This window comes from Phaeoacremonium minimum, assembly GCF_000392275.1.
Source record: "Phaeoacremonium minimum UCRPA7 unplaced genomic scaffold PA7_03_scaffold_182, whole genome shotgun sequence".
In the NCBI taxonomy this organism is placed as follows: Eukaryota; Fungi; Ascomycota; class Sordariomycetes; order Togniniales; family Togniniaceae; genus Phaeoacremonium; species Phaeoacremonium minimum.
Window position 1 is genome coordinate 87,554 of NW_006921089.1, and position 70,650 is coordinate 158,203.

At 50.1% G+C, this 70,650-nt stretch overlaps 9 protein-coding genes across 9 annotated transcripts; 3 read left to right on the forward strand and 6 right to left on the reverse strand.

Annotated features, from left to right (window-relative positions):
- Positions 1 to 4,389: 4,389 nt before the first annotated feature.
- Positions 4,390 to 6,610, reverse strand: UCRPA7_2621 (putative fungal zn binuclear cluster domain containing protein; the record flags this gene model as incomplete). Its single annotated transcript, XM_007915201.1, has 5 exons — positions 4,390 to 5,259; positions 5,330 to 5,440; positions 5,505 to 6,356; positions 6,474 to 6,483; positions 6,603 to 6,610. The coding sequence occupies 5 exons, from the start codon at positions 6,608 to 6,610 to the stop codon at positions 4,390 to 4,392; spliced, it is 1,851 nt and encodes a 616-aa protein (XP_007913392.1).
- Positions 6,611 to 12,969: 6,359 nt separating this feature from the next.
- Positions 12,970 to 14,967, reverse strand: UCRPA7_2622 (putative glycosyl protein; the record flags this gene model as incomplete). Its single annotated transcript, XM_007915191.1, has 1 exon — positions 12,970 to 14,967. The coding sequence occupies one exon, from the start codon at positions 14,965 to 14,967 to the stop codon at positions 12,970 to 12,972; it is 1,998 nt and encodes a 665-aa protein (XP_007913382.1).
- A 3,640-nt stretch (positions 14,968 to 18,607) lies between these two features.
- Positions 18,608 to 20,098, reverse strand: UCRPA7_2623 (putative amino acid transporter protein; the record flags this gene model as incomplete). Its single annotated transcript, XM_007915199.1, has 5 exons — positions 18,608 to 18,647; positions 18,856 to 19,274; positions 19,332 to 19,432; positions 19,501 to 19,562; positions 19,611 to 20,098. 5 exons carry the CDS (start codon positions 20,096 to 20,098, stop codon positions 18,608 to 18,610), a joined length of 1,110 nt encoding a protein of 369 aa, XP_007913390.1.
- Positions 20,099 to 34,993: 14,895 nt separating this feature from the next.
- UCRPA7_2624 (putative aldo-keto reductase putative protein) lies at positions 34,994 to 36,089 on the reverse strand (the record flags this gene model as incomplete). The annotated part of the gene is made up of 2 exons (XM_007915194.1): positions 34,994 to 35,193; positions 35,249 to 36,089. The coding sequence occupies 2 exons, from the start codon at positions 36,087 to 36,089 to the stop codon at positions 34,994 to 34,996; spliced, it is 1,041 nt and encodes a 346-aa protein (XP_007913385.1).
- Positions 36,090 to 37,176: 1,087 nt separating this feature from the next.
- UCRPA7_2625 (putative diphthamide biosynthesis protein 3 protein) lies at positions 37,177 to 37,518 on the forward strand (the record flags this gene model as incomplete). The annotated part of the gene is made up of 2 exons (XM_007915190.1): positions 37,177 to 37,380; positions 37,441 to 37,518. The coding sequence occupies 2 exons, from the start codon at positions 37,177 to 37,179 to the stop codon at positions 37,516 to 37,518; spliced, it is 282 nt and encodes a 93-aa protein (XP_007913381.1).
- Positions 37,519 to 42,046: 4,528 nt separating this feature from the next.
- UCRPA7_2626 (putative maltase protein) lies at positions 42,047 to 43,213 on the reverse strand (the record flags this gene model as incomplete). Its single annotated transcript, XM_007915185.1, has 1 exon — positions 42,047 to 43,213. The coding sequence occupies one exon, from the start codon at positions 43,211 to 43,213 to the stop codon at positions 42,047 to 42,049; it is 1,167 nt and encodes a 388-aa protein (XP_007913376.1).
- Positions 43,214 to 57,156: 13,943 nt separating this feature from the next.
- Positions 57,157 to 60,180, forward strand: UCRPA7_2627 (putative heat shock protein 70-like protein; the record flags this gene model as incomplete). Its single annotated transcript, XM_007915180.1, has 1 exon — positions 57,157 to 60,180. One exon carries the CDS (start codon positions 57,157 to 57,159, stop codon positions 60,178 to 60,180), a length of 3,024 nt encoding a protein of 1,007 aa, XP_007913371.1.
- Positions 60,181 to 61,721: 1,541 nt separating this feature from the next.
- UCRPA7_2628 (putative secreted aspartic proteinase precursor protein) lies at positions 61,722 to 63,183 on the forward strand (the record flags this gene model as incomplete). The annotated part of the gene is made up of 4 exons (XM_007915182.1): positions 61,722 to 61,965; positions 62,037 to 62,151; positions 62,235 to 62,350; positions 62,420 to 63,183. 4 exons carry the CDS (start codon positions 61,722 to 61,724, stop codon positions 63,181 to 63,183), a joined length of 1,239 nt encoding a protein of 412 aa, XP_007913373.1.
- Positions 63,184 to 64,506: 1,323 nt separating this feature from the next.
- UCRPA7_2629 (hypothetical protein) lies at positions 64,507 to 65,586 on the reverse strand (the record flags this gene model as incomplete). The annotated part of the gene is made up of 3 exons (XM_007915193.1): positions 64,507 to 65,149; positions 65,337 to 65,426; positions 65,528 to 65,586. 3 exons carry the CDS (start codon positions 65,584 to 65,586, stop codon positions 64,507 to 64,509), a joined length of 792 nt encoding a protein of 263 aa, XP_007913384.1.
- Positions 65,587 to 70,650: the final 5,064 nt, after the last annotated feature.

Sequence of the window (70,650 nt, forward strand, 5' to 3'; positions counted from 1 at the left end):
CGAATTGCAAGCCCCAAGTACATCCAGAGAGTGCTATCCTGATTCGCGCCGAAGCCTTCATAGGCTAGCAGAAGACAAGCCTGGACTGCTCCCACAGTGGGGCACGGGAAAGTGTCGACGGTCGCAGCCCTTGCACGCTGAGCAAAGACATGGCCGTAGTCTGCTCTGTCCCCTTCTGTAGCGAAGATTGGAAGCTCGGAGAACCGAGCAGACAGAGAGCACATGGCATCGACAAGGATTGCTTCCACCCTCTTCTCTTTGACCAAGCGAATGAACTTAGCCTCAGAGCGGAGGAATGGATAATTGCAACTGAGATGTAGGAAGAAGATCTTGAGCAGACTGATTATGATGGGATGGACAGGCGCCGGGTCATTTGGGTCATAGGCGGGCATATCCTCGGCGCCTTCCAACACGGCTTCTGAATGATTTGAATGGTTTGAGTTGGAAAACAATCCATGGCTTACAATTGAGCCGGGCGAGGTCCCTGAGAAAGAGCCTCCTCTGCTCCGCCGTCGGTCTCGAACCGACACATTAACGACCATCTGTTTGAAGCCAGGGACGATAGCGGTTGGTCCGAAGTACCGGAAGTACGGGACCTTATGGCTCGGGGTATGATGCTGCATAGGCGAGCGATTATGCGAGCTACGGCTGTCTTCGGAGAACGAGACATTGCGCTGAAAGGATGGTCGCTTGACAGGTCTTCCTGGCGGGGTTGGTTGTGTTTGCGATTGACGGTTTTCCTGCTCCCAGTCGTTGCTCTGAGTCGTCGGTCTTGCGCTGGCCGTGGGTGTCGTGCTGGAGATGGAGTCGCGCTGCGACACGACAGATCCGCTGTTACTCTCGTAGCTGTTGCTTCCATTCCGGGACTTCCAGTGTCGTCGCTCGTCGTCCTCTTCTTCAATGTCCCCTTCTTCTCCGTAGTCATCTTCAATGTCGGTATTCTGCTCTTGCGGACCTCCTCCTCTTTCTGCCTTGATCACGACCCCAGCATCCGTCTTCTTCTCGACGATCTCGGTATAACCCAAGCAGGCGTGGTTGTTCTTAGCACATGTCGAGCATGTTGGTCGTTCTCCGGCGCATCGCGTCTTGCGCTTTCGGCAGGTCAAGCATCTATAAGTATTGTGTCAGTTGGAGCTGTCCGTATGTCTGCATCCCCCTCCTGTGCCAGCTGCACACTTCAACGCGGGACTGTGACCGAAGCCACGATCACAACACGACCGCATTGTTGTCGGATCCTGGGGCGAGCACTCACGCAGCATTAATCCGCCGCCTCTTGGATGGCGGCTGGCCCTGATTATTGACGAATCGGATTTGCTTTGGTGGTGGAAGATTTCCGTTGATCACGGTGGCCATGGCGTCGACGCATTCATAGCAGGATCATGATGCAACGGACTTATCGTAGCGGGCCGGTGGATCGAGGCCCTGGAGCCTGTGGGCAGGATGTGGGCGATATATGTACTTGTGCGGGGCTCTGGTTGGAACAGCAGGCTCGAAGTGAAGAGCTCAATAGGTGCATCCCATCATGGTTGGGCTGTCATAGACAGAGACTCCAGCTAAGCCGTGCGCTCGAGAGAAGCATCCTCAATTGCAACCCAGATATGTGTGAGATGCAGCGAAGACACGTCGTAACAAAGCAGGGGGCCGTTGGATTAAATCCGATTGAGGCGAGGTGAAGTAAGATGTGAGGAGTGGGAAGAACTAATCTTTGCAAATACGGTGATGAAACGGCACGGATTGAACGCGGGGAGGCGTGGGGATGGTGAGGAGAACGGGCAACAAGTGGCCTGAGAGTGGGAAATCCTCAACAGTGTGTATGTGCGTGCTTATAAAGTTAAGCCACAGAGTGGAAGGCATCCATGACGAGATTCCTGGGGAAGTACCGCAATTGTAGGAATCGGATCGGATTAGTTAGCTTCAAATGGATCTGGACTGCACTGGCGGGCGCTCAGGCTAAGAATCTAGGTAACAAACAGTTGAGTCGCCTTTGTCAGCTGTCTATAGAGCAACAAGTAAACGCGGAGGGAAATTGTTAGTGGGCATGGCAGGATACCACCGACCATCGCAAAACAGGAACAGAAATGCACATGCGTTTGAGGGATGGGTTGATCGCCGTGGGGTCGATGGGATGTAGTGTGTGAAGAGATACATTGAGATACCAGGCAATACAGGCTGTACGATGTGATATATCATAGGAAGTCGATAATGTGTGGGCGTTGAAAACAGCTTTGAGCTCCGGCTAGACCTAGGGGCAGGGGATGCTATGGATGCTATGGCGACATAGCGTACCTACTGTACCTTCACACCTACGTACTGTACTGTACATTGAAGAGCTTATTATTAGGCTCTGAAGGGACATATATCTAATCCTTACCGTGGGTGTGAAGGGGAGACGGAAGAGCGGGTTTTCTTGCGCCAGCAACCAGAGACCAAAATCGACCAACCCTGATATATGATGGTAGTCAGGTAGCTAATCTCCTCTTTCCAGGCGATGTTGCAGGTAATGAACAACGCCGAAGAGCACCTGAGGGAAAGCCGCATTGCCGTTCCTCCTCTCTAAGTGCTGAGCCTTGGACGGCACCTTGGCCTGTCGCCCAGATAAGGCGAACATATTCTCCCACCACCCATCTATCCGTAGCTTGCCATCTAAGTGGACGGCCACGTCTCTTATCAGTTCGGGCTACAAGACAAAGACAGCACCAGGCACCTCAATAGGTGAAGCTATACTGTTGCCCGTGCTAATCCCTCCTTGAGGGAGCAAGAGAGAATGAAGGGCACGGCTGAGCAAACAGATCTATATCAGAGAACTCATTTTGAATTACGAGTAATTGCCAAGATCGTCTTGACACAATTGCGCTCCTATCGTTACCGTCCTTGTTGGTTTCCGCAAGTCGGTTTACTGGTGCCGAAGGCCTTCGAAATGAGAGGACAAAGACGCAATTTCGCTCATTAGAGAACGCGGGCCATTCCTAGCGCCCGTAGTCCTGCGGAGACAATGAAGGCACCGCGCAGTTGGCATGCTCTACGATACTAGCCTGTGATAGAGGAGCCGACCATCCCCGGATGAGACTCCTGCAGCTCCCCGCCTGCGGTGTGCATCTGCATGAGGTTAAGTACTGTACCTCTCGAGCTCATCTTTGTTCACTCTGCTCATGTTCCTGGTTGCTGCGTTTTGCTAGGCCTAGCAGCAGGGCAGACCGTTGCATGCATTGCACTTGAGCACATCCTCTTCCGCCATGATCCGGGTCTAGGTCTACAGATCCCGCGAATCAAGTATGCAGGTCTCTTCGCGCAATATCAAAGCAGTGAGTTCCAATACGGCCAAGCTCGCGATAAGAGACAATATAAGGAGCGAGAAGATGGAAAGCGGCCAGGCGCCATCATAACATCGTGCAGTAGCCCGAAAATATTTGCGCTCTGTCCCAGGGGCTTTCTATCACAATGCTCGCCGCTAGTGCTTGCAGCGAGGACCAGACAAGGTATCTTGCTTTCACTTGAACTCTAAGTACCGCGCAAGACACGGTCTCAGATGGGTCTTTTGCCTCCGTGAGATACGATCAGCGTCACCTTTCGCTTTCCTGTCGGCTTCAGTCGACCTTTGCGGGGGCATGGAACTTCTCGCCAGGGCGGCGATCGTCTAACAGCCTAAAAGCTGGATGCAAAACAACGCCCACGACTGTTGTACTGCAACTATACCACCACTGTGGCAGACATCATCCACAAACCTCTCACCCCAGTTCTTGATGTTATAAGGCTATACATGTAAGCTGTGTTGCCTCGGCTGCACATCAGGTTGGTTTCGTAGTGCCAACGACTGCCACATGCCTATCCGCACCATCTGGGTGAAACGTGACCGCATTTTGCCATCGAAAATTACCGCTGGCGAGGTAAAATGAAGGGTATCATCTATTTCTGGAGCATCTATCTCACCCTCATTCACTCGTGCCCTTTACTGGCATGCGTCCCAAGTCTCCTAGACTACAATGACTGTCAGGCCTTTGCCCACCCTACAGCCAACTTCAATTACGCCTCCCCTTGATACCATGCTTCTTCCAAGCTTAGATAATAGATGCCCATCAACTCCCTCTCCACCCCTTTCCAACCAGGTCATACCGAGACGCCAGGATTTCCCAGCGAGCTCCTGAGGAGTACTAAGACTCGTAAGCAAATATTGTGAACTTCTTGATAACTCGCATAGCCAATACGACCATCCTTGGCCATAACTCTCCTTCCAGGGAACGCCGCCCCTTATTATAGGTCCTGTTCCAATAACTCCTTTTAGCTCTCCAACACTCCTTCGTTCCCGTATGTACTCTCCCGTACTTATGTTTCCGCCTGTGATTAGACGCAACTTGATGGAAGCATCCACATTGCCGCCTGTTTTGACGTTGGTCAACCGAAGACAATGTTTACGCCCATGTCTTCACTGACTCTTCTCCACAGATCAGCGCTCTTGCCGTCCCTCTCGCGGCAAGTCACATCAGCCAAGAGGGAGTCTTTCTCCGACATGTCTGTTCGCCGCCACACCTCGCGGACAATATCCCAGGCACGTTCAATATTCATCATGCCCTGGCGCTTCTCGATGCGTACGAAAGCATCTCGTGCCAATTCGCGATCTTCCGCGGTTGCCGCTTCACAAGCGGCAACAAACAATGGCCAGAGTAGAGCACTCATGGGACCTTCGTAAGAGCATGTTGCGGCACAATGCACCAGTGCCGCATGAGCATGTGACTGGACCAGGGGCGATGACCTGGAGTAGCCGTATATTGTCCTATACAAGTACACGAAGGCACTGTGGCGGTAAGCCATGGCATTGTTGAAGATTGAGTGAAGCCGGGCCTTCTCAGGGGACTCCGAATCCTTCGCAGCCTCAGCTTGTTTGGCATGGGCCTTGGCAATACACTCGACGGCATCGTCGGGCGAGAATTCGGAGGGCAAGCAAGGCTGCCACTGTCGCAGAGCGACTTCGATCGCGTCGGACGTCGTTTCGAGTTCTGTGCGGAGAACAGCAATCTTGGATGACATCTGGCCCGTGCCGACCGCATTCTCCAATTCGCTCTTCAGTGACGAGAGACCGGACAGGCGATGGATGATAGGCCATAATGTGGTGGCCATCCCAAGCAGTGTGTCAACGTTGCTAAGAGCTGACACGGCTGGCGCTCCTAATGGCGGGAAGGGCAAGAGGCAGCCCGCAGCAGGGGCGGTTGAGAGTGGTGCTGTTCCAAAAGATAATGCTGCAATAACATCATAGAATCGAAACGCCTATTATAGCTCAGTCAGATTCATCCCTTGCTCCAGCCGAGCATATCACAACTATAGGGGAGCAACTTACGCGTTCTAAGAAGATGGCTGTGGGATCTGTTGGTTCCGGGCTTGAGCTCATAATGGCGAGCGCCCCTTTCAGGTGCCCCTCGACGATGTTCGATCGTCCTTTCTGCACAAGCTGAAAGGAGAGTTAGTCAATGTCCACGTCATAATTCGGGAGAAAGAGCGGTCAACAAACTTACCACTTCGTAATATACAATAAGCATAATCGCTGCCAATAGCTCGTTCCTATTCACCTTGCCCTCGCGCTCTATGAGACGCGCGAGCCCCTGAATAGCCTGGTTATGAAAGTAGAGTGACTTCTCTCCGTTCTCAACGCCTCGATATTCCAAATGAGCACTAGCTAGAGCATATATGGCATTCATTACTGGCGAGCTCTTCTGTGACAGAGGCAGAACGAGCTGTTGGAATGGGTTCCCCGACTCCTCCCTGAACACAATGAGGTGGCTCAACACATTGCAGAAATGATCCACCAGCGCACGTCGATTAGGGCGATCAGAGAACTCGGAAAACGCGGGGACACAAAATTCGAGAAGAGGCGAGCCTGTAGGGCACGGTGCAATCATGGCTAGATCGGGAAGCTTTGAGCCGTGGTGGACGACCGCGTGGCTCGTGACCTCCTCGGCTGTTTCATCCTCGTCGAAGTCAGCCGGCAAGTCGCAGGCAACAGAGCCGATTGGACTCAGAGTCGACAATTCCGCAAGTGGGTAGCTGAGCAGGGACACAGTGTCGAAGGGGCTCTGAAGCGGAGACAACAAATCCGACTCGTAGACTTCGTCCCCGAAAACCTGGCTGTGTCCGTGGGGGTTGTGATGGTGGAAATCGTAGCCACTGTCGTCACTGTCTGGACTATCGCCGGAGCCTGGGGCCACAAGATCGTGAGAACTGTTGAGAGCAAGCTTGCTAGCGGTCGTGGTTGAGGCGGCCGAGTCTCGCTTTCTTCGCTGTCGCGGTTTCACGGGCTCGTAATTGCAGTCCAGGCCGCGCTCGGCGCAACGGGAACATTGCGGCCGTTCCTCGTCACATTTCTTCTTCTATACGGAGTGTTAGAGCGCACATTTCTAAACCAGATCGTTCGGGTCTTAGGGCGACCCAAATATCGCAAGTTCGCGGCTAAGTAGGGATCGAGACGATCGGGTGGTTGTACGAACCTTTTCCTTGCTACAGGCGTGTCAGAAAACAGGTTCTTCAGAATAAGGATGAACGATGCAATGGAGATCACGTACCAGTATGTGCAACCTGCATGAACCCAGCGATCATCCGGTTAGAAACAGTCGTACAAAGTCATGGGAAGCAGACGGGAGGGTTGGGTTTGGGTGGCAGAATGGGGAGATGTTGTTTCAGGAATTGGAGACAAGAGAAGAGGGGAAGAATGATCGCGTACAGCTCGCACCTCACCCTCAATTATGCTTTCACGGCAGGGGAAGGCAATGGCAGGGACGTTGCGCCACCAGGCTGGTTGCATTTGACTTACCTGCTCTTGATCGTGTCTTTGGAACCTTAGGCGCTGCACGCTTGGTGTAGAGCAACATGGTGGCGTCTCTTGGCTTCCTCCGATATTCCCTGTCTTTCTTCTAATTTGCCAGTGCCAGTTGGTTGATCTTCCCGTCGATGTCAACGGGAGTGCATAATTCATTCGTTACTCCAAAGAGTTCGCGAAGCCAGCAACTACGTCGGTTGGTCGCCGCAGCCCATAGTAGGTGTGCCGGTATTGCAGCAGGTGGATCAGAACAGAGAGCGGTCGCAATCGCAGTCGGAATGTCAATTGGGATTTTACTGCGGGTATGTGAATGTTGGTGGAAAAGCCGGTGTTCGTTCCTCTGTACGCGGGGTCGTCGCAAGCAGGCGCAGTTTGTATTTTCTTGTCAAGTTTTGGGCGACTATGTCGAGAAGAAATCGTATAGTGAGCAAGATATGTGAAGAGTGAAGAGTGGAGAGTCGAGGTCGGCCGAGGGTCACAAGTACTGGGCGGCGGGGGGATCGTGAGTTCTTGAAAAGTGAAGTGCGGAGGCGACTTGAGTGAATGAATGACGAGAGACCTTGGGGTCTTTTCAGGACTCTCTCCATCATGTGCCAGGCGAGCCTCTCCTCTCTCCTGCTTTAGAAGGACAGGGAGGGAAGTCCTAATCGTTCGCTCAAGCCAAGACGGCCGCTTGTTCGGTCTGGACTTTCTCCTCAGAGCAAGTGTATACGAGTAATTTCTGCCCACACACACACGCACTCACTCGCGCGAACCCAGGGACACACACCGGTCCTCAGTGATGATGCCCCATCCCGGCAAAGCCCAGCGCCACGCTTCTCCTCAAGTGGAGAAGTTGCGGGGTCAGGGAACGCAACTTGGCGGACGGCCAGGGGCCCAGCTTGCTCTGTGATGCTGAGCCCGCACTGGCCGGGCGCCAAAGACAGTATGTGCTTTTACTCACGGACAATCACTACAGGCATCTCTATGTACATGACCGTCATTGTCATGAACTAGAGAGATCTGCTGCCGCCTGCCCGTTGGATGCGCAGCAATCATCTGCATTTGCCAACCTTCCCTTGCCAATGAGATGGACTTCCGGGCCTCCCCAGGCAAGTCAGGGTGGGCAGCCATGACCCCAAGATGACACACAGGACTAGGTACTGGGGACCCCAGAATCCGTCAAGAAGGCGATGGCCCAAGATTGACACACCAGCCAGACTCTCGGAGTAAGTCCCGGGCCACCGTCATGATCAATATTGAGGGACTTCGTCCGTTCAGCCATGCATTATGGCTGAAGCGAGACGGCCTCCCGTACCGCAATCGTCACAGGCTTCCGTCCCCGGACCGCTATATCACTCTCGTTTACGGTAGCTTCTCTCACTCGCCTGTCCGTACCTGCAGGGCAAGGCTTGGCATCTACACATCTCAGGGCACATCGCCAAAATTTTGATCATGAGCATCGTGAATAAGATCATGGTCCAAATGCCGGGAATCCATCATGTCGAAGCGCCAACTGGTAGGTAGCGGCGCACCATGGCCCAAGCAACTAGCATTAGCCGTGGCTTTGGTATGTAGTACCAGTAGGACGCCTCCTCTATTCTAAGTCTTCACTTAGCGGCAGCTGATTGTGCATGTAGTCTAAGTTGGATTGATGGCACCGTTGTGCTATGCTAAAGAAGATCGTGAGAGTGAGCAGCAATGATGACCGCTTCACAAGCCAAATGGGGGTAATACTCCGATCGAAGGCACACGGAAGAATTCACCTCCGTTGTATACGCATGTGCAAGTACCCATCTAGCTTGGATATCAAGCACATGAGATCACAGATTCCTTGAATAATCTACATTTTTACATGAAGATAGAAATCCTGGAGCCAAGGCAAGTTGAAGAATTGTAAATCTAGTCTCTGCGTGTTGGTGCAGGTCTTCCCTGGGTCGCACATATATTTGCGCACTAGACATGTAAGGACTCCATAAAGGAATTGCTGTAATTGGTGTGCAAGTTGCTATGGAATCCTTTCTGCTAATGCTTCATAAATAGGTTTGGACCCTGAAGCTGTCGAAATTATATCAATAGACAAAAGGAAGCATCTTCTTCAACGCTGCTCAGGGGCAACTCGACGACGTGGATTAGAGCAGACCACGGGGCTGTATTTCCCACGCGAGGATCGCCGTTCGTGCTTTCGAAGGCTTCTGGAAATGTCTCTTTTAGGATCCTTTCTCGTCATGTGGTTGGCTGATTTCCAACGCAAAGACAGGGCTTCCCTGCAGCGAGTCGAGGTTGGCGGATTGATAATTTAGCCTAAATGTACGATCGCACCAACCAGGCGTAGCTTGCGACTATGAGGACAGTCCTCCTGCCCAAGCATAGTGGCGTCAGGCCCCGAGAGCCCCGAAAGCTGATCAAGTGCCAGTATCCTGTAACCCAGGTCTTTGAGATAGTGCGGGTTCAAGTGAGGAATGGTAATAAACTAATGGTGATTTCGATCCAGAATATGTCGCCCATCTGTAGCAGTTGTCATCGAGATACGCATACGAGTCTCGATGGCAGCGTAGAGCCTCTAACCAACGCAATGAAAAACCACTTACTGTTTATTCCGAAGTGTTAGTTACGTGAGGTCCTTCGATAGCGCTCTGACCTCTATTTCCCCAGCTAGGCACAATTCTCCTCACAAATAGACCGAGTGCCAATTTCAAAGGGACAGCTCTCCGGTCATATCCGTCCCGCGGCCAGTACTCTAACGGGAAAAACGGGGGTGTTCACAAGGACGACCTCCTACAACCACACTGATGATAAAGTGTGTTGCACGGCCATAAGCGTTCTTTTACGGCAACCGCCATCATCACTGCTTCCTATCATCAGCTTGCTCCTTCTGCTTCCCCTCCTCTTCGTGAGAGCCTGCCTAGTCTGCAGCTCCGTCAGCCACGAGTGGGCTCTGGCGCCGCAGACACACCTTCACCACTGCGACATGGCTGCTTCCTTATGCTACCCCGGCCAATGGCAGCACCGCCGCGGCTGACTTGTCTTGGGCGTATGCTCATTGGGAGCCGGCTGCGTAATCCCACTGCACGGCGCTGCCGCACCACCTGCCCACGATGGCCTCCGAGTGGAGGGTTGGTCCAGTCGACCAGCACATTTCGCCGAGGGCGCCTCTATTGGTCATGCATCCCGCATCAGGCTGCTGCTACTTGTTGCTTGCTGCTGCTATCGGACAGTCCCCACGATCAGAAGAGGCTTTCAGGTCTGTCCCAGTGCAGCATTGACTCTGCGCAAAGGGCAATGCCGCCGGCGATCTCTTCCCAGAAGTCTGGAAGCCCTCGTCGCTCTCCCGCAAGGCTCACTGCATCATCTCCCTGGTCAATACTCTCTTGCAGTGATCCGCGACAACGTCACCTCAATATCGCGCTGCATCTGTTCCTTAAGACAACACGCGCTTAATCGGCAAGCAAGCTTTTCTGGAACGCGGTCCCATCTATTCTATCTTTAAGCCTGTGTGTCGTCTCTGAGTGGCCCATTTGGGGGCTGTCGTGAGATCCCGTCGCCGGCCGACCTGCTGTGTGCGGCGTGGCAGCGCACTCAGCCACCCTCTGCTGCTGCGCACTGCTCACCCAAAATAAGCGTCTATCTTTCTTTGCGTGAGGTTGTCATCATCGCGTCGTATTGAATCTGCTCGGTAACCTTCTTCTCTCTTTTTATTTTGCATCGTTGTTGAGCTTTGGCGACCAGACTCGCTCGTGCTGTTCTTCCCCGCCGAAGCGCAACTACGTCCAGACCCTTAGCTCCAAGCGACATCGAACTGCCAAAGCAAATGTCTATCCGAATGTGGTGATCCATCCGGATCTCGCTCAAATCGAACCTCTTGCAGCGAAAAATAAATGACCGAGAGATCAAGACAGTCAGGATGCGCAGTATTTGGTCATGTTGGTCGTGTGCTGTTATGCTGCTCTCGGCTATCCTCCCAAGAGAAGCAGCTGCAACATACTATGGGAAACGGGACACAATTCACAGGGTAGATAAAGTCCATGTGGTCACACAATATTTGGCCAAAGAGAAGCGAGGCGATGCAAGTCTCTGTCCAGCGAGTTACTCGCTCTGCCCATCTTCACTGAGCGGCGGTTGCTGTCCAGATCGTTACGGCTGCGCAACGGACTCATGCTACGCGACAACTGCGGGAACGTCTACAGCGTGCGGGAGAAAGGGATATTTCAATTGTGGGATTGATGTTGGTGGAGGTTGCTGTCCTGAAGGTCCGTTTTGACTCGGCTGCTCTTCTTTTTGGCTGATTTACTAACAAACATTAGGATATGTCTGTGGCCTCAATGATTGTTCTGCTCCAGCAGGCGTGACGTACTCTCAGACTTGCCCTGTAGGCTACTATCTCTGCCCAGCATCCTATAATTACGGTTGTTGCCAGACAGGTTATGGATGTGCTCTCAATGCATGTTGGGCGACTAGCCCATTGACTTGGGTCTTGACCTACACAACCACGAGAAGCGGTTCTGAGGCAACAGTAACGACCACCACGGTCTCAACTCCTACTCAACCAGCCGGACTCCCAACATCTGACACCTCTGCCGCCTTCCCGAAACTCATTCCCACTACAGAGCCGAAAGCACAAGCATCTGCCGCTCCCTCCTCAGGCGGCGGCCTTACAAAAGCACAGCTAGGCGGCATTATTGGTGGCGCTCTTGTATTGCTTGTCATCGTCATCCTAGCTACCTTTATCATTATAAAACGCCTCAATCACACAGCAAGAGTCGTTCAATCGGCAAAGGCCTCGTCCAGTGGCGATGTGACCGGAACCGATAAGAAGCCCTCGACTCAAGTTAGCGTGACACAGGTGCGAGTTCGCCCTACAACCTCCGAAGTCGATGCCATGGACTACGATCCCTTGATGATGACCGGAACTTCCGGTACACCAGCATCTGTCAGTTACGGGCGGTCAAGGAGTGGGTCGGAGCTCTCGAGCCAGGCTACGCCGTTCCCTCCTAGCGGTGGCCGACAGAGTGTAGACTCGCATCAAGGCAGCTATTTTGATATTCCTCGGCCGAGCAACTTCCCTGGACGCCACGCTAACAGCGTTGGGGTCCGCTCGAGTATGGACTCACAAAGTCAATACCAATACCAGAATCACGGGCGACATTGGAGCAACGCCAGCGACCTGTCTGCGGGCAGTGGCGGTGAGGCTGGTGGTTCACATGTCGGCAGCCCGCTCATGCCTGCGGAGCTCAGCAATGACGGCGGCTTTGTACCAGAACTCGCTGGATCAGACACCGAAAATGAAGAGCGTAGACGATCCAGTAGTGTTGCCAGCCCACGAGGTACCAGCTCCTATATGAGCCCGAATCTCCCCAGACCACCATTGGCGCACCAAAGGCGGCGCAGCGATGGGCACTCGAGAGGCAGAAGCGATAGTACCGTGCCACCACAGTCACTTGGTGTCGTCAATGAAGGATCGGAGATGATACATGGGTACTACGGTCCTAACAATGTTGCAACTGGCCAGACGAATGCTGGCCTTGAGATATCCTACGACATAAGCTCACCGATTGCTCCACGACCTCGACCAGAGAGTTGAGCACTGTGGGAAAAAAACCTGAATACATTATAAAACACATCTTTAGCAGCTATGTCTCGCGCCACGTCTTGCCTTGAAGTCGCCCATTAGCGGCATCATGTCATGTTCAAGCAGCTGTAGACGCACCAAGTTATGGTATCTAGCATTGACCGTACCGGTGAAGGCTCTAAAGAAAAGGTTGCTCGTGGAATCACTCCTAAAATCCAGAAACAACCGAGCATATCACACAGGGTGTCATTCCAAGTTTTTGATGGCCTTTCGGATTGGGGGAAGGATCCGGCTTCCAGATGAGCAATCTTCTACAGTAACGCTTGAGGTCTACTTCCTCCTGGCTTGGATGATGGGAAGGAAATGACTTGAGAGGACAATGCGGTTCGGACTGATAGCCTCAAGATGTTGAGAGTCACGGCAGATAACCAAATTGATCCAGACACACGGTGGACGAGAATCAAATTCAGAACTTCGAGCACAGCTAGGTGCGATATATACATGCATAGCCTCTTTAGGTGAGACTGTATCATGCCAATTAGCCTCTATGATCAAATTTTACTCTCTTAACAAGACGCCTCAATGCTTGATCCCCTTTGATGTTCTAGGCCAAATTGGGTCACTGGCGCACAAAGACTGGTATCGTCTCCAGTGGAGCATCAACGTCCGCTGAGATGCCGCCCTCGTAGATATTGTCTGTTTCCATAGCTTTCCATCTCGCACCTACCGGAAAGTACACCGTCCTCTTGGTCAGCCCAGGGTACAATATCGGGGCTACCAGATACTTGGCCCCGAACATGTACTCGTCCTCAATCTCCCAGGCTTCCTTATCCTCTGGAAATTCTAGGAACAACGTACGAATTACAGGTGTTCCCTTCGCCGATGCCTCCTTCATCAATACTCGGACGTAATCACGTAGAGTCTCACGCAAGTGGAGATACTTGGTCAGGATCTTTTCCACCTTTTCGCCGTAAGACCATACCTCATTATCTGCTCCTGATGGACATCTCCCAGCGCCAGTCTTTCCGAGGGCAGGCTTATTGGGATAGCGATCTCCGTGAAGGCGGAATACTGGCAAGAAAGCCCCCCACTGGAACCATCGGACGAGCAATTCCCTGAAAGCTTCGTCATTGGGGTCGCCGCCGTGAAATCCACCAATATCAGTTGTCCAGTGCGAGATGCCTGCTACGCCCACATTCAGACCAGCAGCTAGCTGATTACGAAGACTGCCCCATGAGGAGGCAATGTCACCACTCCAGAGTAGAGCACCAAACTTCTGAGAACCAGCCCAGGCACACCGTACTAGATTGACCTCGTTTGGAGCTCTGCCTTGGATTGGGCCGGCAGCTTTGGCACCCTCGTAGAACGCTTGCGAATAATTTCGAGGATAGATGTTTCCGATCGCCAAACTTGGACCGAGGTGGTATCTCCAGTTGTCAAAATCATAAGTCTTGTACTCAGGTTCCGCCTCGTCTAGCCAAAACAGTCGAATACCATATTGACCATAATTCTTCTTCGCCTTCTCCCAGACGTATTGCCTTGCCTCCGGATTTGTCGCATCGAAGTGCACTGTATTGCCTTGGAAGTCCATGACAGCTCTAAATCCCCTTTCATTTCGAATCAGCAGGCCCTTCTCCACCATCTCGCTCCAGTTCTCCGAATCTTCTTCTACCGTTGGCCAGATCGATACCATAGGTTCAATGCCTAGTTCCCTCAACTCCCTACACATTGCTGCAGGATCTGGCCAGTAGTCCTTGTCGAAGCTCCACTCGCCCTGTGCCCTCCAGTGAAAAAAGTCGATAACAAGCACGTCCAAGGGCAAGTTCCTCTTCTTGTAGCCTCGCGCTACCTCCAAGGTCTCTTCTTGAGTCTGGTACCGGAGCTTACTTTGCCAGAATCCCAGACCATACTCAGGCATCATAGGAGGTTTGCCCGTCGCGTCAGCATACCGCTCACATATGGCTTTTGGGGTATCCTCCACGACTATCCAGTAGTCTAATTTTCGGGTACTACTCGCAGTGAAGCTCATAATATTGTTGCCCAGCACAGCTCGGCCAACACTGGGATTGTTCCACAGAAAACCGTACCCAAGACTGCTCAGCATGAATGGTACACTCGCTTGACTGTTCCGCTGAGCGAGTTCTAGGTCTGTACCCTTTAGGTCCAGGTATGCCTGCTGGTACTGGCCCATGCCAAATAGCTTCTCCTTCTTCGAAACGCTTTCCAGACGCAATGTCAACGCGTAGTCACCACCGACAATTGGGCGAAATTCGCGAGCCTCCACTTCAAGTGCTGATGCCTTCGGGTCCCGCACATCGACTCGAGTCCGTGCATACTCCTCGAGCAGCAAAGCTCCAGTCACTGTGTGGTGCATCGTCACCTTGCCCCGCCGAGAGACTATAGCTTTCACGTTCCCGTTGGTGATGGTGGCAGTCTCGTCGCCTATCTCGATCATGGCTGGGGCAGCAGCAACGGGCTCGTCTAGGGCCCAATCCTCAGAAGGCATCTCGTGCGATTTCGTAGCGCGGACACGGAGCGCATTGGGCCCCCATGGCTCGAGCCATAAGCGCTCCCCGTCATAAGTGTAGATGAGACGGTCGTCCTTCTGTCCAAACATTGTCTCGATTCTCACGACAAAATGGCACAGAGAGTTGTAGTTGAAGGGGAAGTCGCCCTATGGAGAGAAGGAGCTCCTCCATCTTTATACGATGCGAAGAGCATTTGTCAATCTCGGTGGATCATCGCTACGAAATTCGATGGGCCATCAAGGTAACCGCTCCAATCGTCGTGGTAAAGATTTCTGATTCGGGCACGTCTACAGAGTTTAGGGGCTTCTTAGGGTGCCCCGTGGCGTGTCTTACAGTGGACGGTGAGGGGAAGTGCGGCGTGATCGGTCGCAGGTAAGCTCCGCTCCGCGCATTTGATGTCCAATGACAGGCGAATATTACCGTGAAGAGCCACCCGTAGATGTCCCCCAAGGTCTCTCCTCCAGACCTAAAAACAATCAGCTATCCTATACCTATAATGTCATACACGAATTTGCGGTGGGGAATCGACATTCGAGCACACGTTAAAACTTTTGAGTGGATATTTGATGAGACACATCCCGAAGCATTAGTGTCACTTCCTTTTCGCTCCTGGTTACGCACACAGAAGGAACATTTTGGATTCAAGGGAAAGCAGGATCCGGCAAATCAACCCTCATGAAGTTTCTATGAGACAACACCAAGACGTACGATCATCTACGTGCCTGGGCAGGAAACCGGTCATTGGTTACAGCAAAGTATTTCTTCTGGAATAGTGGAACTCGGCTCCAGAAGTCTCTTGGGGGACTTTTGCGGACAATACTCTTCGAGATTTTTCGAACATGCCCAAAGAGAACTGACAATATAAGTATCACTGGACATGGCATGCCCTTGACCGAATCATCTTGGCATGAAGATCGTCTTATCGATACGATGGGTATTGTGATGGATCTGGACATCCCAACCTCTTTCTGCTTCTTCATCGATGGCCTTGATGACTTTGACGGATGTAGTAGAGGCTTGATACAGAACCTTGAGAGATTTAGCAAAAACCCACATCTTAAAATATGTGTGTCCAGCTGTCCGCATACCGAATTTCTAGATAGGTATGGTAAAGGCCCTGACCATCTCTTGAAGCTAGAAGACCTTACGACAGGTGACATCCGATGTTACGTCTTGGACACGCTCAGCAGTAATGACAACTTCAGCAACATGAGAGAGCACGATCATAACTATTCACAAATTGTGGAAGAAGTTGTCGGGAAGTCCCAGGGAGTGTTTCTGTGGGTATTTTTTGCTGTACGTTCGCTTCTAGAGGGCCTTAGATATGAAGATCGGATCATCGACATGCGTCGGCGTCTTGCCGAATTTCCGAAGGATATCGAGACATTTTTCTGCAAAATCCTCCATTCTATACCTCCATTCTATAGACGTCATACTGCAAGAGCGTTTCAGACTGCTCTCTCCTCTGATAGCACTCTTCCGCTTATGTTATATTCGTTTCTTGACGACATCGACGAGGATCCGGAATTTGCTTTCAAAAGCAATTTTCGAAATTTGAAATCCAGTCAAATATCTCAAAGAGTTGTTCAAATGCGAAAGCAACTAGATGCAAGGAGCAAAGGCTTGCTAGAAGTGGTTTGTCAGCAAGAAGGATCAGATGTGGAATCGACGCCGTTTTCCAGTTACTACGTAACTTATCTTCACAGAACTGTGAAAGATTATTTGGAGGCATCTTGTGACGTCAGAAACTTATTTCGAAAACATCTCGAACCTGCCTTCGATATCCAACTTTCTTCGTCTATGGCCCATTTGACGATGCTCAAATGCCATCCCTATACTAGAGCTTCTGTTCATCATAATTCTGATGGCTACATTCGTGAGATAGTTTATCGAGCAAGAGGGATGCAAAACAACCTTTACAGGAGACGCGAGGCACATAGAATACTCAAAGATGCTGAGAATACAATGGAATTCCTCCGTCAGACCTGGAGTTCGACAACGCTCCGATCACGTGCTGTATTGAGTTATCTGGTTCAAGAAGGACTAGAGCAAAACGTGAGTTATGCAGTGCGAGATGAACCAAGCCTGGCAAGATGGACAGCTCCTTGTTTCCTGGATATGGCACTGAGACCCACTAAGGCTCTGCTGAGAGAGAGGTGGCCATCCCCCCCGATAATCTTCACATTCCTCAAACATAGAGCGACACCGAATCAGGTACAGAATAACTCGACTGTTTGGGCGTTGTTCCTGCAAAGACTAGCCAGGCGAGACTTCTTTGGGCGGCATGAGACAGTATTTCCGGCAGGCAACCCTACAGATAGCGATGGTAATGCCCGGTTTGAATCGAAAGCGCAGACTCCACAGCTTCGTCAAGAAATTAGCACAGCTAGTAACAAAGATGCGATGATAACATCCTATGGTCTCAAGACTGGCGACGAGTTAAATGTTCAACACGGTCGAAAGCAAAAACGCAAAGAGATGTCCGATCAGAATAAAATTTGCCATGACGCTTTGGAAAAGTTTGACAAGGAATTTCGCAACTACCACGGCGAATCTAGCTCCTCAGGCCAAGTCGATTTAAAGTTCCAGGAAGCTGGAAACTATAAAATTGATCAAGTGCATTCGGAAGTCATGAAAGATTTCTGGATTCAGTTTCATCATGGCGAGTATGTTATGGGCGAAATGGGGAGTCCAACAACACGCCCCTATCCAATCAGTGTGCTGAGATAGTCCAAATGTTTCTACGTCAAGGGGCAGACCTAGACACTAATTTGCAAGTGTTGTTCAAGAAAATCCAGGGTCATCTGAAGGAATAGATGAATGGCAAACTCGTGTGGTATACAGTGTATAGTTGAAGGCGCGTAGTCTTTTTGACAAGCCCTTCGAAGTTCGGATGTCCAGAGCTTGAAGGGGTCATGAATATGTCGACTCAGAGTGGTATGACGAGCAAGGAAAGCACATATGCATCCGAAAGCGAAGAAGATAAGGCCACAAGTTAGACCACAAAGTATGACCTAGACAAAGGGGTTCTTGAAATTACTGGAGCCCACACATAGACCTTATTCTAGATGGGTATTTCACCTCGAATGACTTCACGTATAACGGTCTTCAAAGATCTCGAAGCACTCGTATCCTTGATGAGCCAAGATCTATAGCTTTCAGCTCGAACCGGGGCTGTAAACTGCTTGCCCAGATTATGAATTGATTTTATATAGTCAAAATCAAGTCACCGTACATGAAGCCGTTCATTAGTTCCGTCCGTCGCCTTAAGCAGCATGATTGGTTTTCATTGATCGAAGCTTACTTCTAGCAATCTGCCAAATATTTCGTCCATCATCGTCCTCCAGTGTAGCCTCGTATTCATCAATTTTGAGAGCTTCCCAGATGAGGTCAACCTCAGAAGCCGGAATGATCTTGGTGCGCTTTAGGATCTTCCAACCGGAATAGGTCAAGATCAAGACAAAAATCATCAGATAATAGATGAAAAATGTTCCGACGTCGAAATTTCCAGGAAGGAAAACTGCGTAACCATAACAGCAAACGATCAAAGTCATGCTGACCAGCCCAAGCCATGCCCCGTATGGCTGAAACCAGCCTTTGTATGGTAGCCTGTCGCGATCGAAACCTTGAGCTTTCATCGCTCGATAAAAGAAGAGATAAACGATAGACATGCCGATAAAGCTGTGAATGAATAATTAGCTGCGTACTAGCATTTGAAATTGGGGATTATTACTTGATAAGCTGTCCGGCTGTGGTCAAGTTGGCGAGCCTAAAGACGAAAGTCAGCACATGCTGAGCTGAGAATTACATCTTCCAATGAAACTTACCACAGAACAACCTGCGAGGAGTTGCTTCCCAAAATCAACAATGATAAGAAAGGGAAGACCATGGTTATTGCGAAGCAGTAGATCGGAACTCCAGATTTGAGGCACTTTCGCAAAAACTTAGGAGCATGGCCATCAAGAGCCAAAGCATACAATGTTCTGGAAGCACAGTAAACATAGGAATTGCCGGCTGAAAATATGCTAGTCAGAAGCAATGCATTGGTGATGTGCGGTAGCACCTCGATGCCCATATTCTGCATGGCAATCACATAGGGGCTAGCGGCTCCAGTGCCAGAGCCGCCGGTCTCGCCAGAGTTGATCGCTACAAGGGTTGGGTCATTGTAGGGGACGACGATACCGACCGCGAGAGCACCTCCGATGAAGAAGAGACCGAATCTCCAGTAAATGGTCGTGTATGCCTTCTTCAGTGTTTTACGTGGAGACTTGGCCTCTGCAGCGAGCATTGCCACGTATTCAGGTCCGACAATGACGAAGCAGGCTCTCCAGAGGCCTGAGAGAAAACCTTCAAATCTTCCGAGAGTGCCTGTGGCTAGGTATTCCGCAAAAGCGCCCTTATTACGTCAGCATATTGGTTTGTGATAGTTGTGAGTGGATTTATATTTGCATACCGGAGTCTTCCAATATCGGAAACCATAGGCATCGTGCTGTGGGTTTCCTCCGGCCATGGTGACGATGGTAAAGCCAAATACCAGGAAAATTAAGATTAGCTCTATGTAAGAGTGATTAAACATTAGCATGAGTTCGCAAAGATACAGGGTTTTCCTTCGTAAAACGTACTTCCAATGGCAAGCCAAAACTCGCTCTCGCCATATCTGTGAACAGCAAAGATGTTGATGAAACTAAGAGCAGTCAGGAAGATGTCATTTGAGACAATACTTGCTGCTTACCCATATACGACAATACAGCCAATGCATATTGCTGCGGCAGGCACATTATCACTCCAGAAGCTGATAACAAGATTGAATGCACTGATTTCGTAGGGGATAAGTGTGGCCTCATAAAGGAAGAAGTTCCACCCGAGAGCAAAGCCGAGAGCATCATCAACCCAGTGGCTGGCCATTCGAATCCAACCACCGCTAACGGGCATATAGGTCGACATCTCAGCCATCGAGTTGTTGCACGCACCGAGGAAAAGAGCGTAGAGAATGAAACCTATCAACAAGCTACCTGGACCAGCAGACATCAAGCCGGCGCCAATTGTGACGAATAGAGCCGTTCCAATTGAGCCACCTATGATCATCAGCTGCATTTGGCGCCATGATAACTTTCGTTCGAGATGGTAGAACTTCTCAATAGTGCCAACATCATAGTCGCTGCCCACGTTGGTGGTCGGCGTCTGATCGAGCTTGTAAGCCGGCTTGTCGTTATCATGCATTACTGTGGGTTCCATAGTGACTAAAATTCCAGAAATGAGGACACCGTGGGTAAAGCACAAGACCGCAAGGTCGACAGAGCAGGGTCATCTGAAACCTATATCAATAAGTTGACAATCGTCTCCTAATCGATTGGTTTGCTTGTGTATATCCCACTTTTGAGGTAGGCATGCCTAACTTGCACAGCGGAGCATTGCCGTTCGACTAGCCGGCCGGCCTTATCAGCATTTCAGGGTCAAGATAAGACGACGTAATTATCAAGGACATGAATGAGATCCAACAGTCTGTCAAATCCCAGATACTCATCCTGAAACAGCGTCGATCAAGGTATCAAAAAAGTACAGCAGTTCCCTTTCCAGTGTGTCAGCCAAAAATGGCAAAAAAGCCCTGAAAAGGGAAGATAGCTATCACTTGCTTGTTGAAATCGAATCTGGCAAGCTACGCCGAGACTCTCCACCCTTATCGCCCGGCCTCAAGTCAGTACATCCCGGACCGGACCCGCCCTTAATGTGAAGCGGGGTTGGGTCCGGCTGAGTAGGTAGTCTTGATAAACATATCGATCCGTTGGCCGATGGTAACCTTCATCAGAGTCATCGAAGATCAATTAGTTCAGGCATAAAACGGCCCTAGGTTGGCTGGTATCGAGCCTAGAGCTCGCCATTGTTGTCTTCAAAGCCTTCTTTTGTCTTCACATTCCCTGGGGTTTCACAGTAGAGTCTACACAGTCGGCTACATAAATATTTTTTCTTCTATTTTAAAGAGGCATTAAGTTTTGTGACGATGCCGTCTTCAACTGCCCCTATCTTGCAGAGGATTGATGCCTCTGACATTGAAGGCCTAAAGAAGGCGATCATTGAAGACGGGGCTGCAATCATACAGAACTTCACCACACCCGACCTTGTTGACCAAGTCAATGCAGAGACACGGCCTTATCTAGACTCAGATAAACCTTGGAAGGGTTCACTATTCCCTCCTGAGACCAGGCGATGTGCGCGTCTCGTTTCTCGCAGCAAAACTGTTCGAGAGCATTGGCTTGTTCACCCTGCTATTACCGCTTTGACTGAATTCTTTTTGGCCAAGACCACCAGTAACTACTACGGAGCGGAAAAGCACACATATACTACCCACCCAATCATTAACATATCCCTGACAATCGAGACCAGGCCTGGTAGTAAGGCTCAGCGACTACACAGAGATGACAAGAACTTCCACGTCGATCATGTAGACCAGACTAAGACTGGCTATAGAGTAGGTAGTGATGTGGGAATGGCGTTCCTCATTCCAGGTGTGAGTACCACTGTTGAAAATGGCGCCACACAGGTAAGTTAACACCAGTATTAGACAAGTATACGAACTAAATCTCGTAGGTCCTTCCTGGCTCTCACCTCTGGGGTATGGAGCGTTGGCCTAAGGCTGAGGACCTAGCGTATGCAACAATGAAGAAGGGCGAGGCGTACGTAATGCTAGGGGGAACCTATCATGCCGGCGGCGAGAACACAACGGAAGACCAAATGCGCCCTATGCACGGCCTTTTCTTCACACAAGGAATCATGCGCGGAGAAGAAAATCAGTACCTGATTCATAGCAAGGAAGAGGTCTTATCTTGGTCCCCTGAAGTTCAGCGCAAGATGGGCTTCCATCTGTCCAGTCCCAACATTGGGTTTGTGGACTTTATGTCGCCAGTCGAGTTCATGGAAGGAGTTGAGCGACCGTATTGGATTGATCCAGATCCTGCCTTCACTGGGGTTTTAGAAAATTAGTATTTTATAGTTAATGCGAACAAACAGAGGGTGCGGATTGCTACTGTTTTCAATTTGAAATTTCTAATATACGTAAATTTGTGTACGCGAACAATTTCATCATGTCAAGACTAGGATGGTCCCTTTGCCCCGAAGGACATCCACCCACGTAGCATCTGGATTCTCCTCACGTTGCACTCTCCAAAGTTCCTCTGTTACACGACTTGCGGTATCAAAGCTGCGCCAACCACTTGCTTTTGCAGTTTTCTTCAGCCAATCAAGCGCTGCGTGGCGCCTAAGACTTCCACGAGCTTCAACCGCGGCCATAAAACCGGGCCATATGATGCTTGTGTTAAGGATGCTTGACTCCAGCTTGTGTCTCTCCATCTTTTCAAGATTTTCAATAACCCTATCAACATATGGCTGTAAGATCATTGGATTGACGTTGTGAATGCGTCGGTAGAAGTAAAGTATTAATGAATTATGAATAGCAAGGACAACAAGCTTTAACATCTCACCATTCAAAGAGGGCGACAAGACGTTATCGTCATGCTGAAGACTGGTTTCTGCAGTGATTGCTTCTTGCATATTCCAGCTGCAAACATCGTTTTCCAACCGTTTGATTCGCGCTGTCAAATTACTTGCTGGGGCAGGCATTCCTCCAGCCTCGAGCTCATTAGCTAAGCTGGTGGTTCTGGATATGAGGGAGAAAAGGGAGAGCGGGATGCCATATATGGCCATCATGAGCGATGGCTCACTTCTGGATTGAGAAATCAATTCGGTCTCGAAGTTCGCTCCGCATATTTGATCGAGGTCTTGGTTAGACATCCAGCTACTGGTGTGCAGGGATGGAAAGAGGTAGCGATCAGGACTTTGGCTTTGAATCCATGGCAAATCCAATTCGTGTCGAGAATATATATATGTGCTCTCTTCAATAATTCGAAGGAACAGAAAAATGTGATGAAGTATCTTGACTTTGCGACTCTTGTTTGGCTTCGGGAGCCCACGTAGAGCAATCAAACGTTCTGCATCAAGCAGATAGCTTCTAGCTTCAGCATGCTGGCCGCTGGAGACCTGTTCAAGTCGTGAGAATTATTGATCGTTTCATCCCAGGATGACATCTTACGGAGATCGAGACTAAAGAAAGCAGAGCCACGAGGATTTCTTTGTATTTTGCCCTGTTGGGTCCTCGCAGCTCCTTCGAAAAGCATTGCTTCATCTCACCCTTGGCCAGATCTTTGTTTCTCGTGGCCAATTCGTACCAGAAAGTAGAATCCTTTGCAGTGCCTATCCCGCTTCTGTCAAGAGTGAAGGCACTGACTGATAACATGGCCCTGAATACTGTTACTTTGGCACTACTAGACTTGCCCCACACTGATAGCTCAGACATTGTGTTCAAGGCGATCGGAAGATGAAGAACCTTCCATGGGTGCTTATGGATTCGCAAAGGCGAAAACCAATTATCCATATTGCTGCGCCAATGTCTCAGTAAGAAGCCGGCGCTTGAAGGCAAAGAACCTGGGGTAAAGTCCTCAGGAGCGATTGGTTCGTTGACAATATTCTGACTTGCAAGCGAAAATATGGGAGTTGGCGGTGACTCATAAATGTTATTGACATTTCGATGCTTCGAAACGAAGTTAGCTTGGGACAATATGCTGCTGAAGATTTGACTATACAATTTGTGTCCCAACATCATTTTCTACAGTTGAGGGAAGTAGTAAGCCAGTCCAGGGATATTCAACAACGCAACTCTGTGATGAGTCCACGTCGCTGTCCAAAGCATCCGAATTCAAATGCCTGCTCTGGACTGATCTTTCTGTGGGTGTTGGAGGTAGAATATCAGACAATCGGAATGCGCCAAATGGACCCTTTTCGAAATGAGGCGCATGTGCATTTTGTGTGGATTCGGTATCTAGATCGTTCAAGAGCCCCGAGAGTGTTTGATCGGACTCATTCGCAACAAGGGTCATGATCTCCGACATTTCTTGTCGTTCGTTATCTCCAGGAAGAGTTAGTTCGTTCAAGATGTCGGCTAGGGAAGAGTCCGTATACTGGTATATAATGGTCTTCTTCCGTGACCACTGTGATCAATTCCCAGGTCAACTGCCTCTTCGTCGAAGCTACCCGACCTGGGAACATAGGATAGTCATCGAAGGCTAGCTCCGAATCCCTCGCAACGGAGGTTCGCTCTCTGACACGTGTGACAGCCTGGGCGAGTTTCGTCACACTTAACTTTCCTAGCACGGCATGTCACACAACCCTGTAGAGATCGAGCACGTGAAGTGCGTATTGGTGGCATATCAGCTGCAAGAGATCTGAGTGGTAATGGCTATTGTGGGGGTCAGAAGATGTTTGTGGTTGATTTGCGGAAAGACTGCAGATTGGAAGCTGGGATAACTTGCCTTTTTGAGTGTGCAGCAGCAGGGCCGAATCAAGATAAGAAGATATGTAGCAGCACCATTGCTCCTTGCGATATGCCGAACCCACTTTCCTTATCTCGCCGTATTAATATCGTACTCAGGTTTCCACTTTTATCGACCCTTATCACGCTACCAATTGCCTACAATCCAAACCAAGTATCCCGGTTCACAGGAAGATATGAAACATATCAGTAGCAGCATTTATTACTAGTGCGCTTAGAAGGCCGGTCGTGGATGGGGCATTTAAAGCTTAGAGGAAAACAATGGAGGTGATGAATATGGATCCCCCTTAGAAATATTCGATATTCGTAGCCCGCAGGAGATATTACATTATTCAAAGCCCGACCGAATTCTTGAGTGCGCTGCACATACAAGTAATATATTTATGCTAAACGCCAAAGAGTACTGATGCAAGGGCCATTGCTACTCCGGCCTGATCTCTAATCCCACTTTGCGTCGAGGAACGAAACGTCCATTCCTTCTCTTTCTTCAAATCCGGTCTTTACAGTCAAAATAGTCTCACCTGAGTCTCCAAAGCTGAGCCAGTCTATTCCTACCGGTGCACTATCTGATCTGAGGCCATGATGCTGGCAGCAATCGTATTTGTGGTCTTACTACTTGCGGCGTCATGCTATCTGATAACCTACTGGGCTACGCATGGGCAGGCATCGTGGCAAAATATAACCGTTTCTAAAGTGAGGTGATTTGTAATATCTAAGAATTTCAAACTAAAGTTACTCTCACAGACACCGATTTTCCTTGAGAAAGAGCTTATTCAGGGAGTGTCAGACCATAAGTCTCTAGAGGAGTCATTTAAACCAATCGAATCCCTTATAGACTTTAACTGGCAGACAGCTGAGCCTATCAAGTTTCGACCATTCAAACCAAAATACCATTTGACAATGGGTGAGAAATGATACTTGGACGAGTTTCTGCAGCCCACAAATAGCTGATATTGTCTGACTCACAGGTGTCGAAAATGTGTCAATATCTGATATGATTGAGATTGATAAATATTATGTAGACAGAATGACTATGCGAAAAGAATTGATGCAAGAACACATGGACCAGATTATCGGACATACTAATCTCGCCGCCCAATCAATCGATGAGCTTTATTCATGGATGGTCACATCTTTTCTACCAACACGCTTTCCTACAGTGTTCACCAAGATGGTGAACCCAGATACCGGCAACATCGAGCTATTCAACATGATCACCTCGGATTATATCCCTCTACAGCCCGCATCATCGTCAGAGCAAACACTTCGAAACCTTGCAATTATGGTAGAAGAAGATTTTATGTTTCTTCTACCGGCAGAGGATGGAGATGGCTATGAGCTGAAAGCTTTCCTCGCGTGTTTTCCAAATAGCTTCAATGCTCCCGGCATTCTTAATTTGAAGTTACGAGACATCCACGCACCCGTTCCGGGATATAAGGAGAAACTTGAGAAGAGTATGGACCGCTGGTTCGACAGACTGGAAGTCGGTAAGGTGGTTAGAAGAGTCAATGTGAGTCTCATTGCGCCTTGAATCATTGCTTTCTAAAAGTTTTGCGCTGATGAAACGTCCGTACTGCAGTGGGCGGTGACACCATATAACACACTGTTCACTCCTGGCGGCCATCATCAAACAAACCGTAACTCTCAGCAGGCAATTGACTTAGATATAGAAAAGGGATGTCTCCGTAAAACTGTAATTCAAAATTTGGTGTTTTTCTAACTTCTATAGACTTATCTCAGGAGTGAACGACAGATTCTGTTTCGCCTACCACAGTCACGAGCCATCATATTAGCCGTGAAACAATATATGTATCTGATCAGCGACATTAAAGACGAAGGGTTGGGCCCGGAACTTGCAACGGCTGTCGATGGTCTCAAAGGGGGGAGCGTGCCACACATTCACTACTACAAACGAGCTGAAGAGTGGGGAGAGTCTCTCAAGGCATACCTTTTGAGCTAAAACATACGAGTATAGTCACAAAGCAACGAATAATGAGACAGAGGTTAGAAAGAAGCACCTAACTACGTTCCAAATCCAGGCTGCAGTTCATGCTAGAGCAGGAGCCACCTCAATCTGATCAACCAAATGTGGCTGAGGCTACCCAAATTTCTTCAAAGGAGATATATCTGAACGTATTCTTTTCAGGACGCTTGGCAAGACATGTCCACTGCTATTTTATTCGTTCCACTCATTTGAAGTGGATCCGGGTTTCGAGTGTGATAAAAATTAATTTTCAGTGTATACCTCATACTTGTACTGGGAGCCGACGTGATCGTCTCGTAGCCTCGATTGCCCTTGGCCATAGACACGCTCGCGCATAGTCCCAGAGTCTCCTGGAGGTGCATATATGCCCCTTTCCCGCAACTCGGGAACGAGCAGATCCACCACATCTTCCCATGTTCCTGGTGCAGTTATGTGACCTACGTTGAAACCATCAAGATCAGCAATGTTTATCCATCTTTCTATCTCGTCGGCAACATCGCTTGGCGTTCCAACGGGAACGGGTCCAGATGCCCCCAGCGCGACAGCTTTCCCGAGAGAATTTGGGGTCCAGACTGGTACGTCATCTCCTTTGTACGCTAGATTTTGGACCTTTGACTGGACCTGGACGTTTGGGTCTCCAGTGTCTTTAAGCTGTTCTATAATGCCTTTGTCCGGATCGAACTTGCTGAGATCAATGCCAGTATTCGCGCACCAATAGACCAAGCCACCCTCTTCACTCGCATATTTCTTTGCTTCTTCAAACTTTCGTTCTGCTTCTTCCCGGGACACTCCGATAACAGGGGCTATGGAGGCGAAGACTTTAATGGATCTCGGATCCCGGCCGAACTCAGCAGCTTTATCTCGTATAGCCTTGACGCGCGGTGCAATCATGTGTGGTGAGGAACCTACAACAAAAATGCCTTCTGCGTGTTTTGCACCAAACTCAATTCCGGCTCTGTTAGATAGCAATTAGTCGAATTTCGATGTTGTCGCAATTTATTGCTCACGGTGATGTCCCCAGCCTGGAATAAAAAGGGTGTGCGTTGGGGACTGGGGTCTAGAATATGAGGTGCAACGACATTGAAATGCTTGCCCTTATGATTTATGGTCCGAATTTTGTTGTAATCGGCGTAGAGTCCTTTCTCCTTATCTTCTACAAGTGCATCGTCTGCCCACGAGCCTTCCCAGAGCCTGAAACGCAATTAATTCTTATGCATATTATCTGTGATTATGGTGTACGTACTTGTAAAGCACGCGAAGATACTCATCGCTAATCTCATAACGCTTGTCATGTTCAACTGGTTCAATACCAATCTGCAAACGAAACGTTAACATTACCTTGTCCGATAACCTTTTAAGCTTTGTTACTGACCGCCTTGAAGCCCGAGGCTTTCCAAGAAGTAACAATATTCCATCCAAAGCGACCGCCGGTGAGGTGGTCGAGTGTAGAGAACCGTTTAGCCAATGGATATGGCGCATCAAAGGAAGTCGACGACGTGATGGCAAAGCCAAGGTTCTTGGTAACCGATGCCATGGCACTCACGGGGATGACTGGATCGCCCATAGGAAATTGTGTCCCCGTCCTGACGCATGCTTCCGCGCTGCCTTTATACACGTCACACCAACCGAATGTATCAGCAAGGAACAATGCATTAAAGCCACCTCTTTCAAGAAGCTGTGCAAGATATGTCCAGTATGTAAGATCCCGCCTCTTGGTCGCCGACTTATCCTTTGGGTTCCGCCATTGACCAAATGACATATGACCGACGGTAAACATATCGAACGCATTCAACAGAATCCGCTTCTTGGGCGGCGCTGGGCTATCCGTAGTAGGAGCCATTGCTTTACAGTCTGTATTCAAAGTTGGGTCTACCTGATCAGGTCTCACAAAGACTCAGAGCTTGTCTACTCTTTGATAATTACTGCGATGGTAAGTTGCCCGGATATTCCATTTCCATCAACTCAAGAATGCAATACTCGAAAGCGATTTCGGCGGTCTTTGAGCACCTCATCTTTACGATAGTGGCGTAATGGTGGATCTAGGGTGGCCCTTTTGACCTTACGAGACTTAGCATCTTCTATTCAGTGGGTAAAGGTCTCACAACAATAACATTAAAACTCCATTGGGGTTATAATTGCCAGACTAGTTGTCAAAGGATCGCAACTCCTTAGGCACTGGTTGCTATTTTGTTCGAAACTGGTGGGGCTAAAAAGGAATCCCCTCATCTCCCGGTCTCTCGACTTGTACCAAATTAATAGTCTCTCTCGGTAGTAGTCGTAGCTTGTGGTCAAGTACAATCCCTGCCAGGAAACTTGTGGCGACTGGCTTGACCAATGTGGAACTGTGGAGATATATGTCCTAAATCGCGTGGCTAAGAGACTATCTCGCATTGCGCCATATCATAGAGGATTGCGTCTCTAGATGAAAATGTGAGAAAGTTTGGCTGAAACCAACGAGTCTGCTCTCTTTGGCCTTTGCTGTCAATGGGCTTAGCTGAAGGTTTTGTGTCGACCATTTGAAGTTGACTCGATTGAATGTAATTTAATCCCTACAATGCTCAGTAGTCTTCATCTACAGCATACCTCAGCAACACCGCGAGAATGTCAGATATCGAATCTTCTCTGCAAACTGGCCCAGAAGACAAAAATAAACCCACTACTCAAGTCTCAAGCAATGACATAAAGGAAGAGGATCCGTCTGAGAGATACAGACGTGAGTTTCTGTCTCAGTTCAGCGCTGAAGATGATCGAAAGATTATGCGAAAGGTGAACCGGAGATTTTTGCTCATTATGGGGTTTATGTACCTCATTAAGCAAATCGACTATACAAACGCTGCTGCCATCAAGGTCTTACAAGTTGGAGAACCGTCAAACGTTTTGACAGAACTAGGCATGTCGACCGACCAGTATAACTGGGTTCAAACGGTTTATTTTGTATGACCTATTTTCTAACCATTCTTGTCGCCCTTGTGCTTATCGCCTTGATTCTAGATCAGTTATGTCATCTTTGAAGTACCAAGCACTTTAGTGCTCAAAAGGTTTACACCTCGGAAGTGGCAAACGCGTATCTTCGCGACATGGGGAGTGGTAGTAGCCTGCCATGCTGCAATCCAGAATAAAGAAGGGTACTATGCACTTCGATTTCTTCTGGGAATGATGGAAGCTGGCTTTTTCCCATGTCTGGCAGCTCAGATGTGCAACTGGTATCGCAGTGATGAGTACGGAAGACCTATCATGTGGATGTTCGGCTTCCAAAATTGCTCAGGTATCATCGGCTCGTTACTGACGTATGGAATTTCGTACATGAACGGCATACGTGGTCTTTCTGCTTGGAGATGGTGAGTGCTTCGAGGTATTTCAGTTTGTTGTAATTCTTCTAATAATATCTTTCTACAGGATTTTCCTCATAGAAGGCATAATAACTATCTTCTTCTCGGCCAGTATATATGTCGTTTTTCCCGACTATCCCAAATCACCACGTTCGTCAAAATGGCTCACTCCCAGAGAACAGGAGTATTTGGAACTACGACTTTCAGAAAACGCACCGCGAACTGACGATACAAGTTTCGACATAAAAGAAATTGTTGCGTCGGTTAAAGATCCCAAGATATACGGTTTCACTATCTCCCAATTCTTTCTCAATATTGCAGGGTATGCGTTGAGCTGGCAACTGCCTACTGTTACTACATCACTTGGTTTTGCTGGATTGCCGAAAAATCAACTTCTCAACATCCCGCCTGCCGCGGTCACAGTCATAGGTATCATACTAGCCGCGTGGTTCTTGCGGAAAGCTTATATTGTGCGGCCACTTTTCATTCAGATTCTCACGGTTGGTATCCTTATATTCTACATTGTGCTCTGTCTACCCGTCAGTAAAGGGGCAACATATGCTGCTTGTGTGCTGGGAATGGCATTTTACTTTGTGTACTTCGTTCCGTTCTGGGCATGGCGGTCCGCGACATTGATTGGCACTACCGGCACAGCATTCACCCTTGCTTTGCAGACTTCAGTAGCCCAAGTCGGCGGCGTAATTGCGCCACAGCTCTTCCCATCGCGATGGGCACACAATGGATATAAGAACTCGTTCATCATCTGCACTGTGTGCGTTGGTATTGGGGCTCTATCAAACACTTGGTTGTGGTATTTAACGAGAAATACGGAGGCGGACGTTGCTCGTGTGCGAAGGCTCAGGATTAAGGCAGAGAAGGAAGGAAGAGTGTGGGCGGAGGACGATGTGAAGATATTTGAGGAACGGAGTTTTCATGGCTTGGGTCAGCAGCTGAGAGGGGAGCTGTGATAGAAGAAACAGACATGTTGAACTATTGTGATCCAGCGAGTCTTGACACCAAAGCTATGTAGGCTGATCAAACAGCAAAGATGGCCCGCTTATCATTAAACATTCAAGCCTTTTGACGCAGCGACAATGGCAGCAGTAAAGAAGTTCCGTGCTCACAACACTCCCGACTAAATGTTTGTATCTTTCAGTAATCTCCAGGAACCTGAAGTGCAATCCATCAGTCGGTTTTCTTGACAACTTGTAATCATCCTCAGAACCCAACAAATTATCTGACATTCCGTGACACTCAAAATGAAGGTGGCCTCGACTGTGTCGTTACAGCTGTCCGACTCAAAGCTTTGCTTCTATCGTGAAGAATTCACACGCAATTGTGTCATCGAGATGAGCGCCTATTCCCAGTAGAATATGTTCTCGATGATCGGGACCAGTCGGCAGTTCGGTGGATAGCTGAGATTGAGAGCATTGAACAAGCTTGGGTGACTCCGCATGCGTGGTTTGGCTAGCAGCGTCTGAAAACTGTTTGACTGGCTCTGTTGAAGACATGATATTGCTAGAAAACTGTTAGCCAGGCTTCGTGTTGGCGTGTCAATATCTTACTCAGTGAAGGGGGACTTCGCGCTCTAGTTAAAAGTGTTTTTGAACAGTGAGATGCGTTTCTCAATGTTGAAATCACCCTGAACAATAAAATATAGTTAGGTTAAATTATTTGAAAAAATTAGGGATTTTGGGGTGGGCGTGTAAGGGTGGTTTTCTTCCATGAGCCATCACGTACGCGGTTTACAGCGCGCTCCACGACAGCTCTCTTATGTGTTGTTATCTGTGTTCTCGTCTGCAATTGGTCCTTGAACTGCAGATTATAAGGCCATTCCATCTAATAGCTGTCCAAGGCGCGTGTTTCGGAAGAGAGGATGCAGGATGGTGTGCGGGAGACTAAGGAAAAAAAAAGTACCCGCGCGCCCCCTTTCGATCGGATCCCTCTTCACATGTGCAAGACGACCACCTGCCCCCTAATGATGATGCTGTGCGTATAATCGATAGGCTCCAAGAAGAGCTTGCATAGATGGCGAATGCATTTTTAGGCCGGTGGCTTTGATGGGAAGTCTCTGGTTGTGCTTCGCTCCAACGGCATCAGAGGGATGTATTTCCCCAGCCCCCTTATATTCGTGCGTCAAGTGCCTGACCAATGATTAGATGAAACCACCACATTTCGACTTTGTCGATGAGCTGAAATTCTCGGTGAGTGTGTGCCGTTGTCTGTGTCTCTCATAAGCCGCAGACACGCATGAAGTTATTCTTGTTAAGAAGTCGCTTGCGAAAACAAGCGAGACGCGAAATATTAGCAAGGTACGCCCACTGGTGACGTGACGTGTTTATAACCATCAACAAATAACACTAACACTTTTTCCGCCGTCAAATTAGTGTCTATCTCTATTAATGGATATCTTTACCACCCCAAGAGGACGCCAACTTACATTTTCTAAAGTAGTTTCATGTTTGCCGACATCTTCGTCTTGACCTGTTACAAGACGCCTCCACATAACGTTGACAACACTCATCTCATATCCAATAAGATTCTGACATATATTCACTTTCTTGTGTGGGTGGAAAGTATTTCACAATATAACTACAGGAACCGCACTTCCCGTTGACAAGAGCACTCCCTCGCCATGCATGAAGCGACCGATGTATGCCTCTCCTACAAGGTGATGTGTACCCTTCCCTCCTGATATGTTTCGAAGAATTAGAGGAGTAGATGCGCCACTGGGCAGCCACACTTGGTCCCCTTCCTTGGGCGTCTCTGGGGCCACTCCCGAGCATCTCTCAGAGGTGGTGAAAAGGGCCCTGCGACCCATTACCTCATTCATACGTTGCCGTACTTCCGTCTCTAGAACACCTGTCAGGGTTTTAATCTCCTTCACGACCTCTAGGATAGCATTTATTGCGAATTCCGGCCCTTCATCGGCTGCCAAAGCCCTCTCGTAATTCTTTTCAAAAGTCAAGAAGTCTTCAGGGAACAAAGTCTCCTTCTTCCAGCTGGGAGCCTCTCTCGTATGACATTCCAAGCAGCATACATACGCCCAATCTCTTCTTTATAGCCCTCCTAGTTCAGTCCAGGAACGAAGAGGTCCTCCCCTGGCTCCAATGATGTGTTGCCGTAGTTTGTACCGCCCCAGTCCGTGCCGTGTTGAACCAAGACAGCGATCGCCGACGACCACGGCGCCATGAAGGCAGCTCTCAATAAATTATCGATCGCCATCCAACATTCTGCAGGCACTAGGCACTACCCTTAGAAGGTGTCTGCAATAATTGTTCACCAAAACATTTCAAACCGTGTTTGAACTTCGTCGCCGGCGTCGTCTGTCGTCGACGATTGACAGTTACGAAGAAAGTCTGCAGTCTCGACTAAAGTCATCAATTCGAAGTCCTGAGTCTTTTCAATCTCGCACAGCTTTATCCTATGAGCTTCGAGACGGATTTCATCACTGATCGTGACACCTTTTGGCAGCACGAGACCTTTCGAAGCAGAGAATGGCACAGCGCCAGAGGTCTCACTTAACCATCTCGGCTGTCCGTAGACCTCAAAGTCCGGAACCTACGATGGCAATGTTCGATTCGGCTGGATTTCCTTGAGGGAGAGAATATCCAAACTTCCAGTTGCGCGAATGATCGAGCTACACGTATCGATATAGACGCCTTCGACAGATCGAGAGTAGTCAGGGACAAGATCCAATTCGTTCTTGTCGCCCAAGAACTCTTCCGCAATACCCATAAACGCATACACCTTATCTCTCAGGTCGGTGGCCTCAAGTCCTCGGTATTTATAGAGGGCGGTCCGGAGGGAGTCAGGCTTGGCGTTTTTACTTCGAGAGTGAAAGTCGCCGTCAATATTGAGACCAGCTCGCGCGTTGACGACTAAAACATAAAAGTCACGCTCGAAAGAGTTTCGGGGCATGCCCTGGTAGAGCTTCAAGTGAGTCGGAAAATTGACGTTTTGGGATTTTTGCTCCTGAATATGAGGGCCATGGATGATGAGTTCTGCAAGCGCTCTGATTTGGTAAATCCACCGAGACTTGAATAAGAGCACGAGTGCATTGAAACCATTTTCTCGATGAAAACGAAGAGATCGCAGAGGAATAGACTGTTTCTTAACTAGTACAACCTCCTGAAGCACCCAAGCCCTTCGAAACCAGGCGCGATTGAGAAAGGTATACTGAGCCTCCTCGCGGTCACTGGCTGTGAACTAGCCATGTCTCGCAATATCTCCATTGCAGTTTGCGCATAGCCCATCCTCACCGCCCAGCCACACGTAGACATTCTTTGCTGTTCGGTATATTTGGTTCATCAAGAGGACCTGCTGGTTCCTCCCTGAAAGATCCTGTTGATTGATACACAAGGCATCAATTTAGAAGTATCTCGCAGGTGCTACTTTGAGACCCCTTGTATCGCGAGAGACCTGAGTTGTGAACCGCCGAATGCCCAAGAGAGCCGTCCACAAATTGGTATTGACTGAGATCGGCTTTCCATCACAAAATATATCGAACGCAGGCGCCGCCCATGATTCTGACGAGGAGACCTCTGAAACATCGGTGTACAGCGTGCGAGGGTCGCCCCAGGTGTATGAGAGCGCATCGTGTTCGGGCGGGTTATCCGTTAAATCCACAACAAGGATTGAGCAGTGCACAGGCGCATAGATGTCCAATATTGATTCAGAAGCGACTCGAGTCTGAGCAGTCGAATTAACGTACTTGTCGGTAATGGCTTGCAGTCGAAGTTTAATGGGACTTTTGCTTTTCGCTGATTCTGGTGGTCTGATGATTGGCAAGCCGCCTATTCGTGGCGGCGGGTTGTAAGAGACCGATCCTTTCTTAGCTGCCAGAAGGACAGTATGCTTCGCAAGGCAGAAGAATACCCCTCCATGATCTTTGTTAGGTTGTATGGAGGCTTTGACCTTGAGAAAGCCATTTTCGACAACCCAACTTTTCAGAACCAATTGTCTCTTTCACGATACTTGACGTTCTTCTTTGCTAAGTTTGTAGATGCACCGGACATCGTGCGTTCGGAGCTTTATTAGCAACTAGGCAACTAGCCAGGCTCTGTCCTCATCAAGGTTGGGGGCTGGAAGCCTTTCAGCGTACTTTCTGGACAATCGAAGATAACCCGTTCAAAAAATAGCTAGAATATGGCAGACGACGCTTGATCTCAATTGCCGTACACGGCAGATATACTGGAAATGGCCAACTTCTGTCAGTGGCAAGCTCCGCAACCATGCCGACAGGCGAGATGGTAGCCTTGCCATAGACTTTCAATGTGATAGGAATTTCTTGTCACCTGTGTGACCCAGCTCAATTTTAAAACAGCCACGTTGTCCGATCAGGCCTTATTATGTTGAAAATTGACTGTATCAATCTTATTTCAATGTGTAATGCCTAATATATGTTCTGTGCGCCGCAGGCTTCACTGAGCATCAAACTCTGGAGTATCGCCAAAGAGGTGCGCCATATGACCCTCTGGATAACGGGCTCCTTTGGCCCCGCCAACGCTCTCGATGGCATCCCGAACTCGCTTCTCATCCTTCTTGGTGAATTCAACACTGACTGCACCGGCGTTATCTTTCAAGTATTTGATGTGTTTGGTACCTGGGATTGGGATGAAGTCTTCGAAAGATTAACACATAAACTCGCAAATGTAAGGCATTCCAGGGCTACTTACCGTCTCCTTGAGCCAGTACCCAGGCCAGAGCTAATTGACTGGGTGTGCACCCCTTCTCCTTGGCAACCGCCGCGATTGCCTCAACCAGCTTCAGATTACCTGGGAAGTTCTCTTTAGAGAATCGTGGATGAACTTTTAGTCTGATATCGTTCTTATCGAAATCATCTCTGCTCTTGACTGCTCCGGTGAGAAAGCCACGCCCAAGCGGCGAGTACGCAATGATCTTGACACCCAGCTCCCTGGCCGTCTTCAAGAAATCTGTGTCTGGCGATTCAATATCCATCGCGAAAGGCGAAAACTCCATCTCAGCTGCCGCAATCGGGTGCACCTTGTGCGCTCTGGTCAACGTCCGAGCAGAGCACTCGGACAAACCGAGATAGCGAACCTTGCCCTCCTTCTTCAGCTGTGCCATAGCCTCAACAGTCTTCTCAATTGGCGTCTCGGGGTCCACCCGATGCTGCATGTACAAGTCGATGCGGTCGACTCCCAATCGCTGAAGGCTACCTTCACATGCTTCCCTTACGTATTCCGGCGTACCGCAGACTAACATCTTGCCATCGATGAGTCTAGAGCCGAACTTGGTGACGAGAAAAATCTCGTCACGACGACCAGTCTCCTTGAACCATCTTCCAAGGAGCCTTTCGTTAGTGTAGGGTCCGTACCAGTCACTGGTGACCCAAAGGTTGATGCCCATGTCAGCTGCCGCAGTGAGAACTCTGAGATTCTCCTCATCATCGTTGGTGGTACCGGGAGTCAGGCTGATAGACATCCCCATACAACCGAGACCTATCTTGGAGACGAAGTCGTCGCCAATCTTGCGTTGGGGGAACTTTGCTGCCATTTTGTCGAGGCTTGAGACTTTAAGTCAGGGATTCTATCCTTCGGCACGAGGGTGTGATGTGCTCCTGCCTCACTTTCAATCAGAGCTCTCTATCACTTTCGAGCTAACTTTGACATCAGTCAAAATCTTATACTCTCTCAAAGAAGAATAATTACGCTAGAAGAATGAAATGAATTCGTGAAGCGATGGTTGAGTGCAGCAATCAAGATGCCTTTGTACTCTTTTCAGGCTGGTCAGCCCATCGAACCTGCCAGGGACGAAACCATGAAAGTCGATGCCAAAGAAAGTCCTATCTCCGGGCTCCTTGGCCTGAACAACGTATTCGACATGATTGGCATCTCGACAGCAAGACAGAAACATTTGTTACGTTTCTAATCCCTAACTCCGTCCGCAGAGTATGACAAGACAGGGCGATGTTCTTCTTGTGGACAGGAGTTGCGGCACACCGGGATGCCCGAAGTCCCGACCCCTGGACTTTAGTGTGCCCGAAGACGGCAATCGGAGACGCTAGGGCTCGGAGAGTGATCAATGAATGGACTTGTTTGTGGCCGTCTTGTCCGAGAATCTACGAGCCGTGACTTGATCAACTCTGCAAAAAGCCCTTCATTTTCTTTGCCTAATTTTGTTTCTACCTTGTCCCGAAGGATAGCGCGGTAGGCGCAGTGTTGTGCATGTAGACATCACCAGTGCTGAGAGTTGCTTGTCGATTGCTAGTTTGATGTATACCAAATCAAGCCCAAGTAAGGTATGGGTAGCACCAGAATCCAACCCAGGCAGCCAGATATGATCTCAGAGATCTATAATCCTAAAATACCGTCTGTCGTCAATAACAGGATTTTCGTGGTATTCATTGGAGGACAAACTTGGTAGTTTCAAGTGTGGCTTGACCGGCGAACCAGGGATGAAGTAAGTGTGGCTTGACCCGCTAACAGCCTTAAACATTTTTTATTCTGCCCCTCGCCACGCGATGCCCCGCCATCACCAGCAAGAAAGTTGACTCAGGCTTCAATCCTCGCGAAAGACACTTCCCCAAACTACAAGGACAGCACAACATAGTAGAATCGGCTCTATTACAACTTTAGCCACGATGTCCGACGACGAAGAGCAAATCTCGGTCTACGATGAGGTCGAGATCGAGGACATGACCTTCGACGAGGACATGCAAATCTACCACTATCCATGCCCCTGTGGCGACCGCTTCGAGATTGCACTTGTCGACCTCCAGGACAGCTCCAACGACATCGCCGTCTGCCCCAGCTGTAGCCTCATGATCAGGGTTATATACGAAGTGGTAAGCGCGCAGTTGCACTCTCTCAACGGTGGTTGAGGTTGGCTAAATAGTCTATTTAAGGATGATCTCCCCAAGCCAGATGAGCCCGAACCCGAGCCGCAGCCCGAACAGCCCGCCCAGGTCCCCGTGGCGGTGTAAAGAGACTCGAGCTAAGCGATGAGAATTGCTTGAAACCAGCTTTACGACCGAATAGCACCTCGAGATCCGGCAAAGACGAGCTGCTGGTTCCGGATGCCCACGATGGCAATACCAGTCAGCTGCCAGCCTACCGCTGCACACCTGTCCACTGAGCACACCTTTGTCTGAAAATGATTCGGTCAGAGGGGGAAGATCTAACTCGGATATTCGACCGATATATCTACTTTAGCTGTTGAGGAGGCCTAGCTGATGTAGGGAAGCCGCGGAGAACAACGTAAGAGACGAGATAGACGATAAGCCGTGCGACGAGCACACTGTTGTCCCAGCACCGGCACTTCACAGGGAGGCGTTTAGAGAAGCATTTACTGGTCATGGGAAAAGGAGCATTTACAACGGATTCGATTTATCATATCATATATATCATCTATGCAAGGATCTAGTCATGTTGAGCCGCCTTCAACGCCTGGTGATGCCCCCCAAAAGAAGAAACATTTCAATCATCCCTCCCGTGGTATCAAGTGAACGCCTTTCATGCAACTCCATGATCATGTCGATTAATATCCCTGGGCCCTGGAAATGGCCACCTCACTTGTCAAGTCGCGTCTCATAAGATGAGCAGGCCGAGTGCGCAAAACACAACCAGCCCCATCATGCTCCCCTCAAAGTTGATTTGCTCGCCCGCCGCAGTTGGAAGGGCTGCAGGCGGCGATGTGGTTGTGTTGGCAGTAGTGATGGTGGTAGATGCTACCAGAGAGGACTCCGCCTTAGGAGGAGAGCTGAGAGCTACGCTCGAGGTTGTGCTTTCTCCGATTTTACTACTGCTTGGGCAGACATACACCGTGGTCGTTGTCACGTTGTTGACCCACGTGACGGTGTCTATCTTCGTCGAAATCGCATTGCCAATGCTGGTGTCTGTGGACAGGCCTGGTACCACGACAGTGAAGACTGGAACGGATGGTTGCGCAGCCGCGAGTGTTGCGGCGCCGAGGCCAAAGAGTAGCGAGCGGCGCATGCTGCTGGCCTTGTTGTGGAGAGGCTGGATGGCCTCTTTATTGCGTGGGATCCAGTAATCTCGAGTGCATGAGCCCGAGCTCGATCAACGAGCGAAGTTGCGATTTGATGAATCGCAAAACGAATGTCAACAGATACGATCTTGAGATGGTAAGCCCACAAGGCTGGATGGGGAGGACAGGGCAGGGCAAGCTATTTGAACAAGAAAGCTCAGAGCTCAAGCCGCACCAAGCTCGCTCCACCCGTTACCTATGCGCCCGTTGCACGACATCATCGCCTGCTAGGCTAATCCCATGTGGGCATCCTGTCATGTTCGGACTGTGAACCAGGAACGGGCATGGAGAGCGTTGCCCAGGCTGAACAGGGAAAGCAGGGCAAGGTTATGGCGGCAGCAGGAAGCAAGGCCCACCGACCGCATGGCCTGGCGACGGCACAGAAACACAGTTGACACCATTTGCACCCAAGAGCCCCCACCACTGTACAAAGATAGTGCGGTACGGGCGGAGAGTGGATCTCTGGATGCGACAGGGAGGTATGTCATAATCTGACCGTCAAGGCATCAGATAAGAAAGACGCCGGCCCCAGCAGCAAGGATGTGAAACATCAAGAAAGGTGGCCTGCCCGCCGTTCAATCCATCCAAGACCCTCTTCAGGTCGTTGTCTGCTTGTTGTCGCGCCAAAAGGACGGCTATACGGCGCGCTATCGACTGCAACGAGAGAGCCTTGCAGCGTAGTCAGGAGTCTAGTTCCTTGGTTGAGCCACGATGAGCAGTGGCTGGCCGGGCGGCTCTACTGCGCAGGAGGCCACTCGAGCTACTCTAGCTCGGTCGCCTGGTCGCTAACCGCGTTAGAAGCAAGCTTTTGCAGCTTATCGTGGGGGCCTGGTTGGGCGACATTGAGCCAAGCTGAAGAGAAAACAGTGTCCTAGTCTCGGCGACTGCGTCATGGTCAGGTCTGAGCGGGCCGTTGTGCGGCACTTCAGATCCGCTCTCATGCGCCATCGACAGGGGTTCCGTCCAAGTTTTGTGCGCCGTCCCTGGCAGATGCTCCCAAGAACCAAGACAAACCACATGCTGACCTTTTTGTGGTAACTTCAAGTCACCAGTACATTTTGACGGATGTGCAGTAGGGAAGCATAATAATAGAAGCATCAATGTGAGGGACAATGGACAAAGCTGCAGGTATCAGCAGTGACCAGCATATATTATATCTACGCTGTTTAGCAAGCCTTAGTCGGCCCCGTTAAGCCCTTGGCGCTGCTCAGCGGCCTTGAGGACGAAGGCGTATTTGACCAGACCCCGGCGAGAGCGGCGCCGAGACGGGCCCACTGAGCTGCTTTTAACGCTACGTAACATCAGCTGAATCTCACGACACCAACTTCTGGAAGTGTTTAACAACTTGCCCTTCTTTCCTGCTCGAACCGAAGTTCTTCAATCGGAGACGTCCCTGTGGCTCGAATTTTTAAAAGGCAGATGTCTTTATATCCTCTCGACAGCCATAACCTGCTTTCACTCGCTTCCGAGTCGACCCCGAGACAATAATTTAGAAGCCTAGTCTCTCTACTCTCCTTCCGTACCTCATTCTTGGTGCCTGGAGTTATTCCCCACGACGTATTGCAAAGTTCGGTATTCTGGAACCGAGAACAGAGGCTCCACACATTGGTGAAAGTGCGATACTAAGGAACAATCCAAGGCAACTCTTGCAAGATCTAGAAATTTTACTTGAACTTAATTGACTCAATACTGAATAAGCTATAGAAATGAGTCAAGTTCTTTTTGATTTTTCTAGCTGTGATGATGATCTTGATATTCAAAGTCAACGAGTCACGTCTCTGTTCAATAATGAACCTTGGGTATGGACTCCGATGTCATCATAGTTTCTGAAGCAGCTCTTACATTAGCAACTTCATGAAGACTTCAGAGTGTTGGAGCATTTGTCAGCACACCAAAGACCGTGGGCCTGGCAAGCCACCTTTATATGCATCCTCCCAGTTTTTCATGGAAATGCTGCTAGAATATCGGTGATTACCGGAGATGGGTTGAACGTGTCTATCCACACTCGCGTAGCTGTATTTTAATCTTTCGTTCCTAGTGGTACGTCGAGCCGGTACAGGATAGTACTATACGGTGGTCTACCTTGTTCACAGATGAAATCATAACTTCAACCGCAAGGCGATTTGTCAATGTACACTTCTACGGCTGAGAAGTAACACTTAGACAAATACAAAAAGCAGCATACTAGGCTGCCGAAAATGAAGCACGCCTTTATTTATAGGTTCACGTAGGGTGTATTGAGGAGATATGGCGTGCTGAATGAGAAGGCCAAAATATATCGGACCGCACTAGACGATGACATAGTCTCCTATACAATTTTCGTTTTGACCAAAACTTTCTTTTTCTTATAAACATGTAGCCCATGAAATTTTACACAGTATTTGACCCGAACGAGAGTAAGGGACATAGAGTAAGAGGCCTCTCATCGCCAGTGGTATATGAAACCGTTGTATCACAGCTAACACCTGAATCTATACGGCTATAGATGCCAGACTACTGATAATCTATCTCCTAGAAATCGAGCGACGTATATCACTGTTTGAACAGCCAATCGCAGCGGTGAAGCCATAGGACCTCTCGGAGTACACTGTATATATACAGATGTTGATGTGGTTACGATAACGCCTAGCCCACTCACGCTTCACGCAAAAGGAAATGTGGCAACCGTGAACAGCCCCATCTTTGCGGTATGTGCGTTGAATCTGGGTTGTCGGGCGTGATGTCTTTCAAGCCTTGAGGGGATATGACATGGTAAGGCAGGTTTTAGAAGGAGAGTCTAAACAGGAAAGTCTTCCCACGAACAGGGAATCTCTCCTTCTTCCTTGGTATCACGGCTTCCGAGCGGAATTGAGAAGGGGCACGATGAGATGCAATTCCAAACCCAGTGTGCAGTGAATAACACGCAATCGGTGGAAACGGAGCTCAAATGCCGAAGATCCCTTACCTCAAACGAGCCTAGCCGTTGATTCACATAATTCATACACTTCCACCCTATGCCGTGATATTCCTGGCTAATTAAGTGACCTAGGCTTTGTCAATAGGTGATGATGCAGCCACCAACGGATTTCAGGCCTTCCTTTAGGTGTCATATAATTGTCGTCATCGGGAGTCTACAAGATGCACAAACCATTAACCTGAAGTCTAGGGTAGGGTAGCACAATTGGTCAATAAGGGAAATACACCGCCGCGTGAGGCAATATATATGGCATGCTTTAGGGTATTTCTTTCAGACAACGTGAATAGGCCATCAACCGTTGATAGACCTGATTCATTCGTTTCACTTTGGGAAACAAGAATGATAAAAGTGATCAAATCTTTTTGACGTAATCATCAACCTGTCATCGACTTTATTTGAGTGATTCGCCGTGTCTGACCCTTTACTTTAACGTTGCCTTTGGCAATTGTAAATAAATTGACCGACGACTCTGAAATCTATAGAATAATATCCACTAGAGCATTTTGTTTCATTTGTTGGTCAACCAAACGACTGCCTCAAAAGACCTCAATTTATCGATGACATAATCTCCATAGGAACTTATTACCAATGTGAGGTCGGATGTAGAGACTGCAGCTGGTAGTGTCATTGTCTGCTCCTTGTTCGAGAAGTTGAGGGCAACTATGGTGCTGCGTTTTGTGCCCTTCTTGATGTACATGTAGACATCTGCGTGTTGATCTAATACTGGCTCGTAAATTCCATGAACAAGTACGTCCGCGTACTTTTTGCGTAGGAAAAGTACGCGCTTCCAAAACGACAAGACAGAGTCCTTATCGGCGATCTGCTGTTTGGCCTTTACCAACCTGTGATTGTCATGGACACGCATCCATGGTTTTGCACCATCGATCGTAAAACCGGCATTGGGACTGGCGTTCCAACTAAACGGAATACGGGAATGGTCCCGCGCCAGACGCTGCAGGCTGGCCATTGTATAAGCTAGGACCTTAGGGTCTCCGCCAGATTCCTGCTTCTTTTCATTGTAATTGTTGATGGTAGCTACGTCCTTATACTCTTCAATCGTCCAAGACGGCGGGGCGTTGACCATGCCGATTTCTTGACCCTGGTAGATGAACAACGTCCCTGACAGTGTTGCACAGAGGGTCGCCAGCAGTTTGGCACTACGCACGCGGCTCTCTTCCGTGGCATCGCTGCCCCACCGCGATACTGATCGGGCTTGGTCGTGATTCTCCAAAAACACAGTGGTCCAGCCGTCAGAGTCTCGCAGGAGGTTCTGGGTGTTGGCCACGGCCTTGGCCAGGTCCGGCACGGCCCAATTATCTCCGGGTGCGATGTCGAGATCATCGTCCAGACCCGGTCGCCCGACGCCGACCACGTCAAATTGAAACACCATGTTGAGCTGTTTGGCGGCTGCCGACACATAGCGTAGAAGACCTGCGCGGTCCCATGTAGCGGGCAATTCGCCGACTGTCATAGTGACACCATACTGGGATAAGACGCTCTGCATCTCGGTCAGGTAGTGGCCCATGCGAGGACCATTGCAGAACAGGCTCACGTCCATCTGGTATGGCGAGTTCTTGTTAGTTATAGGAGCGTCAGGCAGCCCGGGTGCTTTATCATACATGTTCACAACGTCGATACGGAACCCGTCAATTCCCTTACGTAGCCAGAAATGCATAGACGACTCGAAGATGGCAACGCGAGTTTCAGCATTCTCCCAATTTAGATCTGGCTGCTCCGGACAAAACAGATGTAGGTAGTATTCCTGTGTAAACTCATCCCACTGCCAAGCACTACCGCCAAAACAGCTGGCCCAGTTGTTAGGTGGTTGTCGATTACCCTGTAAGTCATAACGGGCCGGACGCCAAATATACCAGTCACGCTTAGGACTATCCTTAGAAGAGCGTGATTCTTTAAACCAGTCGTGTTGATCTGATGTATGGTTAATGACGAGATCGAGAATAATTCGCATGCCACGCTCATGGCAGGCAGCTATAATACAGTCCATGTCTTCAATTGTGCCATATGGGGGGTAGACGCTTTCAAAATCCGAGATATCGTAACCCATATCACACTGAGGACTATTGTACATGGGACAGATCCAAATGACGTCGGCACCTAGGGATTTGATATAGTCAATCTCAGACAAAATACCCGGTAGGTCCCCTATACCGTCCCCATTCGTATCTTTGAAACTGGCAGGGTATATTTGATAGACGGTTGCGTCCTTCCACCATGGTTGGGTAGTCACAGTCATAGCTCGACCTTATGGAAGACCTTGTTTAATAGAATGTGACTGGAGGGGTTAGATTGATCCCAAGCAAGCATATAAGAGGCGTATAAAACAAGGAGTAATTAGGAACACTCAAAAGGCTTGTTGGCCCCAGTGATCTAGAGAATGAAGACATTGGATCTTTATATTGAAGATTTCGTCTGGTCGTTGAAGCCCCGATCACAGAGTCGTCTTGGAGATGATAGAAACACCAAGAACTAGTGAGATAAGGCCAAGTCGCTTATTTAATCCTAGCCTTTCCTTATTCGACCGTCATTCACTTACATACGGTGGTAAGGTTGGATGTAGCTTTATAACGGGGCTCGTCTGTAATGCTTGCTACCGATCAGGCCCTGACCCAGGGGTCGGTCCGACATGTGGGCTCGGTCCGACATGTGGGTTTGGTCCGATGTGAGTTTTCACTCCTAATACCGACTACGGCCACAAACTCTGAGAGGACTTCCGCCATCTACGATCAAGAGGGATTATCAACGTTATATTCTATCCACTGGCTTTCCCCCTCTCTATGTGACTCTTTCACCCAGTAAGCTGGGAGAGTGACATGATAATTTGTCATGTACTCTTATTACTTTGTTGAGCACCCTGGCTGTCTACTTAGAATCAATCAGGACTAGCCTACCATCCCTAGTCTAAGCACGCCCTCCGTTCTAGTCACATCTTGCAAAGAACACAAGTTGTGCAATGAGGTGTCGGTTCAAGGACACACGAACATCAGCTGTCGCCTCTGGATGAGCGTCTCCACAAACATCCCTCGCCGCGGTCCACGAGCCTGCGACGCGTGTAAGCGGCGCAAAGTTCGCTGCGATAGCCAACCACGGTGCCTGCAGTGTGTTCGGCATGACTTACCATGCGTCTACAGCTCTGGGCCTAGCAGTCGCTCACGTTTAGGGGCCGTCGAGCGCGGCACCCTGATCACACAATATCGAATTGCGATCGACCAAGATAGTCCTATTTTCCTTCCTCAGGCCTCCTCCATTATCGCGAGCTCATCCGGGCCTACTTTCGAGCATCTAGAACCTGAAACGCTCTATTCTTTGCTTCCTCATTACGTCAAACATGTGTATCCAGTCTGTCCGGTCATGGGTGATGTAGAAATACGCAACCACATTCAGAATATGAACGCAAACCACGAAACTGCGATGCTAGTATATGCGTTTACTAGTATTGTCACGGTCTCAAACCGAGTTCCTGCTACTGAGGAGGACATTGATCGACAGGTAGACAACATGGTTTCCTTAGCGCTGGGGCACTATGAGCCCATGAAAGTCTCCCCGCCAACTATCACTCGACTTGTGGCACTCATCTTCCTTGAAGTGGTCTTCGCGATACTTGACAGCGTCTCTATGTCCTTCTTCTACCTGCGTGAGGCGATAACACTGGTGCAGATGCTCCAACAGCACATACCGCTAACTTCAGAGACTCTGGACCCCCCGGAGCGAGCCCGCCGACAACGTATATATTGGCTGTGCTTTGTTCATGAGCGATGGCTCGCCCTGGTTTCCTCAACAACCATCTGTTTGGACCCGCTACCAAGCCTCCCGGACGTGAACACCGCTACTCCGCACGAGGTGGAGCAGGGCTGGAACTGTATAATTAAGAATTCCCTTGTCGTCGACAGGGAATTTGTGAGCTGCTGGACGGGGGACCGGTCACGCGTGACAGCCGACTGGATTCAGCGCAAGCACAACGACCTTGCTGACGACGCGTGGCAGCTCGAGGTGGGACGGCTCTCGATGACACAGCAGGCCGACTTGATAGTCACGCGCCAGTGGCTGCGTACGCTGACATGGCAGATGGCCATCTCGAACTTCCTAACGTCGTCGAACAAGCCTTCATCTGAGGCGCTCTCTTTGGCCATGCCGGTACAGCTTTCAAGTGAATTACGATGCTTTCTAGAGCACATATCATCCGGAGCCGGTGAGCTATACCGCGGGGGATTTACCAACAAGTTATTCGAAATTACAAATACAATTGCCGACGTGCTGCTCCATCTACCATTAGTAGAAAGTGAGCAGATCACCAGCCGCCGGATTGATCTCTTCAACAGGTCAGGCCCATACACAAAAGAATTTTGGAGGGAAAGCTCGGCGAACTTGAACGACTCTACAGGAATCATCTTCAAGAGCTCTATGAGTAAATCTACGCATGGTCGTCGAAAGGTATTGTCTTATTCACGAGAGCCAACGAGCCGAATTTTGGTGTTGAGTATGGCGTGTCCGTCTTTCAAGCCAACAGAAATAGGTGGGAGGACCTCGCATTGAAGCTTTTGGAGGATATCCGAGCGTGCTTACGCCGCATAGTCAACTATAAAACTATAATCAGTGGCCGATGAACATATGGTCCACGGGAATGGCTTGCAGCAAGTAACTCATACCTAGAGGACAAGGATCGTCAAGGCACTCGTGTCGAACGTTCAGCACTTCAATAGAGACCAGCTCAAACGTCAAAAATTGATTATGACAATTCGAAGAAATACGAACAAAACTTATCTCGAACTCGCGATCGAAAGTAAAAAGGCCGAGATGGACATTAGTGTCTTTCACGCGTTAGAAAAAAGGTTGGCCCGGAAGGAAATATCTTTCGCTGAATTAGCCAAAAGAGCCTCCCACGGTAAAAGGCCATGACAACGCGAGTCCCCGCGGATGACGACTGTTATAAGACAAGTGATATTGTGCAGAGTATCGTCGAGGCTGATTCAAATTACGATTTGGTCTCTAATTGCGATCTATTTCGAGGACAAGTAAAGCAGTGAGAGTGTTACAACACTCAAATTAGTTTCCGAGCTAAATCACCATGTTTCTAAAGTAATTGGCAAATTATCCTCCGGCGATTCAGCAGGCGATTCAGCACTTAAGTTAAGACTCGAAGACTTGCAAAATATATATCTATATATAAGTACCAAAGTGGAACGCCGGCTGGAGACGAAGGTTTGAAGATATTTATAAACTCCCATGATCAATCAGTGCGAAGTCGGATCCTTTCAACAAACCGGCGTTCCCTTCGGTGCCCCCTCGGTCTTGTCCTAGTTAATGAGAGACCACTTGCACTAAGGTTGGCTTGAGCACAATATAGTATAGATTTGAGGCCGGTATCGGTTGGCTGATCGAGGTAATATTCTCTCTAAGTAGCTTGAACCCGTCTGATCTCTTTACTTCAATCATGCAATCCAGAGCTCAGTAGAACCTCAGCCGTACGACTTATTAATCTTGTCTAATCCATCTTATCTTATCCGATTGTGCTACAAGCCTGTAAACCCCCCACAGCCGCCCATCCACTAAAACTGGCTAATAAAGAGTGACACCGCCTACTAACAGAATCAGATTCATGATTATCCACCTCGATTGCAACCAGTTTCACACCAAGGATGTCACCCCAGTACGATCTAATGAGAAGTCCACACAGTATTATGCTACTAGCCCAATTAGTTACACATCCAGAGGCAGACTCCCCGTCCCAGTTTCCTACATTGTCGAGCGTCTCCGATAGACATGGAATCATCCATGCCTGTCAGTGTGCGAGAGTACCACCTAGCGTAATAACTCTAGGGAGCTAAATTAGACCGTACCCATCAAATTATGTCAAAGACAAGGGGTGGTAGTTCAGTACGAGGCTTTCCTGGCTTCATTCTTGCTAATTTCTGCCAGAAGATAGAGCATGGCCCCTCCAAGCACATGCAAAAGATCCCGATCACGCTTCTGATGCCACCACTTCTGTAGCCCTGGTCACATTGGTGGAAAGTTTCTTTCATATAGCATTGCTTCCCGTGTGCCTTCTCAAGCAGTTCGGAGATCGTATCGTCGCATCCGTCTTCCTCTTCTCTTTCCCCTTCCCCTACCTTTCATCGTTAACATATCTAACATACATCCTTTGGGTCGCCATGGATATCATTGGTAACGGACTACCCATGTCTGTTGCAAACCCATCGCCTGTTTCTACTATCCCACTGTCTCCTAAGCCAGAGCTAGATGCCGTGAATAGCCTTGTCGATCGGAAAGAAGCCGCTGAAGATCACATCAACAACGATTTTTCTAAGCATGGCGTACAAGACCCGGAAGTGCCCTCGGGTATCAGGCAAATGGAGACGATTACGTCGACATGGAACAAAAAGTGGCTGTTTGCAGCATATGCGATGTACCGTTGACCTAATCCACCTCCCTCACAGTGGCAATTCTCTAAGTCGAGCATCGCGCAGGATTTGGATCATTTATTTTACGGATTCTCTTCAACAGCAGGCCAACTACTCATGGACGCCATATGTGACGAGCTCTTTCCAGCTGCACGGCCTCACCGCTGCCACGGGCATTGTTTCCGGGCTCGTGTCTGGTGTGATCAAGTTTCCGTTTGCAAAGTTCATCGATATCGTTGGACGCCCTCAAGGCTTTGCCATTATGTTGTCCTTTGCAGTCATGTGTATGTTGTGTCCAGGAGAGGCCAACTGTGACCCCTAGAAGAAATGGCTGACGCACCACAGCGCTTGTTCTCATGGCGGCATGCCGGAATGTCCAGACATATGCAGCGGCTCAGGTTTTCTACTGGACGGGCCTCAACGGATTGTACTATGTCTTGGGAATGTTTATCAATGACACCTCGACGCTCAGAAACCGATCGATCGCTCTTGCTTTCACAGCCACCCCGTTTATCAGCAACACGTTCGCCGGACCGGCCCTTGGCCAGACTTTCTTGGAGAAAAGCACCGGGCGTTGGGGATACGGTGCTTTTGCTATCATCACTCCTGCTGTATGTATCCCGTTCTGGGTTATCTTCGCGCTTTTGCTCCGTAGAGCGAACCGAGAACAACCCATCGAGTCAGCAAAATCTGGGCGAAATTGGACACAATCAATCTGGCATTATCTAATCGAGTTTGACGGTTAGTCTTTGCCCTCCAATTGATACTGTCTCCTTATGGTTTAGTTATTGCCTGTCGAGAAAATACTGATATTTAAACAGTTGTCGACCTGGTACTTATCTGTGGAGGATTCTCGATTTTTCTCTTGCCATTCAGTCTAGCTGGGTATCAGAAAGAGGGATGGGCATCGCCAATGATCATCTGCATGATTATATTCGGAGTCCTCCTCCTTGTTCTCTTTGCACTATGGGAAAAATATTTTGCCACGAAGACGGTGTTCCCTTATCACCTCTTGACTAACACATCACTTATTGCTTCCATCATTCTAATTGACGCTAACATCTACATCAGCCCCTAGTGAGTGCTAAACAAAACCCTGTTCACACACCCTTTTGGAGGATAGCTGACAATGATCATCATAGCTGCTATAGTATCTACTTCAATTCCTACTTACAAGTGGTCTTTCAGCAGTCGGTCTCCCGTGCTGGTTGGATAGGAAACCTCTATAACCTCATCTCATGTTCTTGGGCAATCCCGTTGACAATGTACGTGTTCACAGTTCAGATCCTACTGGCATCAAGCGTTGTTCCATGTCGGGCCTTGTACTGATCTTTAAAAAGTGCCTTCCGATACACCGACCGGTTCAAATGGGCTGCAGTAATAGCTGCGCCGGGCCAACTGCTGATGACAGGGCTGATGATTCAGTTTCGCCAACCTCACACGGCTATCGGATTGCTGATCATGGTACAGATTCTCGGCGCTGTCTTTACCTGTACCTTGATCAGTTGCGCGCAGTTGGGACTCATGGCCTCGATCCCTCATGAGCACCTAGCCGCCGCCCTGGCCCTCCAGAGTATGATTACTGGGATCGGTGGCTCCGTGGGTCAGGCAATTTGCGGAGCGATGTGGACCCAGCTGGTTCCTGTCAAGCTGGAAGAATATTTGCCGGATAATATGAAAGACCAGACGCAGATGATTTACGCAAGTCTCACCACACAATTGAGCTACCCATGGGAAAGCCCCGCGCGCCAGGCCATTGTTCGAGCGTACGGCGACTCGTACAAGATAATGGTGATTGTTGGCACCGTCCTGCTGTTACCTATGTTCCTCTGGGTATTCTTAGTCAAAAACTTCAAGTTATCACACCACAAGGACCTCAAGGGTACACTCTTCTGAAGAATTTTCCTTGGCAAGTTTGCTAAGGCTGAAAGTGGCTGTGTATCGTTCTTCAAATTCGGTCCGGCACATACAGCGTTCTCGGGAAGAGATGACAAGCCAATTATGATTCCGTAGGTGTTCAACGGTCCACTATCTATAGCGGGAGCAGAGTGCAGACCTTCGTCACCAAGCAGTGTAATTCTACTCTGCATGCTTTTGATCAGCACATTATGTACTATTTCTACTGCTGTCTTTGAAAATTGGACTCCCACGTTTCTTCTGTTATTGCTAGTACACCTCGCATTTGTCGCCCTTGTTACGAAACTTTCGCCTCAGCAGTATACGTCTGCGTCTATAGTCGCATGGGGATTGGGTTGGATTGCTAAGAGGATCTTGAAAGTCTTTAAATTTAGTTATAGATGTATTAGGAGATAGTATCGGATCTGATAGAGCTACTCTAATCACGATTACGATTCTAGAAAGATCTCGGAAACACCAAGCTTTGTCGAAAAATATACTTATTCATCGCGACAGAGCCATAAAGGGTCAGTTTAAAAAAGGAATTAATAAAGAATTACCCCTTCTATACAATAAGCATTCATATATGCCACACAAACATCGTCTTGTAACGGAAAACGAGTGTAGAGTATCCTATTGAGTGTTAATAGGCGTGGCTACCTCAAGCGTCAATTTGCTGAGCCTCCGAACGCTATTCCCGCTATGAAGGGGAATCAAAGAATCGTTGGATGGCTTATATCGTAAAAAACTTTCGCAATTGTTCCAGGTCTGAAAGCTGAGAACAAAAAAACATTTACTGCCAGGAAGCTACCTACTGGAATGACAGTGCTATCGTCATGTGAAGCCAAAGCTCCGAAGGCAGCAATTTGGAGTAACCAACCCCGCCAACATGGCTTCCCAGTTCACGTGGTTTTCAGCCTCGCCCAACTCTTGGGCAGCATTTGCTTCGTGCACGAACATACACTTCCGAAGTGTTTGCCGCCTTCCACTGACATGGTCCCTTTGGTTTGCCGTAGGTGTTGGACGGCAAGTTTGAAGTGCACCTACTTTCAACGCAATGTATACAGACAAGCATGCACTCGCATGAGGTCCTCGATCTGAGGTACCACGAGTGGTCATGGCGAACCCGATCACGATCAACGAGAAAGGCTTTACAGTAGTGTACGAATCTCCAGATCCAACGATCGAGTAGGTATTTCCAAATATTGCCGAGGACGTAGAGCGGTGTCACTAGCCCCAGAGATTAGTATTGCTCGATTGCTGAGACTACGAAGTATAGTATTTGTGCACGGATTTACTGGTCATCCCAGGGACACTTGGACATCGAAAAGAGCAAGCAGACAATCGACCAAATCACCAAGGAGGCATAGCCGAGATGACGAGCCTGCAGTCACAGTCCGACGCTCTATACTTCCAAGGCTGTCTTTAGGCCGGAGCCCACCGTCCGTCACAACTCCGACCCTGCAACTCAGTCCGACACCGACAGACCTCACAAATGGTAGCGATGCGCCGCAATATGAAGAGCAAGGGCGAGAAGAGATATTTTGGCCAGCAGATCTTGTATGCCACACAATTCCGCATTCTCGAGTCCTCACGTATGGATACGACACCAAGATTCGTCACTGGCTCGCGGGAAATGTGAGCAAAAATACGGTATATGATCATGCCTGGGACCTTCTATGCTCGCTCGAAGCTCTACGACGCGATCCGAAGGAAATATGCCGGCCTATCCTCTTCGTCGCCCACAGCCTCGGCGGCATTCTCGTCAAGGAGGCCCTGGCAAGTTCTAAAGGATGCGCGTCAACGAAGGCTCATCTATATACTATTTTCGAGGCTACGGTCGGAGTTCTATTCTTTGGCACACCTCATAAGGGGGCAGATCCAAGGAGCTTCTTCCATCGTGTCTTATCAACTTCGGTTCAAGCAATGGGCGTTCAGGTGAATAATCAAATCGTCAATACACTCATGCCCAATAACGACTGCTTGGCAAGATTGAGAGACGAGTTTTACATCATGTGCCATGAGAGGAGATGGAACGTATATTCCTTTCAAGAGGAGTACGGCGTTACGGGACTTTTTCGAAGAAAAGTTGTCGACGATGACTCGTCCTGCCTGGATAGTCCCGCAGTTGAAACGAAACAGCATATATCAAGCAACCACATGGACATGTGTCGTTTCTCTGGGCTTCACGATCCGGAATACTTGAAGGTGGCCGCTGCAATGACGTTGATTCTGAGACTAATTGAGAGTCGTACCGATACAACAAGTCACGAGGGAGGCTTTGCGAAGAAAGGTGCCGCAGAATTAGGTCTCTATGCAGGAGCTGAATACTTTAATCATGAACTGATATCAGCAGTTCATGAAGAGATTCGAGACAGTTCCTCTTACCAAGTCACTCAGAGCCGCGAGCAAGAGCATTCTTCGGTAGTCAACCACAGCATCGATGACGTTACGAAACGTTCACTGATAAGACAATTATATTTTACGAAAATTGACGAGCGTCTGACGAATCTAACAGCCGCCCAAGGTACTACATGCCGCTGGTTCCTCGACAGGCCGGAGTATATTTCCTGGCGTGATGTTACACAACAAGCAGATCATGGCGGTTTTCTCTGGATCAAAGGAAACCCTGGCACCGGGAAATCAACTCTAATGAAACTCCTCTTTGAAAAGTCTAAGCTCGATGCAAGAGACGACCCCTCGCAGATCATATTGTCATTTTTCTTCGTCGCACAAGGTACGATAGAGGAGAAATCGACCATGGGTCTATATCGGTCTCTTCTCCATCAACTCTTTGAAAAAGTGACGGATCTAAAAGATGTATTGGAGTGGATGACACCTGATGGTGCCAGGGGCATTCATCAAAATGGATGGCATGAAGAAGCTGCGAAACAGACCTTGATGCATGCTATTCAGAAACTTGGCAATCGGTCACTAATAATTTTCGTCGATGCGCTGGACGAGTGCGACAAGAGGCAGGCTGCAGGAATGATCTATTTCTTTGAAGAACTGTGCGACTGTGCAATGAGTGTTCAGGCACAGATGCAGATATGTTTGTCCAGCAGGCACTATCCAACCATCCTCGTTCAAAGGGGTATTGAGGTTATCCTAGAACACCAAATAGAGCACACCGAAGACATCAGATACTACATCAAATCGAGACTGAGGCTAGGGAGGTCTAAGCAAGCTGAGTCTCTTCAATCCAAGATTCTTGAGAAGTCATCCGGCATTTTTCTTTGGGTAGTCTTAGTCCTGGATCTACTGAATGCCGAGTATCCGGAAATACATGTGTCCATTCATGCGATCAGCAACCGCCTTAATGAGATCCCCCCGAGACTGGGCGATCTTTTCAACATGATTCTTTCGCGAGATGGAGAAAACCTCGAACGGCTGCAGATTTGTCTTCTATGGGTTCTATTCGCTGTCCACCCTCTCACACCCCAGGAGTTTTACTTCGCTATTCAACTTGGCATCGATAAGGAAAGTTCAATCTGTTGGGACCGGGAGGATGTGGAGTTAGATCAGATGAAGACTTTCGTGAGAACTTCATCTAAAGGGTTAGCTAAGGTCACGAGGAATGGATTCGTTCAGTTTATTCACGAATCTGTACGAGACTTTCTGCATGGGAAATATGGAGGGTATGAGCCTGAGACAAATGGTAAATTCGTGGGTGGTGGTCACAACGTTTTAAGAGACTGCTGTTTGGCTCAACTGGCTGCTCAGGTCTACCAAGACGCCGATACCATACGGGTTCACAGTGATCAAGAATATGGGGAGGCTCTAAGGTCCACGTTTCCATTTCTTGTGTACTCGGTTGAAAACATCCTTCATCATGCTAATAGCGCTCAACAACATGGAATGGGACAAGAGGAGTTTCTTGCGAAGTTTCCTTTCAGGGAGTGGACAAGACTCAGGAATACTCTGGAGGCATATGACACTTCGCGATATACAGATTCGATCACCCGTCTTTATGCCTTTGCGGAGTTAAATCTTGCTGCTCTAATTCGAGTCCTTCCGCAAGAGTCATCCTGCTTTGACATTGGCAATGAACGTTACGGGCCGCCAATCTTTGCTGCGCTGGCTACCGATAGCCATGCGGCAGTCGAGGCTTGTTTATCGATGCAAACCCAATCATTGGATTTTAGATTCCATGATTTTTATAAACAATGTCGCCAACGTGGAATTAAGTGGCCTGACTTTGGGCGCAACTTCAGCTACTCGCCAAAGCGAGGTATTCTTGTTGAACTCATAACACACGGCGATGAGATAATAAGTGTTGCTTATATTCTGACTATGAACAATATTCCTAACGATAGCGAGACTGGCCACGTGAGAGAGCATGCCGATGTTGACAGCAAGGATGATTACAATGGCCGGACGCCGCTCTCGTACGCTGCTGAGAGAGGGCACATGGCTGTTGTGCAGCTACTTCTAGCCACAGGTCGGGTCAATGTTGATAGCACGGATAGTGATTATGGCCGGACACCATTGATATATGCTGCAATGAATGGACACGAGAATATTGTGCAGCTGCTTCTTTCGACAGGTCAGGTCGATGTTGACGTTAAGGATGACTACTATGGTCGGACATCATTGTTATATGCTGCCAAAGAAGGCCATGGGACGATCGTGGATAAACTTCTTGCTACAGGCCAAGCTGACATCGAAAGTCATGATTATTATGGTCGGACGCCGCTCTCATATGCTGCTGAAAGAGGGCACAGTGCGGTTGTAGAGCGCTTTCTCACAACAGCCCAGGTTGATATCGAAAACAAAGATGGGCTTTATGACCGGACACCACTTTTATATGCTGCTACGAAGCACCATATGGGTGTTGTGTGGCTCCTCGAGAGATATGCCAGCACACGTCTCTAAATTTAGAACTTATGCACTCTCAGTACAGAGACGGCTTTATTCGTATTGCTTTTCAAAAGCAGGCTTCTGGGCAGTATTCATCTATTGCACGAACAATGTACAATGTAGCTAGTTACCATCTGCGAGCAGTAAAGGTCAGATTTAGATGGGGAAGGAAGGCATAAATATTTTCAACATAGTCCGAGGTAGAGGTACTGCTCCGAGAATAGCTTCCTCCTATGCCATGCCAGTAGCATGGAACTGTAGCTTTGATATCCCATAATCCACAACGGCCATTGCCGCCTTTCCATGGTGATCTTGTTTCCGGTATCCCGCCTCAAAGGTTTCGGTAATAGGTATGTTGAGCACGAAAGATCTGAACCCCTTTGTGAGCACCCTCTCTACCATGGCATTGGGGGAACTCTCTGCCAACATCCTCGGCTTGATCCCGTTCACGTCTCTTGCCTCCGGGTTCCCGCCGAGCTCCAATAGCCACGCTACGGTAACGCCCTGCCTCAACCATTGGCTTTCATCATCTATCCGCCGAAGGGCATAGTGCAGCGGCGTCCTCCGCCGCTTGTCTTCGGAATTCAGATCGGCACCCTCCCGGACAAGTAACCGCACAACGGACGTGAGACCCATCGCACTTGCGATATGTAGCGTTGAACATCGTTCCATGCTCCTCGGAAACGGTTTGGCAAACTCGGCGCCGCTTTCAATGAGAAGATTGGCGACTGCTTCGGACCCGAAGCAGACAGCGATTTGGAGCGGCGTCATGCGACCCCTGTGCCGTATAGACAACGACTTGAAGAGACCGGATATCTCAAGCTCATAGGGAACAGTAAAGGGGGGCCGGGCTTCGAGATCGGGTCCCTGCGCTAGTGACAATTCCGCGGTGCGGAGGAGGCCGAATCGAGCTGCCCATACTAGGGCGATGCCTCGGCCATTCTCGACATCGACGACATCGGATCGGTAGAGATAGTCATTCAGTACTTGATATAAACGTCTGCTGGTCCTGACGAGAGCTGCCAGATCGTGAATTTCCGCGATGGCATCCGCGACGGCGAAGATCAGCTCGTTTGGTAAATCTAATATCGATATTTTCATGGCGGATGCGGATTGAAAGACGAAAGGAGAGAGAAAGACACAAGAAGGAAGAAACAGCGAGCCGATGGCTTCATCAGCTCCAGTGCGCCACCTTTTTGAGGCATTGTGACCGCGCGCCCACGACGGAGGATGCGGTTCTCAGCAGCTCCGTGTTGAGAGGGTGCCCGCAAACAGCCGAGGACGTAGTCATTTGATGTTCATTGGCAGAGCAGCAGCTGCAAGCGGGCTTGCTAGAGGGCTGGGCGACCGAATCAAAGGGCAGATCAGCCAGGCTTATTTTCGGGGCGCCTACTGCAGAGGAGATGCTCTTGCATGACAATGGGGGACGTGACCAGGTCGAGGAGGGTGTGGGGATGCTCCACGGCGGGTTGGATGGGTTGGGTGAGAAAGACAATGGGCTCTTCCAGCTTGCGGCCAGTGGATGGCCTGATGCCGTCCTGGGGCATCTGATTTGAAGACCTGGTGAAGGGCATGCATCTGTCTGTCTCTCTGACTATGGCCGACAATCTTCGCTCCCAGTATTGTCGTAAGTCAAACCTAGACAATCATCGGGATGTAAGAGTAAGCAGAGCGTCGCACGGCACCGAGTCCGACGGGTATTGTTCTTGGCATGACAGCTGAGCTGCCAACACTGATTGAAGTTCATAAACCGTGGCAATGACTCATGCAGTAAACACAACCTACAGCAACCAAGCAAGTAGTTGAAGGGAGGATGGGAATATATGAGGAGACAGTTGGTACAAGCAACTGAGATATCAGCCTGTTATATGAGCCACATGGATAAGCAAATGTGTCTTTAAAAAACGGTCATACTGGCTGGCATCAAAGAATCTGAGTGTGACGGAGTTGTCGAATGTGATAGAGTTAGTCTTTCACTATCTAGCGCCTTCGATGGGTGGTGTTCTTCGCTTGAAGCTTATCAGCTTATCGTCGCAATGTACAGTTAATGTGGGAATGCGGTGAAAAGGTACCTCATCCATCAGAACAAGCTGTCCACTACAGGGGTCTGACAGCTAAAATTCCCCAAACCGTGGCCTTTTCGTCACTGCGCAAGAGGAGCTTGAACGACACCAGGCCAGATCCAGCATTTTGAAGCCACATCCGTGCAGCTCTTGAGGCCAGATTCCACCCCCCTACCTACAGAACTGGCTTCGTTGTTTCTTAAGAATACGGGCGTTGTTCTCTGACATTTTAATTCCTCTCCACGCCTTCCCTCAGCGAACTCGGCCCTGTTGCCGTACTTTCATTCCTTTAGCGACTGTGACATCCTGCCACCTTTGAAGTATTCGAGCTACCTACTTCTACCGAGCATCGAGTCGGCGATACCCCACCACATCCGCCCAGCATGGCGAGATCAATGCTGTCGCCGCTGAGGATACTCCTCTGTGCGGCCTTCTTCTTCTCTACACATGTCTTTGCAGTATCAGCTGTTCTGGGAGTCGACCTAGGAACAGAATATATCAAGGCCGCCCTTGTCAAGCCTGGCATCCCCCTCGAGATCGTCCTGACGAAGGATTCGCGACGAAAAGAAGCCTCTGCAGTCGCCTTCAAACCCCCTCAGAATGGCGCAAAGGCTGGCACATACCCCGAGAGGCTCTACGGCTCAGACGCCATGGCTCTCGCAGCTCGGTTTCCTGGCGATGTGTACCCGAATTTGAAGGCTCTTCTCGGCCTGCCGACTGACAGCCCGGTCGTCAAGGATTACGCATCACGACACCCGGCCCTGCAACTGGAGACACACAAGCTACGGGATACCGCTGCATTCAAGAGCAAGGACGCATTCACGGCCGAGGAGGACTCGTTCCTGGTCGAGGAGCTGCTTGCCATGGAGCTGCAGAGCATACAGAAGAACGCCGAGGCATTGGCTGGCTCAGGGACGTCTGTCCGCTCCGTCGTGATCACTGTGCCTCCTTTCTACACCATCGAAGAGAAGCGCGCCATCGAACTGGCTGCTGACCTCGCTGGGCTGAAGGTCCTGTCCCTCATCAGCGATGGTCTAGCTGTCGGTTTGAACTACGCTACCAGCCGCCAATTTCCCAACATCAACGACGGAGGAAAGCCCGAGCACCACATGGTCTTTGACATGGGAGCTGGCTCTACGAAGGCGACTATCTTGAAGATGCAGAGTCGTACGGTTAAGGACGTCGGCAAATTCAACAAGACGATTCAGGAAGTGATTGTTTCAGGAAGCGGCTGGGATCGATCCCTGGGTGGTGATGCCCTCAACGCTCTCATTGTGGACGATATGGTCGAGAAGTTTGTGGAGACCTCCGGCGCCAAGAAGATCTCGGCCGCGTCTGAGGGTGTCAAGGCTCATGGTCGAGCCATCGCAAAGCTGTCCAAGGAGGCTGAACGACTACGTCACGTCCTAAGCGCCAACCAGAACACGCAAGCAAGCTTCGAGGGTCTATACGAGGATGTTGACTTCAGATACAAGATCACCCGAGCTGATTTCGAGAGCATGTGCGAGGCCCATGCCGAGAGAGTCGGCCGCGCGGTGGACAGTGCGCTTGAGATGGCTGGTCTGAAGGTCAGCGATCTGGACTCGGTCATTCTCCACGGCGGTGCCACTCGCACACCCTTCGTTCAGAAGGAGCTCGAGAAGATCTTCGGCGGCGCCGACAAGCTTCGTAGCAACGTCAACTCGGACGAAGCCGCGGTGTTTGGTGCTGGTTTCCGCGCTGCGGAGATCAGCCCCAGCTTCCGTGTCAAGGAGATCCGGATTTCTGAAGGCTCTGTCTACTCCGCTGGCATGAAGTGGACCAACGAGAAGCAGAAGGCACAGCATCAGCGACTATGGACATCTACATCCTACCTTGGGGCGCCGGCGAAGGAAGTCACTTTCAACAACAAGGAAGACTTCACCGTCGATTTCTACCAGCAGGTTCCTCCTGCCGCCAACGATGTCACCCCTGGCATTGAGGAGCGCACTACCAAGGTTCTGTCTACCAAGAACCTCACGGCAACTGTGGCAATGCTTGGAGAGAAGTACTCGTGTGAGCCAAGCGCTGTTCAGTTCAAGGTCGGCCTTCGTCTAGCAAGCGAGAATGGCGAGGTCGAGGTCACCAAAGCGTACGTCGAGTGCGAAGCCGAGGTCGTCGAGAAGGAAGGATTTGTCGACGGTGTTAAGAACTTGTTTGGCTTTGGAAAGAAAGACCAGCAGCCCATCAAGGACGGCGAAGCCTCCGAAGATGCTGAGGGTTCCTCGTCAGCTTCTGCGGAGCCCTCGACAACCACAGAATCGAGCGAAGCCACCTCGTCCACATCGACTACATCTACTGTCGCTGCGTCAGAATCTGCCGAGGCGACAGGAAAAAAGACAAAGAAGATGGTCTCAATCCCTGTTCAGTACGAGCTGAAGAAGGCTGGTATCCCCCAGTTGGAGAAGGCTGACCTTACAAGTCTCAAGGACCGACTGAAGGCATTCGAGGCGTCCGACCGCTCGCGTAGACTGCGAGAGGAGGCACTCAATCAGCTTGAAGGGTTCACATACAAGGTCCGAGATCTGCTTGACAGCGAGGTCTTCATTGCTGCCTCGACTGAAGAGGAACGATCAACCCTCGAGAAGAAGAGCAGCGAGGCTAGTGAGTGGTTGTATGGCGATGGCGCAGATGCCTCCAGAGAAGAGCTGAAGAAACGCCACAAGGAACTCCAGGACATTGTTATCCTTGTACAAAAGCGTATAGAGGAGGGGTCTAAGCGTCCTGAGCTGATCCAGGGTCTGAAGGAGGCATTGAACCAGACAAATGAGTTCGTAAATAATATCAAAGAGAAGATCGCCGAGGCCGAGGCCTGGAGCTCTTCTCAGGCAGCATCCTCAACGGCCTCATCCGAGTCGTCAAGCACAGTCACTGCGGCACCTTCTGCTGATGACTTTGCTGGACTTGAGGATGAAGACAGCACTTCGACCACCACGGCCAAGGACATGGATGACGTTCTCAAGGAGCGCGGCCCGGTTCCGCCTCTATACAAACTTGAGGATCTTAAAGAATCTGAGGACTTGTACCAATCTATCACTGAGTGGCTGAAGGAGAAGGAGGCCGAACAACACAAGCTGGGACCTACGGATGACCCTGTACTTACTGTCAAAGAGCTGACCGAGAAGCGGGAGAAGCTCGACAAGGCGGGCATGGATCTGGCGATGAAGGGCGTGAAAAACTTTGAAGGAAAGAAGAAGAGCAAGGGGAGTAAGTCAAGCAAGACAGGGGCGGCTGGCGAGGAGCCCACGCTTGAGATCAAGCCCGATGAGGAGGGCCAGATGCCGTCGCAGGAGGAGATCGAAGAGATGATCAAAAAGTTCCAGGAGGAGGCGGCGGCCAAGGCAAAGGAAGGCAAGACGGATGGGGCGCCCAAGCACGATGAGCTATGATGCGCCGTGCTAGTGAGCTATGCATTTAGACGGAGCTGGAGTTTGGGTGTCATCTTGTAGAATCAAAAGCCTAAATATCATGAACATCTTACCAAACATGACCATCTTGACCTTTGTCATATACTGCTTGTGGTCGGGGTTGTGCCCTCTCCTCGCCACTAACCACCCTTCACGTCTCACCTTGCACGTCAAATAGCGTGCCTGTATCACGATCTTGGTCTTCATCTCGTATTGCGCAGAGCCTCGCTGCTTAGCCATCAGTCGTAATGTAGCCTGGCTACGGACTGCCGGGTGCACCACAAACCACGAGGCTAACAGAGTGAGATCAATGCTGGAGCGTAACCTGTCCACCAGCACTGTGACGGATGACATAGCTCTTGGCGGTCTTTTATGTACGACCACCGGCGCTGGCTCGGCCGCTCTCCTGCAATTTGCATGGCGGCTACCGCTCGACCGTTTCATGTAGAACCCCGAGCATGTCGGTAGCCGTTGGCAGCGTGAGGCGAACAAGGTGAGGAAGGGCACCCTTCACCGGGATTGGAGGTGTAGCCGATGTTGACCGGGACCAGTGCCAGCTGAAGCTAGCTATTCCTGTACATGTACTCCACGGAGGCCGTGCTACTCAGTCCATGGTCATCGCTTGATGAAAGAGCTAAAGTCAACGTAGGTGTTCCGTTTGCAACCGCTCGGAACCCCCCCTTTTTTTGACGAGAGTCATGGACAGCTGCATAGCCGAAGTGGGCTTGTGTTGCCTGTCGCCTGCATCTCTTCCCAGGACGGAGTCTAATGCATAGGGAAAGTGCAGATTTGGCGTCCCGTGCTCTTGGCTCCCATTGAGATAGTCAATTGGGGAGAAACGTGCTCAGGAGACCTGAGTTTGGGTGTGGTGAATTGGGAATGTCTCTGTTGTCCTACACTAGGAGACATTCGAACCGTAGGCCATCGCCACCTTCGGCAGTCAACACATCTGCATTTCTTCTTCTTCCGGATTTCTTTCATCCCGTCTTGTAATTCTGCTTGAGAAAGTGCCTGTTCTTTAGGTCTGCTCTCTTTTCTTTCTTTTAGGTGTCTTCTTCCTGCTCACAAGCAACATCTTCTGATTCATGGTCTCTCGTTAAAGGCGTCGGACAGGACACGCTTTGGTGTAATCGAAATCAGTATTTCCACTTCTTTGCACTCCTTCCATTATTCCCATACCTATTGTGTGCTGTCAAATAAAGTTGTTGGTGTAGACGCGCTTACAACGCGACGGTAGCCTTTGAAGATCACAATCGTTTCTTTCTCCCTCGCAAGTCAGGGCCCAGCAAGCAGACTGCTTAAAACAAAGCCCATCCTTCCTTCCCTCAAGATCTCCTGTCCGACCTCACGTTTATTTTGATAAGCTCTTTCCTCCCGCGTGAGTTTTTCCACTCACCCCTACACGTCGTCACTTCCTCGTCTTCATTGTGCCTCCCCTGGGTGTTTCCTCCCAAGTAACATTCTAGACTCTATCTCCAGCATCATTCAAGCCAGGCCTCACTGACTTTTCAAGACACCACAAGATGGCCATACTGCCCATCTTCCTGCAGGCCTTTTGGCTCTGCATCACGCTCTTTGTCAGTTTGGCAGCTAGCCATCCTGCAGCTGCAGGTACCAGAGCCACAGCTCGCCGCAGCTTCTCCCTCGATGTTGTCCGCAATCCTGCCTTCGCGCGTAACGGTCCGCATGCCTACTCAAAGGCATTGAATAAATACGGTGCCGATCTACCTGATGACTTCTTCGATGCCACCCAGATCAAAGGCGCAGGTATGATACCTTTCCCCGATTATGAGTTGCTGACTGATACATCTGCTAACCGTATGTTACAATTTCAACAGTCGGATCTGTCCCTGCTTGGAACCAATCTTTTGATCGCGAGTACCTCAGTCCTGTCCTTATTGGCACACCTCCTCAGGTGGTGATGCTGGATATCGATACTGGATCTTCAGATCTGTATGTACTCGCATATATCTCGCCTGGCACGATCAGGCCAGAATGACTATGAGAAATAGTAACACTTACTGACTTTGTCCCAGTTGGATCTTCTCGACCGACACACAGATCCTTGGCTTCAACGATCGGCGCATATATCATCCCCATAACTCTAGCACATCAATCAGGCAGGCGAACACAACATGGTACATCACATATGGTATGTCGGCTTCTCCGTACATGCAATCTCTGCAAACCACTTGTTAACACAGCTGACTGTTCACCCTAGGCGATCAAAGCTATGCCACAGGTGTCGTATATACCGACGACGTTCAGCTTGGCGAGATCACCGTCAAAAACGCCACTGTGGAGTCCGCTACAACGGCCGCGGAGGCTATTGTTGACGATCCTACCATATCAGGGCTCCTGGGTCTTTCTTTCAACCACAGCTCGACGGTCTCGCCACAGATGCCGACCTTGCTCGATCAGCTGACAAGTGAATACGATGTCAATCTGTTCACTGCCGACCTCAAATACCATGACAAGGGCAAGTATACCTTCGGTGAGATCGAGGACGGCGCGTACACCGGCAACATCTCGTGGCAAGCAATTCTGCCGGGCTCCAACTTCTGGCATATCCACATGACCATCTTCCAGATCGGGGGCTCCTCTCAACGTCTCATCTCCCGATGGCCCGTCATCGTGGACACCGGCACGACACTGGCCCTGATACAGGAGGACCTCGCCCAGCTGTACTGGGACCAGGTGCCCGGCGCGCACTACGACGTGAGCTATCCCGGATATGTGTATCCTTGCAACGCGACGCTGCCGGATCTCATCTTCGGCTTTAACAACGACAAGTGGACGGGGGTCGTGCCGGGTGAGTACATCAACTACCAGGCCCTACCGACCAAGGGCGAGTGCTACGGCGGCATCCAAGGCAATCGCGGCCTGCCGTTCGCCATCCTTGGCGACATGTTGCTCAAGGCCGTCTTCGTTGTCTTCGACGCCGAAAATGAGCGCGTCGGCTTCGCGAACAAGGACCTCCATTGAGGATCGACGTCATCCCCTTCTCATCCATCTCTCATGCGGTGGTTAAATGCAGAGCTTGGGAGTGAGAGGGTTTGGGTTTCACATCTTCGAGAAGGCACTTTTAGGGAAGGTTTAGGCTAGGCGTTTGATGTGCGTGGGTTGTGCGGTTTGAAAGGGGCGGTTCAACAGCACGTGGAAGTCATGCCGTCGTTTTCTCCCTAGACGCCCTCTCTTTCACCAACTCTGGTTCCGGGCCGTGCGGTACTAAATGCGGCTGAAATCGAGGACAGGGGCAGAACTCAAATCTGGCTTGGAAGCTGTACTGTACCATTTTTGCAACGCTCTCTTCTGGTAGTAATGACAGTGATATCGTCGTATGCTAAGAATCTTTACGATGCCGTGATTCTCTATGTGGGTTTCCACGTGCCTTCTTTTTTACGTGCCTTCGTCCAAGACATTTGATCGGCGCCTATGGTGAGACCTGGTGCAGGGACTAGAGTCAACGGACGTGCGCCAGGAGAGGACCACCCAACAACGAACAGCAGTTCACACGTCAACAAACACCTCACAATTTGCAAAATATTCAAACATGCAATACGCACTGCCAATGGTATGTATGTACATGTTTCCCCGGCGGGGGCGCGCAGTGGGCTTTGATAACCTAGAAGCGCCATGGAATGAATGTTCTCGTTTCCAAGACCACCATTGCCACTACCACTGCCGTCCCATCAGCAATCCAACAGATGCTTTCCTCTTCCTTCCACTTCCGTCAACCCCCTTTCCGATGTTTGTGTGAAAATGCCACAGAATTAACCCCATGCTTGCTTTGATAATAAATAAACCATTCTACTGCAAAAAAGGCCATGTGTGTGTATTGTATGGTTGTGTGTGTTGTAGTGTCTCAACGATGGCGCGAAGTTGAACAAGGGCAGGGACGCAGAACTCGTCGTCGTAGACTCGAGGGTTCGGGGGGTAATAATAATAATTTCGTCATCCTGAAAACGCCTGAAACGAATGGACTCGAGTTTCGATGTTGTTGTCGTTTGACAGGCAGTCCGTCCAGAGACAGAGAGCTGTATGATCCTGGCCGTAACGAGTCCTGGGGGAAAAAAACATATAACGTAGCGACTGTGCGGCTGCACGGGGGCGCCCATGCAGCAGCGGGTATGGGGGAGGTTGGGATTTCCAATCGCGTCAATGCTTTCGTTTCAAAAGATGGGGAGGTGGACGGATAGATGGCCGTCTGGTCGTAGTCTATGTGGGTGGTGTCGCGGGAAAAAAAGGAACAAAACGTGGGAGCAGCGACAGCAGTTGTCGCCTCTTATTCGTGCTGGCTGGTCGGTCTTACGAGTCCCTTTGGCCATCGCCGTCTACTCCAGACACAATCACAAAGTCAGCACAACTTTCGCTCTCGGAGCCAGTATTCTGATGGGGGTCTTCGGGGAGGAGGGTGGTGGTGGTGGCATTGGTGGTGGTCTGCGGCTCTGCACGGGGCGGTCGCCTCCTCTGCGGCACGGGGATATGCGGGTGCTGGTTGTGCTGGTGCTGGTGCTGGTGCTGGTGCTGGTGCTGGTGGTGATCATTGTGCGTGTTCTTCTTCTTCATCATCATCTTCTTCTTCTGCGTGTCACCACCGTCGGAGGGAGCATCAACAAACTCAAACTCGTATTCACCTTCACTGGCCGTCGGCGTGGGCGGCAGGGCGCCCGGCACTGCCTGCTGGCTCGCGCGCGCCGTCCCGGGGCGGGACCCGTGCTTTGCGTCCTGCTGCTGCTGCTGTGTGCGGCTGCTAGCGGGCCGTCTGTTGTCCTTCTCGGGCACCTGGGGGGGCGCGTCGGACGGCTCGCCGAAGGCGCCAGACACGGGCGGTCGCTGCGTCCGGGGGCTGGCGGGGGGCATGGACTGGCGCTTGAGTCGCTCTTCCATCTCCTTTATGCGGGCCTCGAGGGCCTCGAGCTCTGAGGTCTGTGACTGGACGACATGCTTCCTGCAGAATTGGACAGTGACTCGTCAGTGAATGATTGCTTGCTTGATTGATTGACTGATTTGTGGGGTTCTGAATGTGTAGTAATAGTAGTAGTAGTAGTGTGAAGCGGGTAGCGGGTGCGCGAGTCGAGTTGGGACACGCTTGTTGAGGTTAGGGGGCGGTAAGGGCCGTTCGGGGGGATACACACCGCTTGTCCACCTTCTCGTCCAAATCGGCGACGCTGTTCTCGATGCGGAAGATGTCCATGAGCTCTTGGGAGAAGGAGCGGGCAATCGTTCTATGGTCGAAAGGCTACGGTCAGTCGTATTTCGTCGACAAATCCCCCAGCTCGGGCGCTGCTTGTGAGCAGCATGTGGAAGGGGGACGGGACAAACGCACGATTGCGGGCGGCGGCCGCTGGGCTTCCAGTCCCGGTCGAGTTCTTCGTCGGTCATCATGTTGCCGAATGAGTAGGCTTAGGCCTAGTAAGTTTCTGAAAGTTTGTAGGTCTGAAGAGATCGTCGAGACACCGAATAGAGGCGTGTGCAGCTTGCGGCAGAGGGGGCGATGGAGGGGTGGAAGTCGCTTTTTGCTGGAAGGTCTGGTGTGTCTGGCTGGCTGGCTGGAGGAGGGTTGGGGGAGGAGGCGGAGGTCGATTGATTGATATATATTAGGGCGGTTGTAAGGGGGTCCCTTATCCTGGTGCCACCTGCTGATAGGGCGCCGCTTCTCCTATGCGGAGGTGCCTGGGTAATGCACCTTGTGACGGACAGGACTGACAGGGGACACGGTACACCTATAGAACTTTTGATGTAGAATACGGGTAGGAATTGCAGTCAAATGGTTTCCGTTCGGTCGGTCGGCAAGAGTTCAGAGCAGTGATAGATGTAGCGAGTACTGCTGCGTACCTAGGTAAGGTCGACGGGATTCCTAGTTGGAATGAGCGTCACCTGCACTGGACGGGACGGGAGTGGACTACCTGAGTACTCAAAAGACCCTGCAGGGGACTCCGGGTCGAGGTCGGCACAGACAATCGTCGGTCAGTCAGCCTCTGGAGGCGGTAACGGTATCAAAAGTCTACCTTGGGTTACTGCAGCGCTTGTCGATCAAGGGGCCGGCGTTTATTCAGGGTGCGAAGAGGCGAGGCTGCTGGGCAGATTATGCCACTGTCAAAAGTTGAAGAGTGGACAGATGGACTCAAGAGAGGGAAAAGGAACAGGAAAAAAGGCAGTCGGTCAGTCAGGTAACGTTAGGTGGACGGATAGGTCTGAAACAGGCTGGTAAAGGATGGTGGAATGGGGGGGGGGTGGAGGGTCCATACCAACACAGATCCATAGTAGGTAAGAGTAGAGTTCATGCAATGAAGCTGAGTGGTGATCTAAATCTCCAGCACGGTCCGTCTGGGGCGGGGGGCCCATGGAGATTTCCCATCTCATCTGTGTTGGGCATTGCATAATACCAGTCTAGGGAGTTGGGTCAGTGTGATAATGCATTGCATGCCTCGCCTCCTCTCCCATTTGCCTCTCCTTGCCACTTTACATAGTCAGGATAGTACGTCGTCCACAGCATGAGATTGGCATAAAGGGTCCAAGGTCCAAGTCGCATCGTCTCACCTTGCTAGTTCCAGCGCATGACTGCCCAGCCCTGTTCCCTGCACCGATCCGATCATAGGGGCTTCTCCAAGGGGCTTCATTCAATCAGTCATCCATTGGATACCTAATTACCTACATACTCTCAAAGCCGGAGAAAATCGCGACCATAACTTGGTTTGCTCTTTCTGTACGACAAATGAAGACATAGTTCATGGGTTGTAGCAATTCTCATAATGAGATGATGTACACTACCCGGGCATCTATAGAGAACCAATTACCAATACCACCCTATGAGGTACGCCGTACATACATCCATAATTGCTGCAGGCGGGAAAAGGAGCCGCATGCTATGCACAACACGCCAGACGGCAACTATTGCGTAGTAGATGCCCGCAGTTGTCATCCTGTAGGCACATCAACGTGTGCCTTATGCCCAACACTGACTTAGCTGTCTTGATGGATGAGTAGTGGAGAGCAGAATGATCATTCGTCACTGGTCACTATGGCGAGGCAGCAGCATGGCTTAGACGTATGGGCGAGATCACGTATCAAACACGGCTATCATACGGCCACATCATCTGCCCCATCCTCGAGTCGTGACATGCTGTTAGAAGCTTGGTTAAACAGTGACCATTTGTGCTCAAACTCAGGCACAGCATGACGAATGAACCCTCGGCGCTCTAATAATAATCGATCAATGTGGAGGGGCATAATTTGGCCTGCCATTTTCTTTAACAACAGTCAGTCCCAGTCCATCCATTCCGGCATGGGTCGCCGTCATTTGACCTGGACCCGGTTTTCATGTTACTGCTAATCTGAACGAGAATTCCCCCCTTTTCCGACATTGCACCCTCCTTTTGGGCCAACCATGCGGTCCCCTAACCCACATCAATTGCAAGTCCTGGCCACTTACCGTCGTATCCTGTAGTACGGTAATTAAGACTGCACTAAGTCGTTTCTTCACAAAGTGCGGGAGCTAAAGAAGTTCGAGCTGCTACTCTGGCACGTTTAGCTCGTTCTCCAGTAATGAGACGACTCTAGGTTCGCTCAGTCTGTCGATTTCCCAGAGATAGGTATCTGTCTAGTTTGTTGGGCATTTTGGCTTGGGCACTTGAACATGAACATCTCGGTCCAATACGTAAAATGAGGGAGAGCAAGGAGGATAGATAGGCAACATACGTCGTGATACCTGTGCTAGAGCTGCAAGTGGTCGCTGAGCTGCCTCCCAGTGGCACTTTACTTCAAGCCACTTGGCTTCTCAAGGTTGACTAGTCATAGTGTCTGGAAAAATTAGACAGCTACATGGAACGTTCAAGCTGTCGAAGATGCCTAGCTAGAATCATGGAGGTGTCTGCAGTTGGTTGCCGCCAACGCGGGTCTTATGAGGCGCGGAGATTCATGAGAGTATGCTCATTTCTTCTAAAAGACCAGCTCAGGCGTTCTGCACTTGAGATCCAGTAGTAGATCTGCCTAATCATACACGTAATGCGCAGATCATTGAATTGCTTCGAGCTGAAGGGCACGAATCTGCAACCGACTAGACAATCTAAGGTTCAAGACAAGCAAGTTTATGGTGCACATATCCGCCTCTGAACGGCGATGGCTTAGGCTCTCTCCAGCGGCTTATCTCGGTCTTGTCAGATTTAGTGTAGGTGGCATGTGCTGTGCTGACTGGAGTAGTCACATGACAGAAACTCTAATTCCAAATGGACAGCTGGCCTCAGCTGGTCGCCGCCCCGCCAGTCTCTGCCGCCTGTCTGCACCTGCAATTCTCCTTCCAAGCGCAAACCGGAGCAGAAATTCCTCTGCTGCTACACCCAAAACATCCCCATCAACCAGGAAACAAGCCTGCTCACGTGACTTCCCAACAGCGAAGCAGAGAAAAAAAAACATCACGACGTCGCGGTCGCGCCCCGAGGAGAGCCTCAATAGCCGCCCCTAATCCATGAAATCCATCAAATAGACGTCAGGAGTGCTCTGTGTCCCTGATTAAGGCTGCCTGTACGTTCTTTTTCGCGCGTTTCGCGCCTCGCTGCCGTCGGTGGCCTCTAAAACTAACGCATCGCATGCAGACCGTGGCGCCGCTTCACCTTCTGCAGAGACGAGACGGTCCCCTCGATCACTGGCGAGGCGGATACTGGGGCATGAATACTACGGCACCCTATACTCCGCTTGAGTCATTATTGCTGTTTCAATCGCTACTCCAGTACGGCATCGAGGCCGCCGCCTTCTCGCAGATCTCCCAGAGCCTACAGAACAATTCACTTATCAAAGGAGGCAAAAGCTACGATGCAGGTCGATTAAGCCCAGAGTCTCTCCAGGAGCTCTTTCTGCAATTACTGCGGGAAGAGTTGAAGAGCGAGAACGAACACGCCGAGAGACCCGACACCTCGCTGTCGCCAAACAGCAAGAAGCGCAAGCTTCAGGCACCGCCGCTGCCAACTCTTCAGGATGCCCGCGCGCATGTCGCCAAGCTACCCCTCCTGGTAGACCGTCTATATGCCAGGTATCGTGATTATACTGTTAGGGAAATCCGCGAGGATGAGCAAAGATACAAGCAGTTGCGCCAGGAGATCACCGAGCTTGAACGGGGCGAGTTGGATGAGCAAGCTAATGCGGAGGGCGACTCGGCAGAGAAGCGTGTGACAGCGGACACGCAAAGTCCCGCTGGCGAGAATGGCATTTCAAAGGTGGAAGACCGGAAAGAGGAGAAGCTCTCAAATGGAACAGGCCCGTCACTCGCACCGCAAGCGCAGGAGAACTTGCAAAGAAGCCCTGCTGCTGCGCCACGACATCCGTCTCCAGCAAGACAAACACCGGTCCCCACGCCCCCAACCGTTGCGCAGCCACCTGTTGCGCCTCCGAGTCAGTTTGGGCAGACCGGCGCACCGATCAGACCTCCGGAGCCTTCCAAGTCGCCCAACGGGGCACCACCGGTTCTGCAGCCACCACAAGGCGTTCCGTCGTTCTCACCTCGCCCTGCATCAACTACTCCCCAGCCAGCAGCATCGGATGTGTTACAACGACCTGATGCGGCTCTCAAGCCAAAGCCGCCTACTCCGTCGCCACAGGTGCAACCCCCTGTTACAGGAACGCGAACCTTAAAGTGGGAAACCCCTTATCAGCCTCAGCCGCCTACAGCTCTTCAACAACAGCAGAGGCCGCCTCAAGCTGGTGCTGCATACCCTCCTCTTCAGAGAGGCCATCCACCCCAGCAGTGGGGCGCTCAAACCCATTTGCAATATCCCTCGCCTCAACCTCTTCAGCCACAACCGCCTCAGGCTACCGGACAAGCTATTCCTTCACAGCCCCGGCCGGTTCTAGCACAACCTCAGCAAGCCGGCCAGATACCACCTACACTACAACCCGCACCCATCAGACCAGCTACGGAGTCTCCCGGAGTTGTGCAACAGCAACGGCCGCCATCTATTTCTCCAGTGCCTCTGCAAGCCCGTCCGCCACAGCAATCTCAACAGCAAATCTATCCACAGCCTCCCCAAATCCCTCCAGGACGCGTTCCGGGCGGCGTGTCTCCAGTACCGCCACCAGCTACGTCTACGAGCCCTGTTCCACCCCAACAGTGGCAGCAGTCAGCTAACGCAGCACCACATCAACCATCACTGCAGCCACAGCTCGTGGCCCCCGGTCCTCCAACCTCAGCAGCTCCTATTCAAGGTGAAACTAAGCAACCTCTGCCGCACAAACCTACCCACATACCCCTACCTCCGCACATCCTCACTCAACACACATCTACGCCGGGGCCTTCATCGAAGACTCGTCACACTCCTATCTTACCGCAAACACCCATTGCGTTGCCGTCTCCTTTCTCTGTTACACAAGGAAGCGGAACGAAATGGAGGTCAGCACAACCGACACCATCCACCCCTCATCCGGGCATTGGTGATGTGGAGAGTCCCGCTTTTGAGATGC